This window comes from Suricata suricatta, chromosome 14 (assembly GCF_006229205.1).
Source record: "Suricata suricatta isolate VVHF042 chromosome 14, meerkat_22Aug2017_6uvM2_HiC, whole genome shotgun sequence".
Lineage (NCBI taxonomy): Eukaryota > Metazoa > Chordata > Mammalia > Carnivora > Herpestidae > Suricata > Suricata suricatta.
This window is the reverse complement of record NC_043713.1, coordinates 73,596,138-73,664,572: the sequence shown is the minus strand read 5'-3', so window position 1 is coordinate 73,664,572 and position 68,435 is coordinate 73,596,138. Positions and strand designations below refer to the sequence as shown.

The 68,435-nt window shown below is 50.7% G+C and overlaps 3 protein-coding genes across 6 annotated transcripts; all 3 read left to right on the top strand.

Moving 5' to 3' along the window:
- Window positions 1-9,130: 9,130 nt before the first annotated feature.
- MLEC (malectin) lies at window positions 9,131-19,326 on the top strand. 3 transcript variants are annotated; one of them, XM_029922071.1, is made up of 5 exons: window positions 9,131-9,334; window positions 16,588-16,766; window positions 17,340-17,516; window positions 17,623-17,680; window positions 19,008-19,326. In XM_029922071.1, the coding sequence occupies exons 1-5, from the start codon at window positions 9,331-9,333 to the stop codon at window positions 19,235-19,237; spliced, it is 648 nt and encodes a 215-aa protein (XP_029777931.1). In that variant the 5' UTR covers window positions 9,131-9,330; the 3' UTR covers window positions 19,238-19,326. The 3 variants fall into 3 exon arrangements, with proteins under 3 accessions (XP_029777931.1, XP_029777929.1, XP_029777930.1); XM_029922069.1 differs by lacking the exon at window positions 9,131-9,334 and adding an exon at window positions 9,408-9,805; XM_029922070.1 differs by lacking the exon at window positions 9,131-9,334 and adding an exon at window positions 10,601-10,692.
- An 11,106-nt stretch (window positions 19,327-30,432) lies between these two features.
- On the top strand, window positions 30,433-41,190 carry UNC119B (unc-119 lipid binding chaperone B). Its single transcript, XM_029922487.1, has 5 exons — window positions 30,433-30,700; window positions 33,045-33,158; window positions 35,451-35,562; window positions 35,683-35,855; window positions 37,892-41,190. The coding sequence occupies exons 1-5, from the start codon at window positions 30,457-30,459 to the stop codon at window positions 38,002-38,004; spliced, it is 756 nt and encodes a 251-aa protein (XP_029778347.1). The 5' UTR covers window positions 30,433-30,456; the 3' UTR covers window positions 38,005-41,190.
- Window positions 41,191-43,114: 1,924 nt separating this feature from the next.
- Window positions 43,115-55,430, top strand: ACADS (acyl-CoA dehydrogenase short chain). 2 transcript variants are annotated; one of them, XM_029922684.1, is made up of 10 exons: window positions 43,115-43,224; window positions 44,728-44,891; window positions 52,251-52,400; window positions 52,577-52,688; window positions 53,145-53,296; window positions 53,596-53,766; window positions 53,838-53,975; window positions 54,146-54,241; window positions 54,438-54,494; window positions 54,645-55,430. In XM_029922684.1, exons 1-10 carry the CDS (start codon window positions 43,179-43,181, stop codon window positions 54,795-54,797), a joined length of 1,239 nt encoding a protein of 412 aa, XP_029778544.1. In that variant the 5' UTR covers window positions 43,115-43,178; the 3' UTR covers window positions 54,798-55,430. The 2 variants fall into 2 exon arrangements, with proteins under 2 accessions (XP_029778544.1, XP_029778545.1); XM_029922685.1 differs by lacking the exon at window positions 43,115-43,224 and adding an exon at window positions 43,904-43,969.
- Window positions 55,431-68,435: the final 13,005 nt, after the last annotated feature.

Genomic DNA, 68,435 nt, shown 5'->3' with positions numbered 1-68,435 from the left:
GGTCCTGCAAAGTGGCCCTGATGCTACTGGCTGTGCCTGTGGCTTAGGTTGCAGGGCCAGACTATCCCTTCACCCCTCTGGCGGTGCCTGCCACCTGCTCCCGTTCTTCGTGGATGCCTGTCTTTCTTAGAGAGAGGACAAAGGGGCAGAGTATCACGACTGAGGCATGGGTGTTAGTGGTAAAGTGAACCTGCGTTCGATCCCAGCTCTGCCACTTAAGGGAGTATGTGGTCAAGGAGTCTGTCTTCCTCTTTGAGCCTCATTATCTATTATTAACGATAATAATTGCACCTGACTGGTGGTGGTGGGGGCTTGTGAAGAGATGACCCATGCATAATACTTAGTAGAGGGCCTGGCTCAGGGCCCTCACACATGGTGTTCTGTCTGGAATGCTTTTCTTTTTCTTTTTTATTTATTTATTTTTTTAATGCTTTATTTATTTTTGATACAGAGAGAGACAGAGCATGAGAGGGGGAGGGGTAGAGAGAGGAGACACAGAACCAGAAGCAGGCTCCAGGCTCTGAGCTAGCTGTCAGCACAGAGCCTGACGCGGGGCTCGAACCCACGAACGTGAGATCTGACCTGAGCCGAAGTCGGAGGCTTAACCGACTGAGCCACCCAGGCGCCCCTGGAATGCTTTACTTTTTAAAAAATGTTTATTGGGGTGCTTGAGTGGCTCAGTTGGTTAAGCATCTGACTTTGGCTCAGGTCATGATCTCATGTTCCTAGGTTCGAGTCCCATGTTGGGCTCTGTGCTGACAGCTCAGAGCCTGGAGCCTGCTTCGGATTCTGTGTCTCCCTCTCTCTGCCCCTCCCCCCTCTCATTTCCTGTCTTAAAAATAAATAAAACATTAAAAAAATAAAAAAAATGTTTATTTATTTTAAGAGGGGAGGGAGGAGCAGATTGAGAGGGAGAGAGAGAATTTCAAGTGGGCTCTGCACTGTCAGTGCAGAGCCTGATGCGGGGCTCGATCTCATGAACCGTGAAATCATCACCTGAGCGGAATCAAGAGTCCAATGCTTAACCCGGTTGAACCACCCAGGAGCCCCTGGAATGCTTTCCCCTGCACTTTCCCAATAGCTGGATCCCTCTCATTTTGGGTGGGACTGGGCTTAAATATCTCTGACTTCCTTATTGAAGGAAGGTAGGCAGCCATGGCCACATCCCATTTACATTATTTAGAGAGAGATGCAATTCATGGCCTGACACATTATACTTATTCTTGTTTATCTGCTTATTGACAGCACCTACCCCTCATTAGAGTGTACGATCCCCATTGGCAGAGACCATCCGTGCCTTGTTCACTACAATATCTCCAGTGTCTAGTAGCAGGTACTCAGCAATTATTTATTGAATAAATGAACAAAAAAGTCCACGAACATATATTTGTTCACTCCTCTACCATCTGTCTTCCCTGACTAGCTTGTGAGAGACCGGAGTGCAGGACCTTATTTGACCTATTCTGTTGGGTCTCCTGAACCCCTTGCACTTGTCCAGGTGGGTACTGCCTGCCCAGTAAAGACTTGTCAGGTGGAGGTGAGACTGAGGGCGGTGAGGGTGGCAGCCATTGTGACTGCCGCCCTCAGATGCAGGAAGGGCGCCAGGCCCCATGCCCGGTGGTTCTCCTGAACTCGGCCTTGCTCTGCTCCAGTATTGGGTCTGTTTGGGATCATTTCCTTGGGCTGTGGGCCCCGAAGTCACAGGTAGTGTCATGGAATGGGAAAACAGACCGAGGATTGGGAGTTGCACAGACCTAGAGTCTTGTCCTTGATCCATCATTTATAGTCTCTGGGACCTGGAGCTAGTTGGTGAAGCTTTGATTTTCTCATCTGTTCAAGGGGAAATAAGAACCATGCCGACAGTAACATTTATGCCCCGGAGGGTTTTGGTGTTCAGATCAGGTGGCAGAAACGAAAGGCCAGTGTGCCGTTGAAGAGTCCTGTACACATGTGCGTTGTCACTAGCATTCGAAGCTACAAAGGCGTGAAACAGCCATTGAAAACCAAATCCTAGGATGAAACTCGAATTCTGGGGAGACACTGCTGGGTGTCCATCAACATTGCTCTCTTCGTCTTCCTTAGTAATAAAACACTCGATTTCTATGATGTTCAGAAGCAAGACTACATTTCCCAGTCTCCCTTGCAGCTCGGTGTGGCCTTGTGCCCAAGTTCTGGCTAATGGGATAGAAATGTGTGTAGCTTTGGGGCACCTGGGTGGCTCAGTCATGGCTGAGGTCATGATCTCACAGTTGTGGGCTCGAGCCCCACATCCGGCCCTGCACTGAGCATGGAGCCTGCTTGAGAGTCTCTCTCCTTCTCTCTCTGCTCCTCTTGCTGCTAGTACTCTCTCTCTCTCAAAATAAACAAATAAAAACATTTAAATAAAAAAGAAGTGTAGGGGTACCCAGGTAGCTCAGTCTGTTAAGTGTCAGACTTTGGCTCAGGTCATGATCTTGTGGTTTATGATTTTGAGCTCCGCATCGGGTGAGCTCAGGTCCCACTCGGGCCTCCGCACTGTCTCCCTCTCTGCCTCTCTCTCTCTCTCTGTACCTCATGGGATTCTCTTTCTCTGCCCCTTGCTCACTTGCATTGTCTCTTTCTCTCTCTGTCTCTCAAAAATACATTTAAAAAAAAATGTGTGTAGTTTCTGGAAAGTATCCTTAAAAGGAAGACCTGGGTTCCTTTGCCTTTCTTCCTCCTTGGAGCTTGAGCAGCCATCTTGGACCATGAGGAAGAAGTCAGTGCTGAGGTAGAATCAATGGAACAACAAATAAAAGGAGCCTGGGTCCCTGACACCTTTTAGGAGCCCCCCTAGAAGCCCTGGAGTTCCTTGCTCCAGCATCCTTTATGAGAGAGAAAAAAAAGTCTGTGTCCTTTAAGCCATTATTACTTCCAAATTCTTTCATTTGCCACCACATTTAAATATAAGCAATACAGTCTCCAAAAAAGACGAATTCACAAGGACTAGGTGGCTTTTATTTTAATTAATGAACACATGTATAAAGAACACCAACTATTTTGCTGACATGCTATGAATCCCTTTATGAACATTAACTTGTGAATTCTCATTATAACTCTAGCAGAGAGAAACCACTATTACCCCATTTTAGAGTCTTGGAAACTTCACGGGAAAGAGGAGGGAAATGGTTCTTGGAATGTTGTCTTTTCAGTTCCTGCTTCTGTTAATTCTTTTTTTTTTTAATTTTTTAATGTTTTATTTTGTTAATTCTTTCAATCAATAAATATAGACTGAGTGCATACTTTATGCCAGGTCCTTTGCTAGGAGTTAAGGATATAAGAACACAAAAGACGGATTTGATGCCTGATATCACACGGCTTACAGCCCAAAGCCGCACTAGCCACTAGCTACATGTGGCTATTTAAATTTAAATTAATTTAAATTAGATAAGCATATAGTTCCCCAGACAAACCATTTCACATTGGTGAAATGTGGAACATTTCACATGTTCCACAGCCACAGGTGGCTAGTGGCTACTGTAGCAGATGGTACAGATGTAGTACGTTTCCATCATGATAGAAAGTTCTGGACAAAAGGGATGGCTGGCAAGTAAACTAGCCATTTACAATCCAATGTGCAAGCACTGGCTTCCATATTTCTTATTGTGTCCCTAATTTGCCCAGCTCCAGGGGAGAGAACAGAAAAGATAAAGCAGTGACTTTATTTATGTGGTATTGTTGGTATATGTTCATGTTTTTCATTCATCATTTCACTCCATCTTTACAATCAGCCCCATTTTATAGATGAGGAAACTGAGGTTCAGAGAGGGGATGTGACTTGCCAAGCTGACACCCAGAGTAGGTAATAAACACTCTCTGGTGTGGTCCGTAAGTTGTGCCCTAGGGACACCGGAAAGAATCTGGGAGATAACAAGAACAGTTAGCTTATGTGGAGTGCTTATGTGAAGTCTACTTTTTATAATCCTCTTTCCAACCCAGATGCAGAAGGGAAGTGACTTGCCCAAGGCCACCCAGATGGGAATGTACTTGCTTTTTCTGTCCATGTCCTAGGCAACTCTAGTCCTGCCTGGCTTCTTCCCTGTGACTCATATCCTCCTGGGGGAAGTGAAGAAAAGCCAAGTCCATGCTCCCTCCCCTGAAGTTCAGTTCCAGTTGCTCACTGGGGGCCAGGACACACTGGGGGCCAGGACACGGAGACACCATGGGCTGGTTCCTGGACTCTCTGGGAAGATCTGGTCCCCCTGCTGTCTGACTGCTAGAGGCCCTGGTGAGGAAACTTGGCTTTGGGACCAGACCACCCACCTCTGAGTTCAAGGGTTGGCAGGGGGTGTTGAGCAGAAGACAGGACTGGCTCCCACCCCCTTTGTGTTTACCTTTTGAACTTTTATTGTGAGCTTATCTTTAAGGGGAAGAATATGCCATAAACTTAAAATAGGCAAGACTTAACTAATAGCATGCTTTGTTCTTCTGATCCTTATCTGTTCAGGAAGACACACCCCTTTTCAGTTTTGTGGGTCAAGGTGAAATTGCCTCTGGGGGCTGCTCCATTTTCCACTTTTGAACTCTGGTTCCCTTTGGTTTTTCCCTTGTCTGTGTGTGGGAGGGTTTTTCCCAACTTTTCAGCCTGCGCACTTCACCAAGACCTTTTCTATTGCCAGTATTATATAATTATTTCTTCTTATATGATAAATAGCTACTGTGCATTGAAGGTCTACTATGGGCCAAGCACTCTGTTAAGGTCTCCCATCACCCTTGTGTGGTGGGTCTTCTAATTAGTTCCACTTCACAGATGATGCAACCAAGGTCCAGAGAGGAGAAGTGACTTTCCCAAGGCTACACAGCTCTAAAAAAGTAAAGCTAGGCTTTGAGTCCAGGGTTCTATGTCCCTAAACACCCATGACTAATATTTATTGAGCATTTAGCTATGGGCTCCAGGGTCCCACCATGCTAGCTTTTAAAACCTGTCTTTTTTAGGAGCGCCTGGGTGGCTCAGTCGGTGTAGCATCCGGCTTCGGCTCAGGTCACAGTCTCATGGTTCGTGGGCTTGAGCCCCGCGTCGGGCTCTGGCTGACAGCTAGCTCAGAGCCTGGAGCCTGTCTTCAGATTCTATGTCTCCCTCTCTCTCTGACCCTCCCCTGCTCCCTCTCTCTCTCAAAAATAAGTGAAACATTTAAAAAAACCTAAATCTGTCTTTTTTATTTTTCTTGTTTAAAATATATCTTTTTATTTTCTACAATTCTGCAAGATATATACAATTATTCTTTCCATTTCACAGATAAGGAAACAGGCTGATAGAGATAAATTTATTTACTCAAAGTCACATGGTAATTAATGGTGGAGCTATGATTTGCACCAAGTGGGTTATGAGAGCTGGTCTCATATGAGGCAGAGTACTAGATTAGAAGCCAAAAAAACCCACCAGACTTTGGCCCTCATTGTGTGAGCAAATCACCTAACCCTACTGAACTTTAGCTTCTCATAGGCAAAATGGGGGACATTATTTTTCCAACTTCTTGAGATGGTTGTGAGAATAAATGGGTGGGAACCTATGACTGTTAACAACCTGTTCTGTCAGGGCCTGAGTTTACCTGCCTTTTCCCATTATAAGTGAACTGTCCCATATAGTGAATTTTATGTTTCTAAAGTTCTCTTCTGAGTTCACTGTATTTCCCACAAAAAAATGTGTCTTTCTTTCATAAACAAGTGGTGTCTGTTAAAATTTTTTTTTATTTTTCAATTTTAGTGAGAAATAGTTGATGGATACTTTTTTTTTTTTTATGACTGTAGCTTTATAGGATAGCTTGAGATCAGGAATTGTGATGCCTCCTGTTTTGTTCTTCTTTCTCAAGATTTATTTGGCTATTTGGGATCTTTTGTGGTTCCATATAAATTTTAGAAGTGTTCTTTTCTACTTCTATAAAGAAATGCCATTGGAATCTTGACAGGGATTGCACTGAGTCTATAGATGGCTTTTGGTAGTATTTACATTTTAACAATATTAGTTCTTCCAATCCATGAACATAAAATACCTTCCATTTAATTGTGTCTTCTTCAATTTATTTCATTGATGTCTTATAGTTTTCAGAGTAGAGATCTTTCACTTCCTTAGTTAAATGTATTCCCAAGTACTTTACTCTTTTTGATGCTATTGTAAGTGGAATTGATTTATTTCTTTTTCAGATAATTTATTGGTAGGTGTCTGTTTTAAAACATGTCATTTAGGGGCACCTGGGTGGCTCAGTCAGGTAAGCATCCGGCTTCGGCTCAGGTCATGATCTCACAGATGGTGGGTTCGAGCCCCGCGTCAGGCTCTGTGCTGACAGCTAGCTCAGAGCCTGGAGCCTATTTCAGATTCTGTGTCTCCCTCTCTCTCTGACCCTCCCCTGCTCATGCTGTCTCTCTCTGTTTCTCAAAAATAAATAAAAAACAAAAAAAAATTTTAAACATCTCGTTTAATCCTTACAACTGTGAGGTGGATGATCTTATTTCATTTTAGGAGAGAGGTGATTACAGAGAAAAGGAGTAACAGACATAGCTGGGAAGCCACTGAGAAAGGAACTGAATCCAGTTCTGTCTGACCCCAGAATGTCAGTGCCTATCACTATACGGAGGGCAAGTTCTCCATTCTGAGAGGATGCTGGTAGGTTTCAAGTGATTTTTTAAAATGACATTAGGGGCGCCTGGGTGGCTCAGTCGGTTAAGCCTCCGACTTTGGCTCAGGTCATGATCTCACGTTCATGGGTTCGAGCTCCGCATTGGGCTCTGTGCTGACACTCAGAGCCTGGAGCCTGAGTCTGTGTCTCCCTCTCTCTCTGCCCCTCCCCACTCATGCTCTGTCTCTCCCTGTCTCAAAAAAAAAATAAATAAAACATTAAAAAAATAAAAAATAAAATAAAATAAAATAGACATTAGCTGTCATCCCCCAGCCTCCTTTCCTCCTGCCCTAGACAACTAATAATCTACTTTCTGTCTCTATAGATTTGCCTATTCTGGACATTTATAATAAATTCAATAATATAATTTGTGGCCTTTTACATCTAGCTTCTTTCACTCAGCATAATGTTTTCAATGTTCATTCATATTGAAGTGTGTAACCGTACTTCATTACTTTTTCTGGTTGAACAATAGTTTACTGTATAAATATACCACATTTTATTTACCCAGTCATCAATTGATGGGATACTTGCATTGCTTCCACTTTTCAGCTGTGGTGAATAACGCTGCTGTCAACATCCATGCACAGGTTTCATTTCTCTTGGGTAAAATGGAGTAAAATTGCTGGGTCAAATGGTTGCATTACCTTTTATAAGCCTCAGAGGTAGCCTTTAGAGTAGGAACTATTACTATGTCTTTCACGGTTGAGGAAACTGAAACTCAGAGAGGTACATCATGTGCCCAAGGGCCCACAGTGAATAAACAGTGGAGCAGGGCTTGGAACCCAGGCAATCTAGCTCAGATTCCATGCTCATCCTGCCTCTGGGGTCTCAGAACTTTTGTTTTACCTAAAAGGTAGTCTAATTCACCAGATACTGAATCTCAAAAAGCCGGGCCAGGCTCCTCTGTACAAAGGTAGCCCAACCAGGTATGGAACCTGAGGAGCCCAATGGGGGCTAGCCAAGTATCCTGTTCATCTTGTGGGTGACCAAGGATCTGGGGAACTGAGAGAAGGCCTAAGTTTAGGTCTTCTGAGTCCTCCCCAAAGATTTAATCCATTTTTGTGATAATTTCTCCTGGACTAGACTTCCTTAAGGGTAAAATAAACATGAGCTCCTGTACACAGTACAGTATGTGGTTCTGCAGGTCTGCAGGCCTGGGAGGGATGAAGTCTCCATCACCTTTGTACCTGCGTTCCCCATTTGCACCATACCCTTGCTCTGAGGGCTATTCAAGCACTGACTTGTCAGGTTCCTCCAAAGATGAGCTTTCAGAGAAGTGGAGAGTGGGATAAGAAACCCTAGTGCAGGACTCCAGAGGTGCCTTGAGACGTTAACGTGTCTGTGGGAGCAAGCTGGTCCAGATCCTTGCAAAATATGGGGGGGGGGCAAGGTGGGACCAGGAGGATGGATACCCTGTGGGGATCTGACCTTGGGTGCTGGGCGAGGAATTATGGTGCATTTCCATATCCCCCATGGATCTTGTCCCATTTTGGTATCCCATTGTTTTCATCTCTGTTCTAGCTAAATAATTGAGCTGTGGGTAGTTCAAAGTCTGCAGTTCTCATTCAGGACCCCGGTGTTTTTGTTCACAAAGTTCACTGCTTGGCACATAGTAGGTAAAGTTGTTGGGTAAAATGCAAAAAGCCCAGTTAAAATTGGCTTTTAAACAAAATATGAATTATTTTTCCGTAGAAGTATGTCCCATTTGTTTACCTGAAATTCAAAGTTAACTAGGCTTCCTGTATTGTATCTGCTAAATCTGCCAACCACAGTAGTAGGGTCTCAAAAAGTATTTGTGAAATTTGCCCTGGCTCTGCCCTAAACTTGCGGTGTGAACTTTTGGCCAACACGGAGACCCTCTCTGGGCCTGTTTTTCTGTCTGAAAAGTGGGGGTTCAGACAGTGACCACAGCGCAGGGATCGCCAATGTAGGAAAGTGCTGGGTGAGTTGCCAAAGAGCAGAGAGGGAGCTCGGGTCACGCGTGCACCTCTAGCCAGGGGACCATGGGCGACTCCACTCACTAGGGCTGGGAAAGCCCCGATGCAGTCCCTGAGTTGCTGGGGCGGACAGAAGCCGTCGCCAAGGATACAAGGGTAGCCTGGAGCCCCTCCCTTACAAGGCCACGCATTTCCGCTGCGTTGGAGCCTTCTGATTGGATGGCCGTCTGGACGCTACCACAAGCCCGGAGCCCGCTAAGGGGTGGGGGCGGAGTCTTGTCCTCGTGGGACTCTTACCCTGAAGACCTGTGCTTGTGGTCTGTCTAGGGGAGGATGGGTTCTTTGCCTCACACAGAGAAAATGACTGAGGCTCAGGTCAAAAGTTTCCATTGCTTCTCCTACTAGAGCTTCTCTTCATGTCTCTCCCTGAGAAAGGAAGAGGGGGCGGGAGAGTGGGCAACGCCCCCCCTCCGGTGCCTATTTGGTCCCAGGATCTGGAGCACCGGAAGTGTTGGCGACGTGTCAGTGCGCCCTACTCTAAACCTTCCCTCCCAGGCCACCTTTCCTATTCAGCTGCGGGATTCCGGGGCCGCCTGGGCGCTGCACCCCGCCACTTCCGCACTAAACCGCCGCTTCAACCGAACTCACCACCTCTGCGCGCGCTCCTTCTCGAGCCTGTTGGTTGGGCTGGCTGCTGGGAGTAGCCACGCCCCTTCCCTCGCCCGGCAGCCAATGGACGGGTGTCTCCCGGCGGGGCGATGGGTAATTAATGAGGGCCGTGCGCTGATTGGCTGCAGGGTCGTGGCCGGGGGCTGGGCGGCGGGGTAGGTTGTTCCTGAGGTGGGAGGCGGTACCCGTGGCTGAGAAGGAGGCCTGAGAGCGACATGTCCCCGGCGGCCGAAGCAGAGCGGCCCGTGGCGCTGTTTTTCTGAGTCCGGGGCGGCCTGGCAGCCGACTGAGGACGAGGGTCGGCGGAGGCTGCCCCCGCTGTGGTGGCCGCCATGCTGGAGGCCCGGGCGGTTGAGGGAGCGGCCGTGGCGCTCCTGCAACTGCTGCTGCTGCTGCTGCTGCTGCCGCCGGCGCTCCGGGGGCCGGGGCTCGGCGTGGTCTGCTCGGCGGGGGCCGGGCTGCCCGAGAGCGTCATTTGGGCCGTCAACGCGGGCGGCGAGGCGCATGTGGACGTGCACGGGATCCACTTCCGCAAGGACCCTTTAGAAGGCCGGGTGGGCCGAGGTGAGAGCCCCTCAGCCGGGCCGTGGGATCCGGGGCCTGGCGTGCCGGGCGCAGCTGGGCCGAGGACTGTGGGCCCTGAGCCCCTTCCTCGACCCTGGGGCCACGTCTCCGGAGCCACGTCTGTCTCTGCGGTTTCCTCAGGGACGCGGTCAGAGCTCCGAGCCTGGCGCGGTCTCGAAGCTACGAAGAGCGATTGAGGCAGAGTTGGCGAGAAGTTATATTTGGACCTCACATCCTGCATTTTCTTAACCCCTCGCTTCCAGCCGATCTGGGAACGTAAAGACGAGGGCGGCCTGTTGCCGCCTCGAGGCCTCACGGGTCGTGTGTTATCAGTGTTCCAGGCCTGGGTGGTTTTGCCCTGCTGTATCACGGCCGTTGCTGCTAGGTTCTTGCCGTCCCAGAAATCGGCCGCTTTTCCTTACCCCTTCTTGCAGGAGCGGGGCTTGGTTCTTAGCCAGAATAGAAAGGAATCTTCGAAGACGATGAGCCAGGAGAGTTTCGATTGTAGCCTCCTCCTGCTCCCCCCTGTGGAGCGAGGAAGGTGTGGGCTTCAGAGTAGAAACTGAGGCCACCCCAGAGGGTGGTTATTCCGAAGCCATCGTGCACGTGAGACTGCTGGAGTGTGAACTGGGTCAGCCCGTGTGAGATCGCAGTGTCTATCAGAGGGGTGGAGAGCCCACCCTAAGAAGTCTTGAGGGGTAGGATTCTAGCGTCTGGGGAAAGTTCTCAAAGTTAGTGTAAGAATGGCCTGGGGAGCTGGCCAAAAAAACGCGAATTCCAGACCAACTAGATGAAACGCACGTTTCTGCACCAGGGGCTTCTGATGTTGGACATCCTCAGACCAGACTTTGGGGACATCTGCAAATCTGCTCTAGACTCTTTCTTCTGTAAGTGGGATTGGACAACAGGTTTGAGAGGGGAGTTCCTTACTTCATGTGTTGGAAGGAGATTTATGTTGTATGCCGGGTTCAGAGGCTGCCAGATTGGCAGGGTGCCATCTCCAGAAAACTAAGAGACAGACTTTCTCTCATTCTTTCCACCATGCCCAGATTTGGCTCTTGGCGTTGCGAAAGGGTTTAACTTCGCTCTTCCAAGTGAATTGCGGTGTTCCGGAGCTCATTGTATTAGAGGGTTTATTGCTTCCATACATGTGAGGGTGTTGGGACACAGGGCTGTCTTCTGGAGTTCGGTGTCTGCCTTGGAATTTCCTTAGCCCTGGCGTGGAGGTCTCAGGAGCCTGGGTTCAGCTGAGTCAGGGCCCTGGTCTCGAGCAGTTGTAACAGCAGCCAGAGCCAGACTTCACATGAGCACAAGGTCACTGCTGTCTCCATCCTGGACCCTTCCTCTTTCTTCATGGGTGTGGGCAGGGAGGAAAGAGCTCTTGAGGAAACTAGAGACCGTTTGTGGACTTTGCCTCTTGAGATAGGAACGGTGAGGACCGCATGCAGATGGTTTCTTTCACTAAACAGATACCGGACTTTACAGATTACAAGCTCCTGTTAGGTCTATCGTGCAGAGGAAAAAGCTAAGACCATGCAGGTTTCAGTCCCCAGCTTTTCTTACTCAGAAATCCTGGTTTCAAAATGCTGGTGCAGGTGATTTTTGGCCGGGAGGAGGTTGTGGTGCTGGTCAGCAATCAGCCAGGCTCTCTGTCCTTGGGTTATTGGCTCATGGTTGCAATTTCTTTGGAGGAGTTTATTGTAGCAGGTAAAATTACATGAGACCTACCAAAGCTCATGTGTACTGGAATCCTGTCTTGGACCCTAGCCTTTGGGGCACTCTGTAAACAGAGGTCCCCAGCCCCACTCTGTCCGAGTGCAACAGACAGGGGCCGTGAATTATAGCTGTAGGAAGGGGTGGATGGAGAGTGGAGGCCGGTTGTCAACTGCGGCTTGGACCAGCCTGTTGCATCGTTTCACTTAGTCACTGGGTTCCTGAGTGAGAGCAGCATTCTGGTGGCCTTAGATCTGGGCCTGAGATTTGGTTCAGCTTCCGTTCTCCGGAGGCAACTCTGTAGCTTCTGTTCTGAGGAGTCGATGCCACTAAGAGAGGTGTGGCTGTTCACTCTGCCTTCCCTTCCCTGGCACTGTTTGGGTACGGTGTGCCAGGTATTTGGAGGCCCTTGCTCCATGCAGCTATTTACACTAATTGCAGTAGGGGCTGTATGTCTGATTTCTTTTGCCACATGCCGCTGATATTATTTCCAGCATGCTGAAGAAGGTTCATTTTAAGTTGAATGGATTCAGGTATTTGTTGCCAAGTTAATCCAGATAAGGGTTTGGCCTGCTTTTGAACTTGGTGTTTCTCTCTAGTGTCTTGGTAGTTCAGCATTCTTGTAACTGTGAGTGGCTTAGGGCACCTAGTGGCTTTTGCTTTCAGAGGCATTCATAATGTTTATTGAATTTCATTTCTGCCTTGAGGGTAGCTAGTGCTCACAGCCTGGGAAAGGCTTTTTCAACTTGTGGGCTTCACCAGATGGAAATGCCACTATAGAGTGCTCAACGTGGGGCTTTGGCAGGCTGCAAATTCCAGGTTCTTTTGAACTTGCTCATTCTGGGTTCCTCCTGACTCTGGAGGAAAAGACCTGATTTTTTGGCCTGGGGGCATAGGACTGGGCCTGGTTTTAGGAGAAGCTATTTCTTCTTCATAGAAAGATACCTGCCAATCATATGTATGACCTTGAAGAACACGCTTTACTGCTCTGGGCCTTGTTTTCCTTCGGAGTATAAGGTCTCATGCTCTAGAAATCAGTGACCTGAGTCTGCAAACTCTCCTGCCCAGAGTGGGTTTAAGTGTCTCTCTCTTTTTCTGTGCTCGATAACCTTTTACATGAAGTTACAAGTAGGGCAGAATATGGTTCCAGAGAGACAAAAAAGTGGCTAAGGGCCTGAACCTATCAGATTACTAATTCTGTAGGCCTAAGGAAGACCCTTTTTTGGGCAGCCTTTCTTTTGGCTGGGAAGGGATTTGGCTCTGGAGGAGATTAGAACATGAAAGAGGTGGAGGGTCACTGCTGCATCTGATTTGCTTAAGGCTGTGGGATTTGTTTAGAATTTTCTCTCCATACTTTCACCTAAGAGGCCGGCTTCATCTGCAGGTTCTCTAGGTAGCAGAAGTTCACAGGTAGAGAACTTAGGTAGGTGGTATCCCCATTTTACAGGTGAAAAAACACCTAGAGAAAATAGTCTGCTCCACATCACATTCAATCCAGGCCCGTCTTACTCAAACTGGAGCTGAATTTTTCCAGTAGCCTGGCCCCTCCATTGTCCTGAACTAAGAAACAGCAGACATCATGTAGGCCCTTTGGCCCTTCCTTTCTGATTAACCGAATCCTCAAGGTTCCCTGCCTCAGCCCATTCAGAATAATTCTTTATGGACTTGCCTTGCGTGAGAAGGAAGTGATGAGAAGAATAAGCTAGCGGTCAGGTGGGAGGCCCACGGGTGGAGTGCCACAGCGCCTCTGCGGCGGTGGTGGTCTCGTTAGGACAGCTTCCAGCTCACTCTGGCTCTTCCACTCTGGTGGTTCCTTACTGCAGTTTTCTAATTAATTTTATTACTTCCATTTCCACTTGGTCCATTTCCTAAACTCTTGGGAGTGGAGCCTTTTCTCGTTTTGTTTTGTGTTTTGAGTGCTTATTGTGTGCATGTGCTTGCCTGGGTGGCATACCTTTATGTCTGTCTGTGTCTCTCTGAGGCACTGTATTAAGCTGTTTACAGAACTCACCACACGCAAGCCGTAGGGTAGGTGTTATCCCCATTTTATAGGCAAGAAGACGAATTGTTCCACACCACATGGTAGGCAGCAGAGCCAGGATTCAAATCCAGCCCTGTCTGACTCGGAAACTGGGGCTGGATTTTTCAAACAGCCTGGCTCCTCCATTGTCCCGAACTAAGTAAGAAGCAACAGACATAATGGAGGCCCTTTGGCCGGCCTTCCTTTCTGGTTAACTGTAGGCGCTACATTGTGCCAACTTGAGCAGTACGCTGACTGTGTTCACGTCACTGTATTGTAGAGAGATCTGTTTAGCTGTGAATACATCAAGTCTAAAGGGGAAAGAAAGACATCTTTTTTGCTGCTGCATCTCTTGGGACTTGGGCAAATGCAGCATTGCATGTGGCAGATCTCCTGGGAAAAGCCACTCGGGCTTTAAAGGGAAAATATTTAAAGGTAATTCCAACGGTGTGAAGTAGTTTTTATTCACATGGCTGAGTTTTGTTAGTTGTGAAGCTGAGGCTGTTACAGATTACATTACTGTCAGTGTCTCACTCTTTCCCACTCGGCAAGAAAGGAAAAAAAAGAAGATTCCCCATACATGTACAAAATTTCCTGCGTATCTAAAAAGCATACCTAGTTAATGTTATAAATTTGTAAGGATCACGGTCCTCATGGAAGAAGGGAATTCTTAGTAGTCAAGTGGAAGAGAAATAGTCTCTTTTTTTTTTGTAATGTTTTATTTATTTTTGAGAGAGAGAGAGAGAGACAGCATGAGCAGGGGAGGGTCAGAGAGAGAGGGAGACACAGAATCTGAAGCAGGCTCCAGGCTCTGAGCTAGCTGTCAGCACAGAGCCTAATGTGGGGCTCGAACCTACCATCTGTGAGATCATGACCTGAGCCGAAGTCAGATGCTCAACCGACTGAACCACCCAGGCGCCCCGGGAATTCTTAGAAGTCAAGTGGAAGAGAAATAGTCTTTTAATCTTCATAGTGTAATGGTCTGAGCCTGGGAGAGAGCTGAGGCGTGCTGGCAGTCCCTCCTCTGTAGTGCTACTTAGCCACCCTTTGATTTCTTGAGAAGAAATAAGAAAAAAGCCTGAAGACAAAAGTGCAATAAGTTTCCTGTTGCATTGTCTCATCAGGTCCATCTGATGTCATGGCTAACTGTTCACTTACAGGAACTGTTAACAGTTATGTTTATTTTTTTGAGGGCTTGACCTTAGCCACTGGCCCTTTTAGTTACTCTTTTACCTTCCTTAGAGATAAAAGATCCCATTGGAGTTGTGATGATTCAGAAGATAAAGCTCCGGGATGACTGGTCTTGGCCATCTCCCAAGGGATGTAGGTGCCAAATGTCTTCAGAGTCACCGTGTGAGATTGGGAGGTGGTCTTGAAATCTTAATCCCAAGCAGGAGGAGAGATGAGTGGGTGCACCAAAATCATTGCTAAATCTGCAGTTTGGTAAGCAGATTATTGAGCACTGGAAAGCCTCATTGTGTTCACAGGATAAAGGAGTCAGAGAGGCTACTCTTCGGAGGAGGAAGCATAGCTATTCATCTCGGGCTGGAGTGCAGCGTCTTCCCTTTGAGGAAAGACCCCAGTTTAGTCTGTCATGTAGGAGGGAAGAAAAACATGTAGTCTCGTCTCCCACTAAGGTGGGGGAAAAAGGGCTGGGGGGCAGTAGAGGGTTTTGGCTCTTCGGATACTGACCCCAAGATATGTAACTTTTCCTTTTTTTTATTTTTTTAAATGCAAGCTTTACACTCTGTGGGGCCTGGATACTCATGACTCTTGCGATCAAGAGTTACAAGCTATACCAGCTGAGCCAGCCAGGCACTGCTCACTTTTTACTCCCCCCCCCCCCCCCGCCCCCCGCCTTATTATCAGTCTGTGAGATGGGAAAGGTGGCCGCCGCCCAGGACTTGGGCATCTTAGGCCAGCGATGCCAGTAGGACCTTGGCAGATTTTTTCCCTGCAGGGATGGCTTCAGCCCTGTGGAGAGACTAGCATGGCCTCACAGCTCCGCAGACACCTCCTTAGCTGCTGTTTGTTAGGTGGGCGAATCATATTGAGGGCCTATTTATGTGCCAGGGCCTTTGTTAGGTGCTGGGGATATGGTAAGGAACCTTTTGGTTCTAAACTCTTTTGGTTTAATCGGGGATACGTTCAAGAGAGAGTAGGTGAGGTTGAGTTTCATGAGTTTGTGGGAAGCAAGGTGCTTGCATGTAAAAGAAATTAGCATAACACCCTTCTTTTCATAAGCACGTTTCTCTGGTATTTACCAGCCTTGGAACTTTGTGAATGAAAATTATAAAGGGCAACTAAGCTGGTAACTTATTTGTAGTAAAGACAATGCAGAATGACTTGCCTAACATATCCTGTTTGTTTTAGACCCTTGAGCTTTTCTGAATGAAAAAAACACTCTTTGAACTTAATCATCTTGCAGAGTTCTTGGACATCCCCCTGTTTTATGAGGTTTCTCTGAAGCTCCCCTTCTCAGGGAGCCAGGAGCTATAGCTACTGCCTGTTTTCTTCCTGTTACTCTCCACAGTTGAAGACAGTCATTTTAACAGGTTTCTAAAAAGTTCTACTCTGGGGGTCAGGGAGCTGCTGGGGTGATTAGTATTGGATTTCTTTCACTTTACTCTTCCTTGGTAATGGCCCTCTGATGCCTCTCTTTGTGTCTGGTCTGTTTATTTATTTAAAGTTTTTTAATGTTTATTTTTGAGAGAGACAGACAGACAGTGCACATGGGAGAGGGGCAGAGAGAGAGGGAGACACAATCTGAAACAGCCTCCAGGCTTTGAGCTGTCAAGCACAGAGCCCGATGTAGGGCTCAAACCCATGAACCATGAGATCATGACCTGAGCTGGAGTCAGGCGCTTAACCTACTGAGCCCCCCAGGTGCCCCTGCGTCTGGATCTCTTTAAAGCCAGATGCAGAGGAGGTGGCCCCCTTCCCTGGGAGGGTTACTAGCATTGCCCCAGAAATGCTGGCAGTTGTAGGGTCTCTGCTCTTTTTGTGTGTCTTGCCTCTGATGTGGTTTCTCTTTGTCTTTTGTCCCCAGCCTCCGACTATGGTATGAAACTGCCAATCCTGCGTTCCAACCCCGAGGACCAGATCCTGTATCAAACAGAGCGGTACAATGAGGAAACTTTTGGCTATGAAGTGCCCATCAAGGAGGAGGGGGACTATGTGCTGGTGTTGAAATTTGCTGAGGTCTACTTTGCACAGTCCCAGCAGAAGGTGAGGCCTGGTCAGTGGGACATTGCCACTCTTGAATAGTCCCCTGCTATGGGCCAGAGAATGTGAGAGCCTACCCAGAAGGGAGGAACCGGTAAGCTTTGAGGAGAAGCTGGATTCCTTCTGCCCCTACAGAAGCAGTGTCCCATTGCTCACAAGGCTGCCCTTGGGGGTTGGTGACAGAGGGCATTGACCAGAATCTTAGTTCTTGGCAACTAACTGATCCTGGTCGTCTTCCTTAGTTGTCAGCACCTTCTTGTTTTTAGCCTTATTCTTTTCCTGTCTCATGAATTTCCTTCTTTCCATATTGAGCTTTTTTTTTTCCACGTTGAGCTTTTTGTTTGTATTCTTTGTTCCCTATGAGACCTTGACCGTGAAGGAACATGGCTTTGATTTGGCTCATGTAAAGAACTCTACCCTTGACTATATCCAGCTCTTTCATTTTAAAAATTATTTCTGAACTGGAAGCCTAGGCAGGTACGTGATGTCCAGCTGCTAAAGGAGTATGAAGCTGATGGTTTTGACAGTGTCTCTCTTTTTTTGTTTTTGTTTTTTTTTTTTTTTAAATCGTGGAAGGTATTTGATGTGCGATTGAATGGCCACGTTGTGGTGAAGGACTTGGACATCTTTGATCGTGTTGGGCACAGCACAGCTCATGATGAAATCATCCCTATGAGCATCAGAAAGGGAAAGCTGAGTGTCCAAGGGGAGGTGTCCACCTTCACAGGGAAACTCTACATTGAGTTCGTAAAGGTAATGCTCTCCCTCTGCCTTCCCAGCTGAGGGACTGTTTCAAAGAGTGGGTGCGGGGGAATGTTTACTGCTGTGTGGTGCTGACCCTGGTTCTCCCATGTCCTAGGGGTACTATGACAATCCCAAAGTTTGTGCACTCTACATCATGGCTGGGACAGTGGATGGTAAGTGGTGTCTTTAATCTGCTTTTTTTTGCCTTCGTCTGAAGGATATTCCCTGGGGGAATAATTTAGCCAATCACTGTGGTGCAAACACTTAAAGCCAAATTGTGGGGAGTCCAAAGTCAGATGGATGGGGCCAGAGTGTAGCATGCTGCTGACCATAGCTTTGGAGGAAAGTCTGTGTTCTGATTTTGCTGCTGCCACTTAATCAGCTGTTTGACTTGAGCTAGTCCTCAATCTCTGTCTTTGACATTTATTTCCTGGGGGCAGAAAGGGAAAAGGCAAAAGGAGGAGTCCTTCAGCATTTTGGTGTGCTCTGTGAGAGTCCGGCCTTGCTCAACTGCACTGGGCGAAAGTTCACTTCCTAATGCCTCCTTGTCCTTGGGAACCAGCCTCATGGTGTATTGCTTTCTCAGCATTGAGGGGATTCTGGCCGCCGCCTTCCCAGGCTGGTATTTGGGTTTGTTTGTTTGGTTTTTTTTTTGCACAGAAAGCTTGTGTCTTAGTGACTTTTCTCCTCCATCCTGCCTTTGTACCTTTTCCCAACTCATCCTTACTGCGCAAGGGACTCATTCTCTTGTCTTGATGTGCCCCCAGAGGCCGGTGTTAATGACGTCTAGGCAGATGTCTTGCCACAAAAACAGATTTGTAGCTCGAGTCCCTGAGGAGCCGGCAGAGCAGCGGGGCGGTGTGTGCTGACAGCCCGGGGCCCTGCAGCGCAGCTTTCCTCAGGTGCTGAGTGCCTCGCAGGGGAATGTGGATTGCGGAGGCCGCAGGCGGGATTTGAAAAGGTTAAGTTCTGGGTGTTGGGTCATTGTCCCTGTTGAATCCGGTACTCAGGAAGTAGAAAAGGCAGGTGAGACAGAGAGCCTCCCTGGGGTAGGGCTTTTACTACATTTTAGTTAAATCTAAAAAAGACTGGTGTTTGCAGCCATCCGCTCTTCTGTAGGCCAGGACTTATTTCTGGTACGTCTGTTTTTTCCTGAAGACTCTGCGCAGACCATAGCATCTCTTTATTGTGGCTCATTTCTGGCTTTTAAGGGTCTTACTTAAATGATCTGGGTCTTGGGGCACTTGGGTGACTCAGTTCGTTGAGACTCTGACTTTGGCTCAGGTCCTGATCTCATGGTTCATGGGTTTCAGCCCTGCGTCGGGCTCTGTCCTGACAGCCCAGAGCCTGGAGCCAGCTTTGGATTCTGTGTCTCCCTCTCTCTCTGACCCTCCCCTGCTCACACTCAGTCTCTATCTCTCTCAAAAATAAACATTAAAAAGAAATAATTTTTTTAATGGTGTTGGTCTTACTTAAAAGATGTCTACTTTCTTCTGTCAGATGTACCAAAGCTGCAGCCTCATCCAGGACTGGAGAAGAAAGAAGAGGAAGAAGAAGAAGAAGAATACGATGAAGGGTCTAATCTCAAAAGACAGACCAATAAGAATCGGGTGCAGTCGGGCCCCCGCACACCCAACCCCTACGCCTCGGACAACAGCAGCCTCATGTTTCCCATCCTGGTGGCCTTTGGAGTCTTCATTCCAACCCTCTTCTGCCTCTGCCGGTTGTGAGAACAAATACCATCCTGAACAGGGTAGAGGGGTGTGGGAAAGAAACCGAACACATTGGTTTTGGTTTCTGTACTTTTCACAGTGATTAACAAACAAACAAACAAAACCACACACAAAAATTAAAGGAGAAAAAAGAGGCAGAGCGGGTAGAGAGCGGCCCTTATCCACCACTGGCCCCAGCCCTGCTTCAGTCCTTGTGCTCTCTTTGTGGCTGGCCCCAGCCATCTCTTTCCTCTCCAGGGTACTTAAGGTGAAGTGGATCCTCCAGGTTCAAGGATCCTCATCTGCACACCTAGTGGAAAGGACTCTGAACCCAGAGCAGACACGGTTCCTTTTTTTAGGTTAGAAATTAACAGCAGGGAAATGTCATCTTATTACCTGAGGAGACCAGCGCTGGGAGTTGGGTATGTTCTGAAGTTGTGTCCAGATAAGTTTTCAGACGTCCTGGGATTGAAAGTGTGTGTGCTTTGTGTATGTGTGAAGGTGTATAATTTGTATGATAAAGACGAAAACAGAAGGGGGATTAAAAAAAAAAAAAGAAAATTAGATACTCCCTTACTTGGAAGCCTTCCTGGTTTCAGCCCAATGATGGTTCCACCTTAAGTGTTTGCGCTTTGTCATTGCTTGTCTCGCTGACATGTGCCAGTTCGAGGACTGTCTGGTATCCGAGACGATTAGTTTATGTCAGGTCCTCAAGTTGCCTCTGACTTGTTACCACAACAAATCATTTTGATTTCAGTGCCTGTTGGGGACTTGCTTTCCTCTCATTTTTTCCCCCTTTAATCTGGCTCGTTTGAAATCTCTTCTCAATCATCCCGCTAAGTTATTGCCAAGAGGCGAAGGCAACATGGGGATCTGGGGTTCCCTCTGCCTGAATGTCATATCCTCTACCACCTCACCTTGTTGGTACCTCCCTCCCTGGATCTCTGAGCCAGCAGCCAGGAGGACCTGACCCAGCAGTGCTTTTACTGGCCCCTTTGTAGGGTCTTGCTGCCAGGGGACAGGGATGCTTTCCAGCCTGCAGCAACAGAACACTTGACCTTAAAAGTCTCTTCTGGTCTTTGGATTAGAAAAGGCTTATGTTAGCATAACTTAAGAGCCACCTCAGAGACTTGAGCCCTACTAAGTGACTGACCACTGTTTAGAGTGTCTATCTAGTATCTGATGTTCATTTATTCCCATGTCCTTCTGTGTCACAAATCAGCCAGTTTTTGGTTTATACCTAGAGCTGCCCCAAGGAACTAGACTGATGTTATCTGGCCCAATGGCACCTCCCCCTGATCCTTACAGACTGCCCCTCTTTCCTTTCATTTCCCTCTCCAAGCTGCTTTTGGGCTCTTGGCGTGACGGGGCCAAACGATTCCTAGTCAGCCACAGTCCGGGCAGCTCTGAAGCCAACCTTAGCATCAGGTGGCTGTCTTTAATTCCTTGGAAAAACTTCTGCAGGAAATGAAGGTTCCCTGTTGTCTTTCTTTCTGGTCACTGTTATCCTTTTCCCAGTTAGGGCAGCAGTGAGGGAGGACCCAGCCAAGCTACACAGAGTTTTGTGGATGGAAAGCAGCAGGGTTAGCTTCTGCTTGGGCTGGAGTAGCGTAGAATCTCAGACTAGGCTCATCTTTTTAGAATGTGTTTAAGTTAGTCGTTGTTGTTGTTGTTGTTGTTGTTTTAGTGCTTTTAAAGAGCTCCATATATTTGAATTGCTTGTTATGTGACAAAGCAAGTAGCCCTTGGTCTCATGGCCCGGGTTTTGGCTCTTAATGAGTTACTCTGGGCCAGTATTTAGTCTTTTGAGAGTCGGAGCTCTTTATTTTAGCTGTGACTTAGGCCTCAGCAGTAGGGGATTGAGTCAGGCATCTAGACAGCTGTGGCCTGAGGCTGCAATGAGAGGAATACTTGCTGGAGTGCTTCACAAAGCCCCCTGCTTTGAAGGATGGCATCCTATAGCCTTGGTCAGGGAGACCCCCTGCCCGGGGCACTGGACATCCTGACTATTAATTGGGCTTCTGACAGTGGCTTTGCTTCCCCTTTCATCACAGCTCCCCAGAGCTGTAGGCCACTGTCAGCGGAGTAGACAAGATGAGGAAGGAGGACTCGCTACCTCCAATTTGCCTTGTTTGTTAGTTTGCCTGGGTCTTTGAGGAAGGAGGGGTCCCGCCTACTCACCTCAACCCATCCCTGCGGTGACTCAGAGTCTCAGAAGGAAACCCTGGCTCCTGGGGCCATTTCCTAACGGTACTGTAAGCCAAGCAGTGTTGCTTCCAAGCCCACCCGTTTCCAAGCCCACTCCTTTCCCCTGAGCTCAGGGATAGGGATGGGCATTTTCCTCTGCTTGTGTCCAAAAGGAAGGAACATCTTTCTATGGCTCACAAGAGCTAAAGGAGAAGTGAGGAAACAGGAAGAAGTATGGTGGGGGCTGGGGTAGAGCCCCTGGAGCCAAGCCCACCCAGCTAACAGAGCTGCCCGGGGCTGGTCACGGCTGGCCCATGATGCTGAACTTGAAAGCTTTTTTTTGGGGGGAGGGGGGCGCTCCTTCAAGATGATATAGGTACATGAAGTTTAGCTTAAAGGGGTGGGGTGGGGCACTCTGTATTTTTATTTTTGTATTGTGTGTGTCACAAATTACTCTGTTCGTCGTTTGCTTTTTGCACTGTTTGCTCCCCTGCCTGTATTTTGAGCTAGTGCTAGGACCAGGCGGCTATGCTGTAGGGAGTCTCTCTGGGGTTGGGGAAGTGATGAGGGAGGCCACCTTGGCCTGGGGAAGGGGCCCAGGCTCTCCTACCGGATCCACGCACCGTCCTAGGTTTTTAGATCTCCCTGGGCCCTGCCGGCCAAAGCCAAGAGCAGATGGCCAAGTTGAAACTCCTTTTGCTGGGGACGTGGCTTTGTTTCGGTTGCTGGGTGAACCACACAAAGCTGTCTGCCACAGAGGGACTTGAGAGACTGCAGCGTAGCTCTGATTTGGGTCAGGGGCCCGCTGGCCTTTTTGGGTTTCACTCATGCTGACCAAAACATCCTGCCAGGAAATAATCTGTGGGACTCCCGTCCCCTAAACAAGATCCATACTTCTATAACATCTCCGCTATGGAGGAGAAGCTGCTCAGTGGTTATCTTGAATTCTGGTGACTTGAAAAATGGTTATCTTCAAGTGTCCGTGGTGTTAGACTCCGGGGCGGGGGGGGGGCACAGGGCCTGTAGGGCCAGCGGCTGGTTTGAGAATGTAACCTTTTCTCTTTTGTCCACTGTTTGCCTAAGAGATACTGGCCTGAAATTGGGAGATCACATTAGAGGTCAATTAGGCTTTGAAGAGATGGGGTGAAGTTTGAGTTAAGCTTACCTGCCCCTTTTTGTGTCTGGAAACTCATCTGGTTTCAGAATTGTGTTTTGACTTCTTATTCTTTTTGGAGAAGCTTCTGTTTTAAGGAATTTCTCTTCCTTCTTATCCTGCTTCTACTTTCTCCTGGGAAGACCTGGCCATGGCCTCTAGAATCTCAGTTGAACTTCAGAAAACAGCAGCAGTATTTTCCCTTTCTTAGCACATATACTCCTTTCTCTAGAACTTGGCTCACCTTGGGAAGACCAGGGAAAGAGTCCGCAGGTTCTCTACCTTCCCTGGAGATTGGGGCAGGACCCACCCTGGCCAGCACAGTGCCTTTTCCTCTCCTGCTCTGAGCCAGGGTGGGCATTCCCTCTAGATTCAGGTCTGGGCAGGGGTCTTACAGTCCCTGCCTTGGGACTGCTTCCCCATCCCTTTCTCCCCCTCCCCTTTGCTGGCCGGCTCTAACCTAATTCAAGTGTCTTCTTGCCTCGAGGAGCCTTAATGGCATCAAGTGGCAACATGTAATATTGTCCTCTATGCCTCTCCAACAAAGGACCTTAGGAGAGCAGATGAACTTTCCAAAGTGAGAGACTAACAGATGCTCCTGTTCAAAAAAAAGGGGGAGGGGAGGAGGAGATGCTTGGGCCTCCTTCTGCGGTGGCCCTGGGGAAAGGCTAAGTGATAGTGCAGAAGCAGAACCAGAAATATCCGGGATCTATTCAGAAATCTTAGAAGTCTGCTTCTCTTCTATGGAAAGATATAATTAGAGATCAAAGAGCTCTAAAAATATTGCAAAGAAGCCTTAATGTTCAAGCTTCAGAGAGATCAGAGTAATTTCCCCCTTTCTGTCCGAGCTAGGACCGTTTCTGTATTTAGACCTCTTCAGGGGCAAGAGGGCTAGATTTCCTCATTTTCTTAGGAGACCAGATTGGCATCAGTGGGTCAGCTGCCCGGCTAGGGCGGGTTTCTTCTTTGTACGTGGGTGGCTTGCTGCCGATCTAGTTTGTCCGTCCCCCGCTGCCTTTTGGGTGGCCTGCCTTCGGCTGCCAAATCATCTTGATAAGAGCAGATGATTTGGGGACTGGCTGGGCTGGCAGAAAACGAGCAGGATGGATCTCTTGGGACGGTCCCCTCTCACGCCCCTCCCCCAGGAGTAAAAAACCAGGGAGCCAGGATTGTGCCGGCAGCCAGGGAAACAGTAGTCCTGTTAGAGTTGGCAGGGAGGGCCCTGGCACCTCTCACATCCAGGCAGTCTTGTGAGGTGGGGGCACACAGCACCAGGAGAAGCAGAACTTCGTTCTCACCTCTATTTTGAGCTTCAGTGCTTTAGTTCAGTATGAGGGAAAACAACAACAAACTGAAGTGTGTTTTCCGTCCTTTGAAAGGACAACTGTCGGGAAAGGAGAGCCGAGTTGCCAGGTGGGAGTGGAGAATTGGCAGGGAGAGTCTTTACGGCAAAACCAGGAATAAGGCGTTCTTGACTCTTCTCTTCCCTGGCGTGTCATGATCCAGGGAATGAAAAGAAATTTGACCCTGGAGTGGTTCCCTCTTTAGATCTTCCTTCCACCATGTTCTCACATGCTAGGACCAGCTGCCCATTCTGAGGTCAGAGAGCAGCCTCTTCAACAATTACTGGCCTAACCTGACTTGTCAGGAAACCACTCCCCCCACCCCAGCCCCTGCTCCCCCCGCCAGATTGGGCCCGGCTGCTCTGTTCTGTACCAAGGCCTGGAGAATAGTGGCAAGTTCTTAGTAGTCCTGGTAGCCCCTCGCTTCCCTTCCTCTCCCTGCCGCGGCCAAACCAACTCTGTAGCCACAACATGCATTTACAGCAGCACACTGAGGTGTGATTGAGGGGCTTTGAACGTGGCTGGCCCGGGAAAGCAGTGGGGGTGGACAGAACTGTCTTTCCTCTGGGCTGTCTCCATCTGTCCCTACCCCTTCATGCCCCATCCTACTCCCACGGAAAAAGTTAAAAAAAAAAAATCAGGATGTTTTTCACTGTCCATTGCTTTGTGTTTTAATAAACAATTTGCAGTGACACTCTGTTGAGATCGAGTTTGAACTTGATTGCCAAGAGGTGAAGTGATGGGGTGGGAAAAGGGAGAACTGGGGGCTCACTTAGCTGCAGAGGGCTCTCCTGGGACAAGACCAGGGGCTTTGGTTCATTTTTGCCTCGTGTCTCTTGCTTTTCTTTTTGCCGGGATATTTGGTTAAGGGAATGAAGTTCTGTAAAACTGCCTGGCCGTTTCAGCCAGCAGTGCATTCAAGGAAAACTAAACAGTTGTTTTGCTTTGTTTCCACTTTCACTGGAACACCAGGCCATGACTCGACTCTCCCTCCCAAAGCACAGCTTTCCCTCAGCTTCCGTGACAGCCTGTGGACAGACCAAGCCCTGGGACCGTTTTCTCTGCCCTCTCTGCTTCTGGTGTGTTGTCAATGTTGCGTATTCATTGGGAAGGGGCAGAAGGAGCAGGAAGATTTTTTTCCCCTGTAATGTATCCACCTTGTTTTACAGCTGAGGAACGTGAAACTCAAAAACCCTAATTCACCCCAGGCTAGTCAGTAAATAGTCAAGCCAGATTTCAAATTCAGTCTCGGCCTGCAAAGCCCCCGTTCTCTCTAAGGCATAAGGATAATTGAGGATATCCCTTAATGGAGCCCTTGAAATGGATGAGGCACAATGTCAAGCACTTTTACAGACGTTATTTCTGTTTAATCTTCAACAAACCAGTTGGTTTTAGCCTTTCATGGGTGAAGTGACATTCCCAAGGCCACAGAGCCAGCAGAAGACGGAACTGGGACTTTACGTCCCGATTCTGGCTCATCATTACTCTCTATCACTCTGATGACCTTTCCCCACCATGCTATGTGACTGGCTCCAGACTCCAGAACCCACCTGCTGTATTTCTCCGGTAGGAATGGAGCCTGCTGATACCAGGGGAGTTTGGCCTACTTTCCTCAGTTATCCCTTGAAGGGCAGAACTCATTGCTCGGCTCCGAGAATGAGGCCAGTGTTGACGGAGTCTGTTCTCGGGGCCCAAATAAACCAGGAGGCCCACAGCCTCTTTCTTAGCTTGAGCCCACCCATAACTGGAGTTCTCTACTAATTCAGACCTAGCTGTTACTATTTCGAGTAGCTTCCGGTGAGCTGCCAAATGGGGGAAGAGACCTGAAGAAGCCTTGCTCTAGGGAGTTGCAGGGAGGAAAACTGACAGAAGTCTTGAGCCAAGTGCTGGGGGTTGGGTTAAACGACTCCTTGGGTCCAGATCTTAATCTCGCTGAGGAAATCAGGCTCCCAGTTGGCTGGAGCGGGTGTGTCAGACCGTTCTCCATACTTAGCGCCCCACCCCGCTCCATCCCATCCCCACATTTACGGGAAAGCCCGCTGTCGTTAGCTGGTTGCTGTTAGTGGTGAGGGGTCAAAGCCGAGAGGAGGTGGAGCAGGGAGGGTCTGCAGTGGGATTGCCTCTTCTCTTAACAGCCTCAGGAGGCTGGCCCCTCACTGCAGGACTCTGGCCTTAAGAGTCTTAGTTTTGTTTGTTGCTACCCACTTACATGTTAGTAAACAATAACCCCCTGGCTTTTCTGCCTGGCCTTGCGCTAGGACTTGCTATCCTGGGTCTCCTTGCCGCTGCCACCAGAATCCATGTGTCCCTCCCTCAAGCCTGGTCCCCAGCAATTTCCCCCTCAGCTCTCAGTCACCACGATGTCCTGTCCAGCTCCGCATCTTCTCCCGCTCTGGTGCGCCTGCCCTCTGCGGAGGGGTCGTGGAGAAAGGCCCGTGAACCATGTTGGCATGGTGGCCGTTCATGATTCACGCTCCTGGTACCAGCATCGTGCTCTCGTTGCTGGCTTTCATCTCACTATGGCCCTAGGGAAGATGTGTGACTCCCTTGACTTCTAGAGAAAGAAGCAAAGGCTCAGAGGGGATAGATGGCTGCCCAAAGTCCCGTAGCTGGTAAGTGACAGAGCGAGGAGGGGGAGTGTCTAACCACATGCTCATGGTCTTAATGCCATGATATGCTGTTCTTTAAAAAAAATTTTTTGTTTTTTGAATTTGAATGTAGGTAAATGATGGTTACATGGAGGTTTATTATATCATTCCTTCTCTGAAAACGAAGGTAATTCTCTAAGACTTAGTGATACAGGAAATACAGACATTTTTGAAAAAGTTATATGGGGTGCAAAATCCCAACTCTTCCATTCTCATACCTACTCATCTAATCCCGACAGGAGAATACAGGTGACTGTCCGGTGGATATCTTTCCTTTTATGCATATTTATATATATGTACATATACACCTTTCCTTACACAGATTTTTTTTAATGTTTATTTTTGAGAGAGACAGAATGTGAGTGGGGGAGGGGCAGGGCGAAAGAGGGAGACACAAGATCTGAAGCAGGTTCCAGGCTCTAGCTGTCAGCCCAGAGTCCGATGCGGGGCTCGAACTCACAAGTGGTGAGATCATGTCCTGAGCCAAAGTCAGATGCTTAATCGATGGAGCCACCCAGGCACCCCTGCACAGATTTATTGTGCACAGGTGCATGTGTTTCTTCAGAATCCATCAGGGAATTGCTGGGTCAAACAGTAACACATTTAAAAATTTGAAAGTACTGCCCCCCACAAGGCTCCATGAGTTTTCACTCACCAATCTTGTGGTATATGACTTGGGAATATGCCAGAAATCCTTTTTGGAAACAGGTGGGATATAAATAAGAAATTAATGCTTTGTAAAAACAGCCCTTGGCCAGGGAGAGTGGGGACATGGCTACTAGGGAAGTTACCAGCTCTCCATCCCAGACCACAAGGCATGCCTGCAGCCCCAGCTTTGACCCGCTGATGCGACGCATGCCACCTTTAGGAGGGAAGAGGAAGGAGGACTGAACTTCCCAGTCTTTGCAAAAAACAACCCTCTGATGTCTTGCTTACCTTGGCTGCCCCAGCTCCAGGCCCCACCTGCCCGGCCTGGTTTGGGGCAGACTGCCTGGCTACCCTGGGACTGCCCTGGAAAACTGCCACTGTCACACCTCTTACAGCAAGGAAAACAACCAGGAGAGGGACTGGGAGAGCTTGGAGCTGGGTGACAGGGAGGCCGGCCTGTCCACAGCGGTCTTCCGGCATCTAGCCCGGGGAAACCTTGCGTTAAGATTGCTAATGCAGTAGATCTCTGTCATCCTCTTTCCCCCAAAACATGGTATCAGTTTATGTACTGTTCAAAAACACTTTTCAAAAGAGCCTTCCGATATACCTTAGGAAGAGTTGGTGAAGAGAAACAGTGGCAGATTGGAGTTTATAGCCATTATTCTTCCTACTCACTTCACACACACAAACACACACACACACACACACACACACACACACACACACACACACACAGAGTTCATAGGTAGTGACCCGAGAGAGTACAGGCCCCAGCTCCCTATATAGCAGTTTTTATTTAATTTCTCTTGAACAGAGAAAAGGGATCAAATGTGAAGTTGCTTTTAAATTTTAAGAGAAGATAAGGCTACTTTGGTTTAACGTTTTCCTTTCGGACAAAGATTCTAAGATATATGTTTTTTAAATATATAAGCAACCCATGATCTTATGCTTCTTGTGATAAAATAGTACATAAGTAGATCTCATGTCAAAAGTGAATATATTCCCTTTCTAGTTCCTCCTAATTCTCTCCTCCCCAGAAGGAACTACGGTTAACACTTTCGTGTATTTTGAGATCTCTTCCTTTGCAGTTACAAATAAAAATCCATATTTTCATGCCCTTTTTATTTTATTTATTTTTACTTTTTTAAAAAGTCTATTATTTTGGGGGAGAGAGCATGTTCACACAAGTGCCAGTGGGGGAAGGGCAGAGAGAGAGAGAGAGAGAGAGAATTCCAAGCAAGCTCTGCGTTATCAGCACAGAGCCTGTGAAGGGGCTGGAACCCATGAACTGTGAGATCATGACCTGAGCCGAAATCAAGAGTTGGATGCTTAACCGAATGAGCCACCCAGATGTGTCCCACCCCCCTTTTTTTCTTGTCCTTTTTATTTTAAGCAAATGGGATTTTGTGTCTTGTCCCCCCTGTCTCCCTCTCTCCCCCCTATATATCTTTAAGCTCTCTCTATACTGGTATATATAGATGGATCTCATTTTTGTTAAGGATTTTGTTTAATGTTTATTTTTGAGAGAGAGCACACATGCACGAGCACACTTGAGCAAGTCTTTGTGCTGACAGCAGGGAGCCTGATGTGGGGCTGGAACTCACAAACTTGTGAGATCATGACCTGAGCCAAAATCAAGAGTCAGATGCTTAACAGACCAGCCACCGAGGAGCCTGGGATCTCATTATTTTTAACAGCTGCAGAACTTGAAGATGCAACTGTAATTTATTGTACTTTTTCAATGTTACAAATGGCACTGCAATAACACCTTTGCAGTAAACAACTCTGGACTCTCCGCATAAAGGGGGTAATACATTTGTTTCCAACCCTAGACAGAGAACTCTGAGAACAAAGGTTCAGTGAGTGAGTGGGAAATGGCTGCATTCTGAGCCTCCCTCCTGGTGATTCACAATTAGGTAGCATATTAAAAGTTCTGGAAATTCTTCAGTAACCACTCACTGCTGAGTGGTTTTAAAAGAGTTGTTTGCAAAGGGAAGAACTTTAATTCTTTGTACACATCTATTAACATTTTCCTGAACGGTTTGGTAAATGCCTCCATGGATGGTAACCTCTCAAAGACAGGACGGTTTTTAGATAGGAACTTGGCCACATACTGTTCCACCGGGCTGGGCAACTGGGGTGGAGTAAGGTTTGGATTTTGTCCAGGTACTAGGCTAGGTCTGTCAGCCCCTCCCAAGCCCCTTACATAAGGTGAGAAGGACTCAGCAAGGCTTGGCATAAATTAAGTATTGAGGCTGACCATGGAGAGAAAGGTTGAGTTTCACTCCGGCCTAAGTCTGGGTAAGATGTGATATCAGACCGGGCAGACGCACTACATCAGGTGTAGGCCCAGGCCTCCACAGAAGACCCTTGGTCCAGAATCCCTAGAGAAGGAGACAACTTGGGGTGTGAGAGGACAGCCTTAACCTGTCCTTCAACCACTCAACCCCCTGGCCTACCTCCTACAATTAGTGAAATCCCGGTTAACTTCCAGGGCTCAGTGCAGATGTTACCTCTGTGAAGCCTCTCCCCCGATTGGCCAGACCACTCCTGTGTGTTCTGGTAGCATCTTTGCTGTACCTCTTTTAGAGCAGTCAGCCACTCGGCTACTCTTTTAGTTCATTCGTACTTACTGGGCTGGTCAAGAGGAAGGGCCACACAATGAATTATGTACTTAACAGTCTTCCCCAGCAAAGGGGGAGCGCCTTCATAGTGGTGCATTCCTTCACTCACTCACTCAATCATTACTGAGCACCTACTGTGTGCTCTGGACCGCCAGAATATAGTAGTGAATAAGGTGGACACAATCCCTGTCCTCATTCATAGTCTTACGTTCCCTGTAGTCAGCTCTAGGACGAGCCCAAAGCCTGGCACAGTAGGATTTAGAAATTGGAATCTAATTGGAAAGCTGCTTTTGCAAGGCAAGCGCTTTTAACTTCGGTGCTACAAATTAAAAAAATTTTTCTTAGGATGCCTTGTCTACGGTTTATATGAAAGTCATTTGACCGTATGAGATATTTTAAAGACATTTGAGGTGAGGTGACTTTGAGGACCTGATGGGGAGTCTGGGGGTTGGCACTCCCCAGCCACGCTTGCGGCTCACCACCGGGCTGGGCCAGAGCTGGCGAGAGGGCAGCCGGCCACCGCCCCCGGCCCCGCCCCTCAGGCCCGCCCCTCCCCAGGTGCCACCCCGGACCCCGCCCCCGCTCTCCATAGTTACGGCGCTGCGGAGGTGGCGGCCATCTTGGCGGCAGAGCGATGAGCGGGTCGAACCCGAAGGCTGCGGCCGCGGGGTCAGCGGCTGGGCCCGGGGGGCTCGTGGGGAGCAAAGAGGAGAAGAAGAAGGCCGGGGGCGGCGTCCTGAACCGACTCAAGGCGCGGCGGCAGGCGCCCCACCACGCGGCAGAGGACGGTATCGGGGCGGCGGTCACGGAGCAGGAGCTGCTGGCCCTGGACACCATCCGGCCCGAGCACGTCCTGCGCCTCAGCCGGGTCACCGAAAGTGAGTGCCCGCCCGACCGCGCCCTGCCCTCGCGCGGGCCCCGGGCCCCTTGTCGCCTACAGCGGAGCCGGCCACCCGCCGCCTGGGCGGCCCGGGGGTCCGCCCCGGCCCCCTCGGTCGGCCAGGCCGCGCCGCCTCCCACCCTCACCGAGCCTAGGTTGGGAAGGGGTTCTCCTTGCGCTCGACTGCGTTCCCCTGCGTCCGGCCGCGCCACGCTTCTCCTGGGCCGGCCGTTCTCGTCCTCAGCTGGGTCTGTTTGGGTAGGGAGCCCCCTTAGCTTAACCGGATCCTCCTGACCCTGGTAAGTGGGACTTCTGCCCCCTCATCCTGGAAAGCCCACAGGTATCAGAGAAGTTCCTGCCCAGCCAGGCTCCCCGCAGCCTGCCCACTTCCAGCTTCTGCAGCCTCTGCCCGCCCAGCCCCTGCCCTCTTCCTCCGCCTGTCTCCACTCCGGCCGCCTGGCAGCCCCTTCTGCAGCCTGCCTTGACCGTTTCCTTCCTCAAACATTGTGCCGTGGCCTTTCATGCAAATTTTAAACTGCCACATTAAAAAATATGTTGATAAGGTTTCAGTTAATGTACATAATCCAAAACGTGAATCCTGCTCTTGACACCTGTTCTAGTGGATTAAGAATGTGTCATGGCAACCATCCTACTACTATCTCTTTTCACTGATGGAAGTAAAGGTGGGAGGAAACGGACTGCCCACCGCCCTGTCCTGGTTCTCCTTCCTTTCTCTGTTCTCTTCCAAGCCAAACCCTGACTTGCTGCCCTTTGTCTCGCTGCTCTTTCTCCCCCAGAGTTTGCATTCACCTAGTTAGACCCTGCTGCCCTCCAGACTTCTAACCCTGCAGCACCCGCACTCCCTCCACGGATCTAAGGCTGCCACAGCCTTGTCTTCTGAACTGCTGCAGCTCTCAGCCTGGGCCGCTCAGGTGCACCTCAGGGAGCTGGGGGCAGCTCCAGGGACGTGGGAATGGGGTTCAGGCGGTGGGCCTTGACCCAGCCGGTATGAAAAGGGACTTCCCATCTCCTGAGAGGTTTAACTTAATTTTGGATATTTCCATGTTCCCATTTTCCATCACTGTTTGGGTTGGGCGTGTCCTCTGCATGCTGGAGTATATCTTTAGCAAGTCTTACTCTTCAGTGTATTGAAGCACGGGGAAGACGCTGCTTCTGTTCTGACCCAGTTTTCATCTGGGCCCCGAAGGTATAGAAGTGCTCGTCACCTGAGCCTTCTACCTGCATACTTTGTCCTCATACCGAGGGTGAATCAGGCCATTGTCATGCCTGGCCCCAAGCAACATTCGTGGTGGACAGAGGGCCTGTGCCCCCTTTCATGTCAGCAGCCTACTGGAGAAAGCCATGGGTCAGAGCCTGGTGACCTTGGGATTCTGTTATAAAGTCTGTTTCGCTCCGTTTGTTCATGGAGTCCCCTCTAAAGGTGCAGAACCATCCTCAGTCCTTTTCAGATTTACAGAATAATCAGAAGGTCTCCAGTTTGCCACCGTGCGGTCAGGAGTCATCCTAGAAAGAAAGCAGCGAGTTTTCTCTGATCAGCACTGTACTGACTGTTGCTCCGGTGGTCAGGGGTTCCACGTCACTTTGGCGCGGTCCCCTCACCAGCCAATCTGTCCCCTCACCCGTGTAGGTGTGGCCGACTGCCTGATTCAGTACAGCCCGCAAGCTAAGAAGCTAAGAATGGATTTTGCAGTTTTAATTAGTTGGGGAGGGGGGGAGAGATCTTGCCCCATACGTTACATGCGATCCATATTTCAGTATCTGTAAATGCTTCTAGTGGACCACAGCTGTGCTCATTCATTTGTGTGTCGTCTGTGGCTGCCTTTGCACTCTAGTGACAAGAGTTGAGTAGTTGTGACAGTGCCAGTCTGTCTAAGTTATTAGAGGAAGAGTCTAAATGATTTATGATCTGGCCCTTTACAGAAGAAATTTGCTGCTCTCTGCTTCGTGATACTAGTGGCTGGCAAACAAGTACTATATTAGCCATTAGATCAGCAAGAATGTTTTTAAATGGATTTCTTAAAAAATTCTGTTATATCCAAGGTGTTTCCAAAGCAATCCCCTTACACCATCCCTGTTTCTTAAAGTGTTACAACCATCTTTCATGCAAACCAAATCCATGCTCTTTGTTTCGTTCTTTGATCATCTCCTTATTCTCTTCATGCAACTTTTGCTTTTAACGTAAGAGGAAGTTTTGGGGTGTATTTTAAGTGAATTGTGTAAGGAAAAAACCCCTGAGTTTGCCTCAAAACTTGAGAGAGAAATGAATGGTAGTTTTGGATGGTTATTTAACAGCATTGGTGTGTGTGTCTCTCTCATTTCAGATTATTTATGCAAACCCGAAGATAACATCTACAGTATTGATTTCACCCGCTTCAAAATTCGAGATTTGGAGACAGGGACGGTGCTGTTTGAGATTGCCAAACCTTGTGTGTCAGGTAGGCCTCAGTATTGTAGCGGTCACTTCAAAAGGTCCTCAAAGCTAGAATTTTCGTGAACCATTGCCTCCTGTGCCAGGGACCCTGGTGTGTCCCCATCTGTGCCCCTGCCTGCAGCCTGGGCCGCTGTGTGCGCTGGTCTGCAGCCGTGCTAAGAGCTTGTTTGCTGAATATCTGCTCTGTGCTGGGCGCTGTGTCCCACCTGGTTCTGTTTACATCAGGTCGTGTGATCCCCACGTCTGTGAGGAGCTGCTATTCTCATTTTACAGATCAGGAAACTGAGGCCCAGAATTTCCAAGTGACCTTCCCAAGGTCCTGTGCTCATTCCTCTTACCGTGTCGCCTATGCTTAGGAAAGGAAGCCTTGGAATTAAAGTAGAATGAGGAAAGCTCACCTGTGCCGTGTGTCTTGGGGACCCTGGAAGGGTGAGGGTTGGGGGCGGGGGGGGGGGGGTCCCAGTCCAGGCTCACTTGTCTTCTCCCTCGGTTTCCTTTCAACAGTGTAAGGCCTTTCCTTGTAAGGCCTAGTTTGGATTTAATTCTCCAGCATTTTCTGGAGGAACGGAAAGCCCAGACCTATGAACTCATCTACTTGGGATTCCTTAAATTAGCCTTGAATACCTGGTGCTTCCTGTGCGTGTAGTGCTTGCAGCTCCAGGGTGGCTCCTCTCTGGTAGGGGGCCACTCACCAGTCTTTGGAGTGCATCACTGGAGCTCGAGCACCCCCTGGAGTTAGTTACTAGAACACCAGCATAGATGAACGCAGTATCCACGGAGGTCTGTATCAAGAATTCTTTTTGCAAAACTCTTCTCATGTGATTTTGTACGCAGAGGAGCCTGTGAACTTGGTAAGGCAGGTGTCAGTAGCCCAGGCAGGTCGAAGGGCTTTCCCGGGAAGGTCTCGGCTCAGGTTCATTGCACCGGCAAGGCTGGAGCCCTAGTTTCTCACCCCACCTGGCATCCTTCATGCTCTCATAATCTGGTGCTGACCAAGGCACCTGAAGGCTCCAGCTTGTGGGTACTGAGCTGGGCCCAGGGCCAGGCAGCCTCCTGGGCCTGTGGTATTCATATCCCTGAGCGAAGTGTCCTAGTACTTTGGATGTTTCAGGGACCCCAGGGCCATTTCAGATGTGTGGATTTGAACCAGGCTGGGCCCAGAGTAGTCATCTCAGTACAAAACTGAACTGTCTCCAGCAGGGAGGCTGCAGAGCTTGTGAAGATGCCTTGATGTTCTGCTTCTCCAGTTTTTACCTGTAAGGATCTTGATTCACTTACAATATGCTCGCACTGAATCAGTAAGCTCCTCCAACACTTGTTCTGATGGGTTTGAATCCCTGAGATGCGGACTGAATCTGAATCACATTGTTGGAGGTAGGGCTCCAGAGTCTCTGGCTCTGAGTGCCTTCTCAGTCTGGTAACCCATTTGCTCTTGGGCTTGTGACAGGCAGAGATGTTTGGGGTTAAAAAAGACATAAATTGCACCCACATTCAGCCAATACCTGGAGAAAATATTTTTGCTGGACACTGGATGGCTACTAGTGGAAACTACTCCTTATTCATGTTAGAATGGCTCTCTGATTCGTTTTACAAAACTTCCATTTCCTGGGCTTAGGAATGGATTAGACTCACTGTCAGTCAGGTTCAGCATGTTGGCTCATTGCTTATCTACCCCAGGTTGTCAGTGTCTGACCTGGCATGGGCATTACAGTACCCCCAAGGCTGCAGCCCTTGTCTTCCATTTAGATGACAAGATAATTAGCTTGTCTTTGCTGCCCGTCAGAAGTTTTGTGTTCATTGAACTTGCCTTTTGACTACGTTCAACCTTCGTGGATGTGTTCTTTTGGTTAGCAGCTAGCACTGCAACCTTGTGGCCATGATCAACTATAGACCATGCCAGGGACCTGGTACCTGGCTTGTGTCTCAGGCTTCACTCTTAGGATCTGGCCCAAGCCACTCAGCTACATAAAAGGTAAATAGTTTAATGTTTAAGAACAAGCTTCAAGTCAGGTGGACCTGGCTTCGAACCCCTGTTCCTTCCATGTACTATTTGGGGGAATGTGGACGTGCTACTTAACCTCTCTGGGCCTCTGCATCCTGATCTGTAAGATGGAGATAATGATGTCGCTCCACAGGGTTGGGAGGAGTCTGCGATGATCAGCCTGGGGCCTGCCCTGCAGCAGGGGCCCAGCAAATATTGGCCATCCTGCTGTTGGAGTTCGTGCTGTTAATTGGTTGTGCTCTTTGGTCTGGTGGCGCCAGGACAGTACTCTCAGGGTTCCTTGTGCTCTTTCAGACCAAGAGGAGGAGGAGGAAGAGGAAGGGGGAGATGTGGATATCAGCGCAGGACGTTTCGTCCGCTATCAGTTCACACCGGCATTTCTCCGCCTCCGCACAGTCGGTGCTACGTGAGTACCAGGATTTCTGGAGGGGAGAACACTCGCTTGTCCACGAAGACTGTTCTCGGTTGGGTGCTGGGTTGGCTTTAAAGAAGGGAGGAGGCAATAAATCAGAGATTTATTTTGCAGAGTGGAGTTCACGGTGGGAGACAAACCTGTGTCAAACTTCCGGATGATCGAGCGGCACTATTTCCGGGAACGCCTGCTGAAAAACTTTGACTTTGATTTCGGCTTCTGCATCCCCAGTAGTAGGAACACTTGTGAACATATCTATGAGTTCCCGCAGCTTTCTGAGGATGTCAGTATGTATCCCCTGTCTTCTGCCCTGTCCTAGAGTCTTAGGACTAGAAGGAAGACGCCTTGGGGTCTCTCTGGTCCAGCGCCCTCCTCTGGCAGAGGAGGGAGGTAGTGACATGATACTTCTCCAGGCCTTTAACCTCAGGCTTCTCATTTCCTGGTGCTCCTGTCTAGGGTTTCAAACTCTGCCTGCATGGGAGCATCAAAGGTTTTAATAATACAGGCCGTCCACTTAGGGTGCCTGCTGCAGGGGTGACTGAGGAAGAGGAGGGGAGGCCCATGACAATCCCCGGGACGGGAGTTAGCTGGAGCACCTCTCCGAGCCTCTGTTAGGCTTGGTTTTCTACTGTGCTCTAGTCCTTGGCTCCTGCTCAGCACTTGTTCGTCCTCCCCTTTCTCCTTAGAGGGAGAAGTGCAGCTGGGGGCTAAATAGAGTCAGAGGTCTGGGGACCTTGTGTTCCCCATGTTTTCAAGTAGAAGGCTGAATAGATAAACTTTCAGAATAAATTCCCAGGAGATAGGGAGCTGCTGTAGGGTTTGGAGCAGAAGGAGTGGCCGGATGGAAGCCACGTTCTAGGAAGAGTAATTCTCTAGTCCCGATGGGAAAAGCTGGGGAGGCCAGAGGGAGGAGCCGAGGCAGGGGAAGAGAGAGAGAGAGAGAGAGAGAGAGAGAGAGAGAGTGAGAGTGCAGACTCTAGCAGTTCCCATGACTCTGGTGGAGCTCTCCCGGGTTAGCATTATCTGTTAGTAACCAGGGAAAACGGCTCCAGAACACTGAGAATATGAGCGGGACCCTGTGAATAATGGGGGGAGTTTGGCTGAGTTGTAGGGAAGGATCTACATACACTGACTGCTTTTCTCAGAATCCCAGGTCCTTGAAATTGTTACATTCTGAAAACCAGAATGTTTTTCGCTCACGTGGCAATGCTGCTCTTAGGTAAAATGAGGAGCGCTGCTGTGGGGCGGGCTGTTTATGACAGCATCTGGTCCTGGATTGAACCCGCTCCCCAGCCGGGGCCAGAACATATAGATATTTGCAAGGAAAGAGTATGTACGGCCAGGCAAGTTTTTACCCAAGGCGATAGAACTTTTCTTCTTGAAATGTCATAAGCTAAAAGAGGGTGGAAGTTAATAGTCTAGATATACACCAAATAACTTTTGGCCTCAGTGGGTTCAAGGGACTTTCATCTTTTGAGAACTGTGGTAAACAGAATGTTTCCTTCCGAGAAACCAAAATAGCATGTGATCATTAACTCAAAACTGATCAGAAGTAGTGACCGTTAATTGTTTCGACTCTCCAGAATGGTTAAAGAGGTCTGGGCAACTGCCTAAACAAATGAGATTTAAATCTGGATCCCAAGACAAGCATACCTTTTGCTGAATCATTTGCAAGTTAATACCCTGAGCCATCTCTGGAAAAGGCTCCTTGCCCTTTGTCACCCTGCACCCATATATACCTAGGATTCCTTTGGTTGTCAGGGATGCCCGTGGGAAGTGGGCACAGTGAGGCACAGCTTTTGGAATTTGGACCAGAATGTCTAGAGGTGGGGAACAGACCAGAAGGACTGAATAAACAATCTGTGGTAGTCCTTGTTGCCAAAAGGGTAATCCTGTGGCCCTGGGGTTCGGAGTAGGAATCCACACTCGAGATACCCAAGGAGTGCCACGTCAGAGAATTGCATCCTTATGTCGAAGTGGGTTTCCTGTTTAATTTGGGGGCCTCAGTGGTTCTCTCCAGCTCTCCAAGCCTGGCCACCTCCGTTCTGGCCTCATTATTCTAACAGTATACGCACGTTTTGGTGGGCTGGCTTATGAATTTTAGAGGGGACACTCAGCTTTGCACTGACAGCAGAGGACCTGATGCAGGGCTCAGATGGGGCTTGAACTCTCAAACTGAGATTATGACCTGAGCCAAAGTTGGACACTTAACCAGCTGAGCCCCCCAGTTGCCCCTTAGAGGGGATACTAAGTTTTTCTGTACCCAATCCATGGGGCAGACTCACACATAATTCTTTGCTTTTTCCCTTTCTCTGACTTACAGTTCGTCTGATGATTGAAAATCCCTATGAGACCCGTTCTGACAGCTTCTACTTTGTTGACAACAAGCTGATAATGCACAACAAGGCTGATTATGCCTATAACGGAGGCCAGTGACCGCTGCAGGAGCAGACGGGGAGGTGCTTTGCTATGGCCTGCGGTGCCGGCACACGGAGGTGGTTGAACCTGTTGTTCACATCACACATCTGGAACCTGGTCCCAGGAAGCCAAGGCTGGGGTGACGGTTTCCTGTGGTCCAAGAGAGGTGCCAAGCAACACCGTGTTTTCTTCCCCAGTACTTTTTCTTCCCTTTTCCCCTGCCCCTTAGGTCGCAGTGGTTCTGTAGTAAAGTAAAGCCTTAGGGTATGGCTCCTGGAATCTAGAGGAAAAAGAAAATTTATTTTCACGTAGTCCTAGCTGCCTGCTGGTGGCGCTGAAGAGCCCGGGGCTCTGTGGGCACAGCCCTGTCCGTGTAAGGAGGCTCTGGCCAGCCGGTTTGCCAGTCAGTGGCTTCTTCGTAGGGTCCTGGGCGCTGTGAGAGGCTGAACGGCGGGCCTCTTCCAGGCAGCTCGCCCTCTCACTTACAGTATTGCCAGCGGCACGGTCCGACCTCAGCTTGTGGCACGGTCCGACCTCAGCTTTGCGTAGTTTGAAAGCAACTGGAAAGAAAGGTGGTGTGGAGGGGGGCCAAGAGCGGAGGCGCTAGCGGCTGGCAGGGCTGCCAACTGAAAGGTCCGTGTCGGGGAGAGGCCTGCTTCTCTGTCTGGCTTCCAGGAACCTCCGCCAGCCTTCCCAGGGATATACCGAGGTTTCAGCCTGGCGGTGCCTTCCTGTTCCCATTCTGGAGCAAAGGCGAGCTTGCTCTGTGCGTCCTGCCTCCGGACTTCTGAGTGTCTCCTGAAATAGAACGTGGCAGTTTTGGCCCTTGGAGCAGTAGGCTCTCTCAAGGCCACAGCAGGCCTCGTATTTTGTGTTTTTTATTTTATTTTTTATTTCTAGGCTTATTTTGGAGAGGTTTTGTAAGGTGTCAGTGGTGTTTCCAGCATCTGTGATGTGTGGTTAGACTTCTTATAGTATTAATCAAGCTCCTGGGGCTAATCTGGCTCATGTTGGGACCGGATATAGTTATGGACTGTAACTACAGCTACTTAAAGGAAGGATTTGATTTTTCTCAACACAGGAGGGCCTGCAGGATTAGGTTTGATGGGGATTTGCCTCTGAAACTTTCTGTAGATTTCTTATTTCGGAGGATTTTCCTGTCTGCCTTTCTAGTGAGGTGGTTTCTGGGACCATCCTGGCAGGTCAGACCTCTAATGCATATTCTGATCCTTTTTACTGCTAGTTGGAGTTCTTTTGGTTGCTTGGAAAAGAAACAGTAGCCTGAGGTGGCTCTCAGAGGGTGCTCTCTGACAGCCTTCCTTGCACATCCTTGTGGGCTGCTTTTGTCCTCAGGCCCTTACTGGATAGACTCCCGCCACCTCAGCTCCGTATGGTTGTCTGTGTCTCTGTGGGTGGCTTTAGTTGACCCTCTGATAAAATTGTTGCTGTCTCCAGGATTTAGCATTGACAGAAAGGTAGCAGTAGGAAGGGCCCAGGTATGTGGCAAGTCACTGGGAAGCAGCATAGTGACTGACTGACAGCAGTCTCCCCAGATGCTTGGGAGGAAGGCCGTGCGGGGCCCGGGATGGAAGGGCCAGCACTGTGCCACAGAAAGGCCCCTGTGCATTCACTAACCAGTGTTGTTCCCTGTTTGGATTCTGGAGCATGCGTGGCCTTGAACCTTGGCCTAGTGCTCTGTGCCAGGTGCTGGCAGCTTTCTCACTGAGGGAAGAGACCAGGCGCCCCGCGGACGGGTTACTCATCACCAGGCCGGGTGAATCTTAGAACCGGAGTCCACTATAAATCTAGGTGCCTTATGTGTGGCTCTGTCCCACGTGCTGCTGGGGAAAGCTGCCTTGGCCTCCTTCCCTCCTCATCTGTGGACAGACGTCAGCACTGCCTCCTTACTTTCTGTTTCTCCTCTAGTAGCATGTTTGTGTGTGCATATTGAGCTCCAAAATCATCCCTTCTCTATGTGACAGCAGCCTAATCAGGAGATTTTCTACTATTTGATATTCACGTAGTATCTAGGATGTGGCTTCTGGAGCTGTCCAGAGCTTTGCTCTGTAGAGTGTGTCTTGGAAATGTGTCCAGGACAGATCATGTCTCGTGGACTCATGGGCTGTCTCTTATATGCAGTGTTAGCCTCTGCTAGGAGGAGGGCAGAGGAGGCAGGCATCCTGGCCTCAGTCGTGCCATACCCTCCTTCCCGCTGGCTTGCCTTAGTCTTCTGGAGGCCGTTTTGAGGCCATGTGCTCGGTCTGTGCCCACCAGGACAGGGATATGCCATCTTGTGCTCCACAAGGTCTGTCCGGTGTTATGTACCCGGGAGTCTGTATTCGTGTCTCTTACTCAGGAAATCAGAGTTAACCATTCTGGGGTGTTAACCAGGGTGAGTTTGAAATTTGACTTTTTGTACCTGAACCGGGGAGAGAAGTCCTACTTTCTCTGAAAGCAGCTGAAGCAATCAGAAGTTGAACCAGGAGACCATGTTACTAATGAACCTGGACTGTTGATAGCACTTGTCTTGGGGGTGATACAGTTGGAAGGGGAAATGGCTTGCAGGGGGAGACCCTGCTTTCTGCTCTGAGCTGGTGTCTGAGCAGGGAAGAGCTGAATCTTCAAGGGGAATTCATTTCTGGAACGGAACACATAGGCTGTGTGTACTGGACGAATTGGGTGAGTCTTGCCTTAGTGTCCTGCCACCCCCGTAGACCCCCAGGGCACTCTTCTCTGTCGAGTCACTTTCTTTTGGTGGCTTTTGTCGCCATGACGTCAGTGAGGCTTGGGGACTGGAGACAGCCTGCCCCCAGAATCCCTGGAGAGATTTCCTTGCCAGGGCAGGGGTCTCCTGCGCACAGGTGCTGCGTCCCGGTGAGAGCCTGCTCGTCGAATCCTCACTTCCATTCCATGTTACAGAACATCTTCGCCACAAGAAGGGTCTAGGGGAGGCGGATTTACCCCTTGTTTTACGAAGGATCACGTAAAGTCATTGAAGTTGTGAAAGTTTATTTTTTCCCCCTGTAAATCTATTTTTCTCAGAACATAAGAAACATCAATGACCTGATCTGTCCTTCCTCCTCCCCTTCACCTAAGATCCTCATTCCAGTTTGTATTGTCTTTGTTTCCAAAGTAAATTAGGTGACTTACTTGTACAGAATGTTATTTTACCACGAGAGACAGTAATAAAGGATTTTCACAGTACACGCATCCTCTTTTGTGTCCTGACCGGGCCCCTGGCATTGCGGGGCAGGTGTGGGGTCGGGATGGGCTCCGAGTTTCTTCATGTGACTTTCCTGTAAACACTTTAATGTGTATAGCTGGCTTCGAGGGTGAACAGGGAACAGTGTTTGGCTTTAGATTTAATATTTTTGCTTTGTTTCACTCGGAGACTTTGGGAATTAAAATTTTGTCTGTTTTGAAGTTAGGCTTATTATTAAGTTGTACTTTAACTGCAGTAAAATTCACTTGGCTTCAGAGTACAGTTGGATGAGTATGCAGCCTTAGTGCCCCAGCACAATCATGGTACAGGGACTTTGCATCACCCCAGAAAGTTCCCTCAAGTTCCTGGTGTTGCCAAAGGGCAGTTCCCACCCTTCACCCAAACCTCTTGCAACCCTTGTCTGCTTTCTGTCTCTACTGGGAAATTTGCCTACTTTTAATATAGAACTAACATCCTGGTTTAAGGTGACAATATAGTTTTATTCGTTTTATTTATTTATTTTTAATTAAAAATGTTTAAATGTTTACTTATTCTTAGAGAGCACAAGCAGGGGAGGGGCAGAGAGAGGGAGACACAGAATTGGAAGCAGGCTCCAGGCTCTGAACTGTCAGCACAGAGCCTGACATGGGGCTCAAACTCACGAGTTGTGAGATCATGACTTGAGCTGAAGTTGGAGGCCCAACTGAGCCACCCAGGCGCCTCAAGGTGACGGTACAATTGGAAGTCTGGTTTAGATGGTCTGTGGCACCCAAAGCAATGACTGGTCTCTCCTCATGCACTCATTTCTCCTTTTTCCTGTCTTCTTTCACCAGGGGCTCGTGCCCAGGTGGGGCAATAGAAAGGTGAGGAAGGCCTTAGCATTTGCCAACCACAGTCATACACCTGGTTTTAAAGTACTGTGGATTTAGAGGCTTCCTTTTAAATGAAAGGTAACATATTAAGGACTTTGATGCATCTTTTCATTGATCTCCAGGGAGGTAGGGCAAGGTCTTGGTGGAAGGCAAATTTTGCCCTACGGGTCAGTGCTGCGGACAGGTGCTTGGCTGAGTTACATTGGGAGAAAGAGATGGAGGGATGTGTGGGTGCTTGGGAGGATGTGGAGGTCTGACACACTTGTGCTGAGGGAAGACCCTTGTCAGCAACTGGGATTACGGGTATCCTGGGGAGGGTGAAGGCTAAGGACCAAATGCATGGCATTGGGAGCAGTACCTGTTTCTCCCAAAGGGGCGATGCCCCACAATTGCGAGTGGGATGGGAACTACAGTGGAACAAGGGGAAACAGCCGCACCCCAGCCTCACAGCCGCTGGGGAAAGAGATCTCCCTCCCAGGCAACCCGACTCCCTGGGCCTGAATACTGAGCACCAGAGCAAGACAAGACGCTTGTGCTTCTTGGGAGTTCATAGACCAGTGTGAGGACTGGAGAAGATACCAGATCCTGGGTGCCATGAAGAAGGAAAACAAACGTTGGGCTGGAGAATGTGTGGTCAGGGCAGGCCTCAGTGAGTGAGACGTGGTCGGAGGGAAGGAGCATTCCAGGCAGAGGCACAGGGCTTGCAAAATCCCGGAGGTAGGAACAAGCCCTGCTGTGGCAGAAAAGCTGCTACAGAAAAGCTGCCTTATGCGGCCTGAGCAAAGACAGCGAGGGCCCGGTGGGCATGGAGGGCTTGGGGCGGGAGTAGTGGGCGGGGGGCGGCCATATGGGGCATTTTACGCTGCGGGCTTGGAATTTAGGGGAGACGGGCCACCGTTCAAGGGTTTTGAGAAGGACGCCCGCGGGACCCCCGGAGGGATGTGGAGGGTGCGGTTTGCGCTCGCTGGAGGGGGGCGGGGCCGGGAAGAGCCGTGGCGGACCCCGCCCCGGGGCTGGAGCGTGTGACGTCCCACCCTCGGCCCCGCCCCCGCAGTCCGGAACCTGGGCGCTAGCGGCCGGAGGTCGGCGAGGAGAAACCCCGCGCTGCGTTCGCGTCCATGGCCGCCGCGCTGCTCGCCCGGGCCTGCGGCCTTAGCCGCGGAGGTGAGTGCGCGCCGTTCCGCACAGCGGGGCCGGATAACGGCTGGAGGGCGGGCGGCCCCCCCTGCGGGAGGGCGCGGGGCCTTTGCCCCAGTTGGGCCGCTGCTGCCGTCTGCGCGCCCCGCCTCCCGCCCGGATCCCGGCCTGCAGCCGGCCTGTCGCCGCCGTTGTGTCCGCACCCAGTCGGTCGTTTCCCCGCCCGCGCAGGTCCGGGGCGCGTCCCTCCTCCGGAGCCGGGCCTGGGATTGAACCCTGACTCTGCGTCTGTGACCTTGGACCAGACGCTCGCCTCGTCCGCATTTGGCGGGCGCGTGTGTAAAATGGGCCCGCCAGTGTGTTAACTGTTCTCAGGGAGTCGTTACAAGGATTAAATCACACACAGCCTGTGTAACACACTCAGTTCAGCGCCTGTCATATGGTGCCCAGTGAATGTTAGGTGTCGCTGATGATTTCACCCTGCACCTTTCCCTGCTCCTTTCTCTCCCCCTGTAGCAGTAGTGACACGTGTGGCCAGGGCTCCCTTTGCCCTGCCGACACCCAACTCACCCTGCAGGACAGCAATAAGGGGACCCCCATTAAGGTCTGTCTCTGCCAGGCCCCCTGCCAAGTGCTGCAGTCAGCGTCTCTAGCCCTTCCACCCCCAGGAGCTGGAACAGACTTCTGCCGGAGGACACGAAGCTTGGTGTTCTTACCGTCGCCCTTTAGTGTCCTAATGGGATAGTTGTGTGCAAAGTGTTTAGCAAGTGGAGTAAGCAATTCCGTTGTTGTGCATTTCTCAACAGCAGCACTATTGACATGTTGGGCCCATAATTCTTTTATTTGGTACTTCTTCTAATTTTAGAGGGAGAGAGAGGGAGTGAATGCGAGCTGGGGAGAGGGAGAGACAAACTTTAATTTTTTTATTAAAAATTAAAAAAAATGTTTATTCATTTGAGAGTGTGCGAGTGGAGGGGGGAGCAGAGAGAGAGAAAGAATCCCAAGCAGGCTCCTGACACTGTCAGCACAAAGCCAGATGTGGGGCTCAGTCTCTTGAACCATAAGATCATGACCTGAGCTGAAATCAAGAGTCCAATGCTTTAACCGAATGAACCACCCTGAGCGACAGAATCTTTTTTTTTTTTTGAGAGACAGAATCTTAAGCAGTCTCCAGGGTTCGATCCCACAACCCTAGGATCATGCCCTGAGCCAAAATCAAGAGTCAGACGCTCAACCAACCGAGCCACCCAGGCGTCCCTGGACAGATAATGCCCAACAACATTGGGCAACAACCCAACAATGTGGGATCTGCCCTGTACGTGTAGAGTGCGAGGCAGCACTGACAGTGCATCTACGCACTTCATAGCGATAGCATTTCACCCTTCAGTTGTAACAACAGAACTGTTTCCAGACATTGTCAGGTGTCTTTTGGGGCATTGGAGGCCCACCAAGTCATTGGATTATCATGATGATGGTGGTGGTGTGGTGGTGGTGCATTCCCATTCCGCCAACACCTGTTCTTGCCGGCAGCTCTGCGTCCTTGGGACTGGCGACGGTTGCATACTATCTACCAGTCTGTGGAACTGCCAGAGACGCACCAGATGCTGCGCCAGACATGCCGGGAATTTGCCGAGAAGGAGCTGGTTCCCATTGCCGCCCAGGTGGACAAGGAACATCGCTTCCCGACAGCCCAGGTGAGAGTCCCAACCTCAGCAGCCCCTGATGGTGGTCTGCCAGCTGCTCCCAGGTGTGTGGGGACAGTGACAGCCAGAGGCACCGAGACTCCCAAGCCAGGCAGCCCAGGGCCCGGAAAACGCTCTGGAGGTTTCCTTCCAGCATGAGGCCCGGATTGAACTTCTGGAATAACAGTAATGACAGTGGGTGAGCGTCACGCTTACTGTGTGCCAGGCATGGTGCTGACAGTAAGAGTTAACGCCGCCTCTTCCTCACGAGCTCCACACGGTTCCGAGGTGTGCCAGCCCATCTGCGTCTCCCAGTAGTCCCGTGAGAGGAGGGCACTGGTATTGTACACCCGATTGTGCAGTTGGTGAACCCAGATTGACTTGAAGGTTAAACAAGGGGCCACGGGTCATGGAGCAGATGAGCTGCAGAGCTAGGGCTGGGATCCAGCCCTCTGCCAGACCCAGAGGTCCCAGTGCTCTTTCCCTTGATGTCAGCTCGTCTGTAATTTCCTGTTTAAGATGTCCCTGCTGTCGGGGCGCCTGGGCGACTTGGGAGGTTAAGCGTCCTATTCTTGATTTCAGTTCACAGTTCATGAGATCAAGTCTCACATCAGGCTCTGCACCGACAGTGAGGGCCCTACTTGGGATTCTTTGTCTCCTTCTTTCTCTGCCTCTCTGCCCCCCACCCCAGCTCAATAAATAAACTTAAAAAAACAAACAAACCAAAAGCTCTTCCTGCTGTATCCTTGGGCCTGGCAAGCCGTGTGGCACATGGTACAAATATCCAATGGCTATTTGTTCAATAAATAACTTGTAAAAGAGGAAACTTTTCTTGCCTCTTCTGGTCTTTTTTTTCCCCGCCCACCCTGAAGGAGTTCAAGAGTCTCCTGGGCTCTCGGGCCACTTTTCCAGCTTAGAAAATACTGTGCTGGTCACAGCGCAGTGGGCACTGTACTTGGAACTGGTGGCAACCCCCAGGGAGCTCCGGGTGGAGTGGAACCTGGCATCCTGGGCACCGCGGAATGAGTTGGGTAACTTTGAGGGGTGGAACGCCCTCTTATGTAGTCCTGAGGACATTCTCACCTATAAGTCTAGTCTCCATTTTGCTTCTAGAATGCTTGCAAGGATTAAGTGGGGTAACACTTGTCAAGTTCTGGTGCCTCCTGGCCCTTGGGAAATGGTAGCTCGTAATACTATTTATGTTGCAAACTTGGAGGCGGAGAAAGGTAAGGTGATTTTCCAAGGTTACTGATTTGTGGTGCTGGACTTCATATCCCAAGTCTGGCTGGCTCCCAAACCCTTCTCCATTCACACTGGCCACATGGTTGTCTCAGAGCCCGAGGGCAGGCAGGGGAGCCCCATTCTAGTTGGGAGTGTTCCCGTCAAGGGCCTGAGCTGCCCTTCTGCCCTCTGTACCCACACGCACTGCTCTCAGTAACCTTATCTGGCACTTTCCCTTCGTCTTTTGGTGCCGTTAATGGAAGTGCAAACACACTCCATCCCTCCGTGAACAGGTTGGGAGTGAACAGACAGGCCATTGAAAAGCAGAAAGCGTTCCCGCTGGTCCCCAGAGTGGTTGTGAGCCAACGGTGGCTGGTGGCCTTGCGGTGGGGCTTTTCCTACCAAATGACAGTCGGCTTGATTCGCTTTTCCCATCTTATGCCTACATTCCCTCAAATTCTTACTAATAACAGAGATTTGCTCTGGGCAAGAATGCTGGCAGTAGAAACAGACTTTTTACTAAGCTCTTCTGAACTAATCCTGTAGCTTTATATCTCCTTCCTGCTTCCTGGGGGCTGGGGCCAGGCACTTTGCAAGCTAACCTTCCAGAGGGGGTGGGCAGACACAGGGAGGGAGGGAAGAGGCCCTGGGTGCCGCCTCCTTCCCTCTGGCACGGTCTGCACTTGCCAAATGTGCGGCCGTAGCTCAGAGTCGCGAAGGCATCTGTTTGGGTCTGTGTTGGTCAAAGTGTTTTCATGTGTGTGATGTCATTAAATTGTCCCAAGTTCTGCTGTTCTTATCCCTGTTGAATAGTTGACAGAGGAGCTTGTTTGAATTGCCTGGGATTGTAGAGGGAGGAGGGAGTTGTGCTAAATCTTGGATTTTGCCACCACCCAGGCTTCTCCCGTGGCTGATGGAATTACGGAGGCTGATGGGATTATGGAGGTTAATCAGTGGCTCTGTTGGCCAGGGACTGAGGCTGCTGGGTTTTTGCTTTCCTCCCTCTCTCTGTTTCTGTGGATGGGTGCCCAGGTCCCAGGTGCAGCAGGGAAGCTAAGGCTTACACTGGCAGAAGGGACAGGGCACTCGCCACACAGAGGACGTGGCAGGGTGCGAAATTCAAAATAATAATCCCACTAGTGTTTCCAGATGAGATTGAGATAGGAACAGGACTGCCTGTCCTTTGGGGATTACCGTGTTCTAGGTGTATTACATCTTCGGTTCAGCACCCTGGGGTAGTCACTTAAATTATCTTCAGCTTTTAGATGAAAACGGAAGCCACAGGTAAGTTCCTTGCCTCCCAGTCACACAGAGGGTCTATAAGAAAGAGTCCATAGACTCCTGAGTCCCCGCCTGGCCTATAGCAGATGCTTGGTGATTTCTAATATTTTTTCCTGAAGACCTTTTTCAGCACCCCGCAAAAATGTGGGTTTATGGGGGAAGGGTCAAGGGGAGAGGAACTGAGGGAGACAGACAGAATTAGGTGGAAGGCTAGTGCCAGTATTCTGCCGACTTGGCTGGTTTGGGAACCTAAGTTCAACTTCATTCTTCCTGGGTCCAAACCAAAAAAAGAAAAAAGAAATAAAAAAAAGATTATATAAATATAAACTTACAATGTTATTTTGTCATAAAGGGAAACAAGAAATAAAATGGCGTTTTGATTGATTTTGGACTCGCTAAACTTTATGTGTGGGAAACTGGCCACCGGCGCCTGGCTGGCTCAGTCAGGAGAGCATGTGACTCTTGATTTTAGGGTCAGGAGTTCGAGCCCCATGTTGGGTGTGGAGCCTACTAAACAGAACAAAACTGAGCCCCATTTCTTCTTCACTCAGTGACTGTTTATTGAATAACTTTAAAAGACCAGGTACAACCCCTCAGCTTCCCTCTCGTGCCCTGTCTCAGGTGACCTGCTTCGCCACACAGAAACCTCTAGGGCCATACCCCATTTCCTTCTTCCTCATGCCCACTGACGCCTGTCAGTTCCACCCTGGAATGTGTCCTGATAGCCGTCTCCCATTTGTCCCAAGCAGACTTCATGGGTCTGCGTTCTGGGAGCATCCCGTTCACGACCCGTGACCCCGGCTGTGCTCAGCACATCGCCGGGTGTATGTCTTCCAGTGGCGAGCTCCTGTTTGTGTCTACGTGTCCCCGTGCACACGACACCCTGCTCTTGGTGAGCGCTTGGCATTCAACAGATGGTCGCTGAACTGCAGGAGGCCGAACATCCCTGCTGCATCAGCACGGAGACCCACTAGCCCACCGCGGACACCAGAGGCGGCGGCGAAGGGTGGGGGGCTCTTTCTTTTGAATAAGCAGCCCGTCCCCAACCAGCTGGGAGATTTGTTTGTTTTTGTTTGTTTTAACATTTATTTATTTTTGAAAGACAGAGAGACGGAGAGCGAGCAGGGGAAGGGCAGAGTGAGAGGGAGACACAGAATTGGAAGCAGGCTCCGAGCTGTCAGCACAGAGCCTGACCCAGGGCTCGAACTCACAAACCAGGAGATCATGACCTGAGCCAAAGTTGGACACTTAACCGACTGAGCCACCCAGGCGCCTCTAGGCATTGTTTTTATATGAAGCACCTGCTCAATGTTCCCCAAACGGAAGGCAGGCAGGGCCAAAGGCTTACTCTGTCGCAGCCAGGAAAGGGGTCTTGCTCTTTCTTGCATCTTGGAAGTTTGGAGACCAATAGGCTTGGCCTGGTCAGTGATGGTGTCTCTCTTTGGGCTGTAGGCCTGGCTCACAGACACAAGGGACCCAGAGTGTCTGTGTGAGTAGCTCTAGGAGGTTCCCCTTGATGGCTTTGCAGCCCAGGCCCCTCTGATGTTAGCCGGCGGCATCCGTATTCTTAAATCAGAAATGATTTCTACCACCGGCTACAGGTTCTTTATTTTTCTGCTGCTTTTCATCTTGGCCCTGGTTTCTTCCTCTTTTTGGTGATACTGTCAGTTCTCTCCACTGCCATGCTGGTTCTTTCCCTCGCTGCTGGTCTCTTTTCCAGGACATGCTTGAGTGAACTTACGTGGTGGCCATTATCGCTTCTGCCTCCATGTTGCTCCTGGAATGTCCCAGCGGCTGGCTGTGGCACCTTGCCAGAGTTCTCATGATCTGCTTCAGAATAGGAAGGTTGGGAAGAGCAGCCCCAGACCCCAGGCATCCCTGATCGAGTGCAGGCTCTGGGCCTGGAGTGACTGAGCACCTCCCCTCAAGCATGTTGGAGCTGGAGCTTTTTCAAGCAAACACTGACAGCAGGAAGTGGGGGAGGAGGGGGCATAGGTGAGACTCTCAAGAGGAACGGTGGGGTCATGGGTGCAGTGACCTCTGGCAGTCACAGCCCTGAGGATAGCCAGTGGGAGGCGCAGCCGACGGGAGAGTGCCCGGAGCTCTGGCCTCCTTGTAGAGTAGACTTGGCTTGATCCCTTGTGTCCTGGAATCCCCGCGTGGGAATTTGGGTTCCCCTTGTTTCCTGGGATGAGGTGGAGTTGTGGGGTGTTGGACTAATCTGTCCTTTATTCCAGGGCTGGACCCGGAAGGGCTGCGGGATGGGGAGGAGGCTGGGGGGCACTGGTAGCGTGGGGCAGGTTTGCCGGTAGGCCAGAGAGGGCTTCCCACGGGGTCCTGGTCTGGGCCCGCGCATGCGTCCAGGGGGCCTAAGTGTTTCCCGGCAGAGTGTGCCCCAGACTCCCAACCCAGCACCACATGCCGTAACAAAATGCCGTTCCTCCCCTCCGTGAGTTGGCGACCCTAAAGTGTGGGTCTGATGGTTTCTGTTTTGAGGCCACGCTCGTGCTGGCAACAGGGCCCTGCGAGGCCCCACATGGATTCAGATACAGTGCTGTGTAGATCGCCTCCTTTCGACTCCGCCCCGCCCTGGGTGCATTACGCCTGCGGAAGCCGTACAGCGTCTCCGAGCAGGCCGCCCCCTCTCCGGCGGCAGGTGTGCGGTCAGCACAGAACGTTTGTCTTTGCAGCAATTTTCAAAATGACGCTTCCCTGGCGCCTCGGGGCCCTTTTTAACTGTCTGTTAGTTTCCTCTTGCTGGTGTCCACAGACTAGTGGCTTGAAACGACACCAGGTTATTATCTGACAGCTCCTGGAGATCAAAAACCCAACGTGGGACCCATAGCGTGCTGGCCAGGCCGCTTGCTTCTAGGCGGTTCTGGAGAAGCGTCTGTCTTCTTGCCTCTTCCGGTGCGTGGAGACCGCCTGCACCCCCGGCTCATGACCTGCTTCCGGGGGCGCTCAGGCCCCTCTGACGTCTGCTTCCATTTCCACCTCTTGTTCTCTTACCCTCCTGCCTCCCTCTTTCCCTTGTAAGGATCCTCGAGATGACATTGGGCCCCCCTGGGCCCTGGGTAATCCAGGGTAACCCCCACCTCATCATCCTTAATCTCACCTGCAGAGCCGCCCACCCGGGTCCGCCCCCTTGTGGCCACAGAGCTTCATTGCAGTTGCGGGCTCTGCGGCTCAGTGCCTTCCGTGGAACTCTTGGGTTCTTTCATTTCCGGAGAGGAAGCGGGGAGTAAGGCCACCCCAGGTGTGGAGTTTTACAGCAGAGTTTCCCCAGGAGCAATTCAAGGCAGAGTCTGGTAAGAAATTCAAAGAGGGGCACACAGATTATTATGGAAGCGCCCCTCCTCCTGTGCGTTCTTGTCCAGATGACAACTTGTTAGCCACTTAAAGATAGTGCCGTTCGCTGATCACCCAGCTTGTGCCAGGCACTGGGTGAGCATTTTAAACAGTCCTGTGACAAAGGTTCTATTTGCAGAGGAAGTGAACCAATTTTATAATCATGGAAGTAATATTATAGAAAAGTGAGAAAATATTGTGAACATTCTTATGTTTGCTTCTTTTAAGTTAAAATAGTGTGAGGTCGGGGCGCCTGGGTGGCTCGTCGGCTAAGCCTCCGACTTCGGCTCAGGTCAGATCTCACATTCGTGGGTTCGAGCCCCGCATCAGGCTCTGTGCTGATAGCTAGCTCAGAGCCTAGAGCCTGCTTCCGGTTCTGTGTCTCCTTCTCTCTCTGCCCCTTCCCCTCTCATGCTCTGTCTCTCTTTGTATCAAAAATTAATAAAAAAAACATTAAAAAAATTTAAAAATAGTGTGAGGTCACAATTACAAGAAGCTAGTGAGGTAGAGGGGCTCATGGAAAGCAATGGTGCCCTTCCCTCCCGGCCCCTGGGCCCCGCCGCTCCCCACGGGCAGTTAGTTTTACTTCTTTTTGAAGTTCGGTAGGTTCTGTGATTCCCATTGGGCAGGAGGAAAGCAGGCTTATGGAGGGTAGGTAGTTTGTCCCAGGTCAGATGGGCGGAGCTGCGCGGTGTGCTGGGCTGGTTCTGACCCTGGAGTCACGGTGTGGGCTGCAGCCCAGCTGCGCTGCTTGTGAGCTCTGGCCCCGGGCAGGTTGCTTCCTGTGTCTGAGGTCTGGAGAGACTCAGTTGCTGAGCTGGGCACATAGTAGCCACTTGATGGCTGACCAGTACTAGTTTTGTTCCACGTCATGAATTCTAAGCTCTTCTCATCCATTTGCTCTTTCTTGGGCACTGGGAATACTGCAGTGAGCAAAAACCAGTCTCTGGCATCATGGTCAGGGAGAAGGATCATAACCCACACCAGCAGAGTAATAGATGTGAACTTGCAGCCACATAAGCAACGCACTGGAAAGGCGCAGGTTCTGGGTGAGCACGGTTAGAGGACAGATGGCAGCTGGAAGAAGCAAGGCTTGAGCTGAGGTCTGAAGGGAAGGAGGCGGCAACAACTAGTCAATAATCTGGAAACAGCATGTGCAAAGGCCCTGTGGTGGGGAGGTAGAGTATGTGTGTGGGGCTTGGAGATGGTCAGCATGACCCTAGGCTGTCCTGCTCCTTACCTTGGAGGCCCCTGAAGGCTTCCCATACCCTCTGCCGGCTCACTGGCTGTGGCCACAGACACAGAGGTGAGCCAGTGTGGAGTGTGGGGGCAGAACAGCGTCAGTGCATGGTGCTGTCTTGCAGACTTCAGGTCAGTCTGGTCTTCAGTGTCTGGGCTTGGGGACCATGGGGTGGGTGGATGGGGCCCCATGGCCTATTTCTGTAGACACTGGCTCAGACACATAAGGGGTGGGCACTGGCCCCCAGCAGCCCTTGCCACGTCACCCTTCCTTGGTGCCAGGTGAAGAAGATGGGCGAGCTCGGGCTCCTGGCCATGGATGTGCCCGAGGAGTTACGTGGTGCTGGCCTGGACTACCTAGCCTACGCCATTGCCATGGAGGAGATCAGTCGGGGCTGTGCCTCTACTGGAGTCATCATGAGCGTCAACAACGTGAGTTCCCTTCCGGCTATGTGTCCTGGCGTCCTGGGCCCAGCGAGGCCTTGGTGCCCGGTCCCTGACCCCGAATGGGCTCGGCCCTTTCAGGTAGAGCCCTGGAGAGAACGGGTGTTAGGGCAGGGTCCCCAGGCAGGCACCTCTGACCACCTCCCCGCCTGCACCCCCTCCAGTCCCTCTACTTGGGGCCTATCCTGAAGTTCGGCTCCAAGGAGCAGAAGCAGCAGTGGATCACCCCTTTTACCGGTGGCGACAAAATTGGCTGCTTTGCACTCAGTGAACCAGGTACCACGGTGGGACAGCGGTCGGCGCCATCCCCTCACCTCGGAGTCAGAGTGATGGACTTGGGCTCGGGTTGGGCTGCCCCCCAGGGCAGAGGCAGGAGGGGGCCCTGTGAGAAGGGAGGGCACAGGCCTTAAATGTGGGCCACCTGGGAGCGACTAAGGGGCATGCAGCCACTTCCACCGAGCTGGGAGGGATGCCTGGCTCTGGGGCCCCTTTGGGGTGAAGATGCCCAGCTGCAGTCCACGCCCCTCCGCCCTCCTGGACTAGTCTCTGAGCACTTGGGAGCTGGTGTGGCTGGGAACTTTCGTTAGCGGCCAGAGGCCTGATTCTTTGGAGGCTGGGCGGCAGGACCTTTGTCCTCATGAGCCAGGGTAGGGGGGAGGCCAGGTCCCCTGCTCGCTGGTGGCGCACCCTTTGCGGGGTGGAGGCAGTGGATTCTGTCTGTGTGTGGCACAGGGAATGGCAGTGACGCGGGAGCCGCCTCCACCACTGCCCGACTGGAGGGTGACTCATGGGTCCTGAATGGCACCAAGGCCTGGATCACCAACTCGTGGGAGGCCTCCGCCACGGTGGTCTTTGCCAGCACAGACAGATCCTTGCACAACAAGGTGGGGACCTCAGGGAGAGGGTCGATGGGACCTCTGGGATGCAGACCTTCACCCGAATTTCCTTAGCTCCGTGGGGCTGTTCTCTTGGGCACTTTCGGTCTGCCCCTCCCCCTCCGGCCCTCTGTGGGCCTGAGGCTGGAGTCTGCACCTTCCCCAGGGCGGCCAGCAGAGGGCGCCCAGGCCTGCGGTCTGAGGAAGGTGGGGGGAAGGGGTTGTTTGGTGCCTGTGGGGGGGGGGGTCAGGGGGCGTGGCCTAGGCCAGCCTCTGAGAACCTCCGTGGGTGTGTCTGGGCCTCACAGGGCATCAGTGCCTTCTTGGTTCCCATGCCGACGCCTGGGCTCACACTGGGGAAGAAGGAAGACAAGCTGGGCATCCGGGCCTCATCCACGGCCAACCTCATCTTTGAGGACTGCCGCATCCCCAAGGACAACCTGCTGGGGGAGCCCGGGATGGGCTTCAAGATAGCCATGGTGAGCCTGGCAGCGGGGGCAGGGACCCAGGGGGCCCGCTGGCCTGCCACTGACTGGGGCCTTCCCCACAGCAAACCTTGGACATGGGGCGCATTGGCATTGCCGCCCAGGCCCTGGGCATCGCCCAGGCCGCCCTCGATTGTGCTGTGAACTACGCCGAGAACCGCAAGGCCTTCGGGGCACCCCTCACTAAGCTCCAGAGCATCCAGGTAACGAGCGGAGCCTGGACGCTGGAGGGAGGGCGTCTCGGCCTTTCCTCTCTGGCTCCCAGGTGAGCTTTTGCCTGCTTGCAGCCTCTCCCTCCTCCTCCCTCCTGTCCTGGGAGGGAGGGCGGGAGGGAAGGGTGGCCACTGACTGATGTGGGGCTGGGTTCTTGCAGTTCAAGCTGGCAGACATGGCCCTGGCCCTGGAGAGCGCCCGGCTGCTGACCTGGCGTGCCGCCATGTTGAAGGATAATAAGAAGCCTTTTACCAAGGTGCCTGTGGGGAAGGGGGTCCCGGGCATGGCCCGGAGCTTTGGGGCACTGACGGAGAAGTCTAGTTGGGGACCCCCTCTTCCTTAGGCCTTGTGGCCTTACTGCTTCAAGAGGAGGCCCCCCAGGCCCATCCTTGCTGAAGGGCCAGGAGCTGGGGACTCCTCAAGTCTTTGACCCTGCGGTCCTCTGTGCTTAGGAAGCAGCAATGGCCAAGCTGGCTGCGTCAGAGGCCGCAACTGCCATCAGCCACCAGGTGAGTGGTGAAGAGGTGCCTGGGTGTGAGGTCCCCTGGGTTGAGTAGCCGAACGTGGGCCCGCTGCCCCTCCCCCGTTGGTCCTTTACTGTGGCTGATCCCGCCCCTGACATAGCCTTTTCCCTCCTGATTCCATGTTTTCCCCTGTAGGCCATCCAGATCCTGGGCGGCATGGGCTACGTGACAGAGATGCCAGCCGAACGGCACTACCGCGACGCGCGCATCACTGAGATTTATGAAGGCACCAGCGAGATCCAGAGGCTGGTGGTCGCGGGTCACCTGCTCAAGAGCTACCGGAGCTGAGCCGCTTGGTGCCAGGCTGCTTGAGGACCCAGGGGTGGAGGCGGGAGCCATGTCTTCACGCTGGCTCCCCGTCAGGGATACTGGGGGAGTGGCAGATGGGGGGGGGGCATGCCTGGCCTCTCCTGGGAACCCACCTGCTGCCCTGCTCTGCCCGCCCCAGACCAGCCTGCCTGGGGCTTGTGTCTGGGAGAAGGGAGAAGTGAGGGGCGGGGCCAGCATCGGAGGATGTGCATCTTCAGCTCAGCGTTTTGGCTTTGCTTCCTCTTCACAACTGTGCCTTATTTCCTCCACCCGAGTGGACCTGGTCTTCTGTTGGCGGGGCTGGGGAAGGGCTAAATTACCACTACGGGATCGCCATTTCCTTTCTCAGGTGGGGCACGCTCTTGGCCGAGTCTGCTCCTCTCCTGAGGTCGGGGGTCAGGAGGAGGAGTGGGGTGGGGGCCACATTGTAGCACAAGTTGTGTTCTCATCGAGGTTCCCAGGGTCGTCTCTGGAAGGCTGTGTGGCTCGGTCATTGTGGAGTACCCAATGCCCCCTAAGCCTGTACTTTGTAAATTGTAAGTAAATAGGAAGGGCTCGGAATCATTGGAACAGTCGGGCATGGAAACTAATAAAGAGTACCTGTGCTCTGGTCCTCGTGTCCTTGTCTGGGTGCTGCTGGGGAGATGGCCCTCTGGTGTCCTCAGCTGCCCCCTGTGAGCGTGAGTGTGGGTGTGTCAGGCCGCCTGCACCGGAGAGCACCAGCACCAGGCAGGGTTGACTCGGTTCGGGAAGATGCAGGGCTGGGGCTGGGGTGAGGGTCTGGGACAGTGACGGCTGGGTAGGGAGGGTAGGTGTGGGCCCAGAGGGCCATATCAGGTGGCTGTGCTTGGTAGGTCCAGACTGCCCCCATTACGCAGGAGGAAGGAGGGTGCATGATAGGTGGGGAGGGCCCTTTGCTGGCCACCTGACTGCTCATGGCGGCTGTGCGGAAACTGCTGGTGACAGGGCCCTGGTGCCCCCAGATTTCAACTGGTGCCCAACGTGATGGGGCAGCGGCCTGAGAAACGGAGCAAAGACATTTCCGAGGAGCCAGGGTCAGCCCTCCCCCAGGAAGTCTCTGGAGGGAACTGGAGGCGAAGCTGTGACCCATTTGGAGCCCCCATCGCGGGCGCTGACTCTCCCGGACTTCTTGGTGGAGGAACCTGCCAGGAGCCGGTGGGGGGGCATCCTCCGTCCCTTCCTTTGCTCTCACACTGGGCGGGGGAGGACTGGCGGCAGGTGTGCTGCGCTGTGGGTCCTGGGGGTGGGGTCAGCCATGCGTGGCTGGGCGGGGTGGCAGGTGTGGGGGCGGCTGCCTCTGGCACGCAGGCGCGCGTCTTCCCCGCACGCCCTCTAGGTCGGCGGTGGATGGCGGGCCGACCGTGGACGTCTGGGTGATCTTCGCTCCTTCCTGCTCCAGGTGAGTGTCCCAGGGGCTTGGGTCCTACCTCACCCCCTCTTCTGGGCTCTCAGATCTGCCCCAGTCGCCACCCTGGGCTCAGGTGTAAGCCTAAGTTACGGGGCGCAGGTGGGATTCGGGGCTTCTCCCCAGGAAAGGCCACGTTTGACCTACCCCAATGGAAGCAGTTGAAGGTCTGTCACTCCTGAGACATCCCACGAACAGCTGGGAGGGGGTGTTCCGTGGCTCCTTGACCCCTGTGGCCAGATGGTGTTGGCTCCCGGCTCAGCTGAGGAGTAGGGAACAGGCAGGTGGTTCGTGTTGTCGGGGCCATTATTCTAGGTAGGGAGAGGGGGCCCGCGGTGATGGGGAGGCTCAGCCGGGAACAGAGGGAGCCCAAACAGCCTTAGCCCCAGGCAGGGGGAGCCCAGCTGGAATCCCAGCTCTCCTCCTTCGTACTCGGCCCCTCCTGGCTTGGCTTCAGGCCCACCTGCCCCACCAGCTCCAAGGTATGTGGGTCTTGAGGGGCCGACGGGCCGAGGGCTGGGGCCGCAGTGCTACTGAGTCAAAGGACTGGACGCCAGGGAGTCCAGGTGGGTGTCTGCTTCTCAGAACCGCGTGGGCCTCGCTGGGAAGAGGCGGGAAGAGCCTCAGTGTCAGGAGGGGCCCGGTGCTGAGCCAGGGTCCAGTCAGCCCTCTAGTCCTTCAAGGAGCCGTCATGGGGGGGGAGGGGTGTGAGTGGGGGGGGCAGTCAACTCACCAACCCTTGGCTTTTTGACAAGGAGCGGGCCTCTGGTGGATGAAGCCAGCTCACAAGTAAATGCTGAACTCCACGCCTGAGTCTGTTTGGACCTGAACTCTTGGAGTAGGTCTCAGACATCACGTCCCTCTGTGCCCAGCGTGTATTTCCCGGGCACGAGGACCTTGGGTGACACACCTACAAGATGGTTACTGAAGTAGGGCAGCTTAACGGTGGTCAGCTGTCCTACAAAGACCTCGGTCACAAGTTGTCCGCTGTCCCTTTGTCTTCCTCATTTGTTTTCAAGGTCCAAGGTCAATTGCAGCATTGAGAGGTCTCTTGTCCCCTTCACTCCAGGACAGTTTCTCAGATGCTGTTTGTTTCTCATGGCAGTGGCTCGTTTGAAGTGTCCCGGCCGGTGGTTTTGGAAATGGCCCCTAGATTAGTCTGATGTTTCTTCAGGACTGGCTTTATGCTTTGGTTTTTTGGCAGTGAGATTGTGGTAGAGCTAATTTATTGCTGACTTCCGTTGTTACTACACTATTTCTCAAATAACCAGAGGTTTATCAATGGTTTCAGTCTTTCTAAAGAAACAACTTTTGGCTTTACTGACTTTCGCTCTTGTGTTTTTAACATTTGTTCTGTTTGATACTTTGTTTCCTTCTATTATTTCTGGATTCAACATACTGTAATTTTCCCAGCTTCCTGGGCTGAATGTGCAATGGGTTTTCTGTCTTTTTTTCTAATAAATGAATTTAAAGTTATTCATTTGTCTCTCGGCATGGCTTTAGCTTCCCTTTATAAAGTTTTTTTTTTAACATTTATTTTTGAGAGAGACAGAGATGGAGCATGAGCAGGGGAGGGGCAGAGAGAGGGAGGCACAGAATCTGAAGCAGGCTCCAGGCTCTGAGCAATGGGTACAGAGCCCCACGTGGGGCTTGAACTCAGAAAGCATGAGATGATGACCTGAGCTGAAGTTGGATGCTTAACTGACTGAGCCACCCAGGCGCCCTCGTTTCCCTTTGTAAATCTTCGTACTGTGTTTTCATTAATTTAGTATTCTGAGTTCCACTGCGCATGCATTCTCCTACGACTTATCAGTTATTGAGAAGAGTATTATTTCATTAACATGAGATTTTCCTCGGAATTTTTTGTTGTTGATTTTGTTACACTTGTGTGTTGTTGATTTTGTTACACTTGTGGTAAAATACATATAGCGTAAAATTTACCGTTTTTCTTAAGTGCAAGTTCAGTGGAAATTAACGCATGTACAGCGTGTGCAGCCATCAACAAACACTGTCTTGTCCCAGAATATTCCCATCATTCCAGAAGGAAGCTCCACACCCACTGGTATTGATCTTTACCTTAATTGCAGTTGTGGTCTCAGAACATTTCCTGATTATTTAAATTCTTCGAAATTTGTTGAGATTTACTTCATGGTCCCTAAGTCAGTTTTTGTAAGAACCAAATTGTGTTTAAGAGATTCTTTTTCCTACTTTGGTACATCAACAGTAGTTTGTTTATTTTGATTCTGGCATGGTGTCCCATTGTATAAATATACTTAGGAAGTTTCCAGTTTTTCACTGTCGCGAACTGTGGTGCTGAGAACATTCTGGAATGTATCTCCTTGTTCATGCATGACGACTTCTGAGTATTAAGTGGGTCTTTGCTGGGCTTTGGGCAGCAGTCGGATCAGTGCGCAGCCTTCGAACAGGGCGAGAGCGCGTCCAGCCCTTGGTACTATTAATTTTACACTATTTCTTCCCCCTGAGTGTGATTTTAACTTGCATCTCCTTGGTTATTATTGCGCAGCTTTTTCACGTGTTTATTGACGCTGGTGGTTTCTGCTGTGAATGGCCGTTTGTGTGTTTTGCCCTCTTCTTCCCTTACTGATTTGTAATTGTCTCGTGGGTTATATTTTAGATGCTAATCATCCGTCAGCTGTCCTGTTGCAAAAAGGCACATACAGTGTGTGGCTTCCACTTTTTAAAATGGTTTCACATGTTCACGTTCACTCTTTATCCTTAAAAAATTGTTTTAGAGCTAAGTTTTGTTCTCTGTGAACACACATTTTGTGGTAAAAATGACTGTCCCTTCTTGGGGATAGTTCCAGTGCATCATTCCAGACCTTTCCCTGTGCATCTGCAAACATCTCATTTGTGTGTCCCCGCCTGCACAAGGTGCATGCTCCCTGCATTAGTTAGCTTTATTTACTTTCTATTTTTTCATGTCAATACATTTTAACATTTTAATTTTATTTTTGAAAGACAGTGTGAGCGGGGGAGGGGCAGAGAGAGGGAGACATAGAATCTGAAGCCGGCTCCGGGCTCTGAGCTGTCAGCACAGGGTTCGACATGGGGCTCGAACTTATGGACTGTGAGATCATGACCTGAGCCGAAGTCGGCTGCTTAACCAACTGAGCCACCCAGGCGCCCCTTAGAATTTGCTTTAATGCTGAGTCCTGTGTGCCATGTCCTCTGTGCTCAGGCTTCACGTGGATAATCCCGTTGAGCTTTCTGTAGTTGGTGCCATGATCTCCCCCATTTTACAGAGGAGGGAGCTTCTCAGGGTCCTGCCCCCAGCGAGCACAGAGCCTGATGTGGGACTCAAACTCACATACCATGAGATCGTGACCTGAGCTGAAGTCAGTCACTCAACCACCTGAGCGCCCCAGGGGGCCCTCTTCTCTTTTTAGGCTACTATGAACAATGCTGTTACGGACATTCATGTACACGTTTTTGTGGGAGGATATGTTTTCACTTCTGTGTACCTTGGCGTGCTGGGCTGTATGGCAACGATGTGTCCCTGTTTGAGAAACCCTTGCAGTTTTTGGTTAATACATAGTCTCCTAATGTATACATTTTCTTTCTTTTTTTTTGTCTTTGGCCTTAGCTTTTTTGTTGTAAGAGTGTCTCCCTGGAAAAATATATTGTTGGATCTTCTCTCATCTGCGCCACCCCACCTTACCGAAATCTGAGTCTCTCTGCTTTGCTTGGAGAGTTTAACCCAATTGCATCTGTTGTGTTATTTTTTAATTTTTTTAAATGTTTTTTTAAATTTTTGTTACAGAGAGAAAGAGAGCACGAGTGGGGGAGGGTCAGAGAGAGAGGGAGACACAGAATCGGAAACAGGCTCCAGGCTCTGAGCTAGCTGCACAGAACCTGACGCAGGGCTCGAACCCACAAACCGTGAGATCATGACCTGGGCTGAAGTCGGGTGCTTAACTGACTGAGCCGCCCAGGCACCCCTGTTTTTTAATTTTTTTTGAAGTTTATTCATTTTTGAGAAAGAGGGACAGACTGTGAGGGGGGAGGGGCAAAGAGAGAGGGAGACACAGAATAGGAAGCAGGCTCCAGGCTCTGAGCTGTCAGCACAGAGCCTAGCGTGAGGCTCCAACTGTGAGATCATGACCTGAGCCAAAGTCAGATGCTTAATAACTGACTGAGCCACCCAGGTGCCCCTGTTGTAATTATTTTATATTTTGACTTATTTCTGCCATTTTATATTTTCCCCTCTCCATTTTATTTTGCTTCTAATTTCTCCCTTTCTGCCTTTGATATCACGCATTGGGTTTTCTTATTTGTTAAAGTCATGCATCCTAGTTGCATTTTGCTGGTTGAGGTAACTTAGGCCAGTAGTTAGGTTTAATGTTTCGTATCAATTTATTTAACTTCTATCTACTCAGCATTTTCTCCTCCTCTGGTCTCCTTACTCTTCTGTGCCCCCTCCTCCCCCCACCAGCTGCATTCACTTCCAGTGTATTGGTTCCCCCCCCCCTCCCCCCCGCTTTCCTCCGTCCCGGTCACTGTGAACTTCCGTGTTTTCTCACCCTTAGTTCCTTAGTTCCCCGGTGCCGCTGCCACATTCTGCTGTATTTGTTAATATTCCTGCTGAAGGGCTTCATCCAGGGTTGAGTCACTGAGGTCCTTTGTGCAGAAGATGCTCTGAGAGCCCAGTGGATCTGTCTTCTTGCTTCTGGTGTCACTCTTGGAGAGTCTGACCCTGTCTTTTCTCTTTTCTGTTGTAAATGATCTGCTCTTTATTTATTTATTTTGGATCTCCAGAAGACTTTCCATTTTTTTTTGCCATTGTTTTTCTTCTTAGCTTTGAGGTTCTTAAGTCTTATCGTAATGTGCTTGGTGGTGGGATTTTTATCATTTGGCTGGTATAGCACTCAATGAGCTTTATCTTTATCTTTATTTCGAATTTTTAAAAACATTTATTTACTTCTGAGAAAGAGGCAGAGCAGAGTGAGGGGGAGGAGCAGAGAGAGAACGAGAGACTCCCAAGCAAGCTCTGCACTGTCAGTGCAGAACCCAATGTGGGGCTCAAACTCACGAACCTGACCATGACCTGAGCCGAAGTCAGACGCTAACTGACTGAGCCACCCAGGCGCCCATTTTGTCACATTCTTGGATATAACCTCATGATTGAATAACTGTGTATTCTATGATCTCTGTGGTCTTGGGGTGTGATGGAGCAGATTGTCAGATGTTAGAATACTTAGCCTTCACATTAGGACTCTGCTGTGGGTCTGGTATCTGGTCTGGAGTCCTGAGCCGTAGTTACCACGGCAGGGACATAGCACGAATGTGCCTGTGTGGGCGTCTCGTAAGAGCTCTGGATTCTGAGGCCTGAGTGGCTTCCCTGGGCAGAGACATCTCACATCTCTGGTCCCAGAGGGCCCCTGGAAGACGGTGCCCAAAGACAGCGGGTGGGATGCTGAGGAGTGACGGATGACCACCTCCTGTCGCCTCCTAACTGGATCTGGCTTTCGCCAAAGGCCACCGAAGTGGGGAGGCGGCGCCTTGGAGGGGACTGGGGGTGCTTGGCCGGGCTCAGTGTCGGCATCAGGACCCCTCGGTCTCTAGCTGCCTCGATCTGCCCTTGGCCGAGACCTCACGCTCTCACAGGCCAGGAGTGACTGCAGGCCATGGGAGCACAGGGCCCCTGAAAACCTTCTGTCCCCCCGCCGTCCTCCCTGCCGCACCGCATTCCCCTGCGGCCCTGTGGATGCTCTTGTGATTACAGCCGGCATATTGAAGGGGTTTTATATTAAGTATGTTTGGTCCAAGAATAAAAAGCACTTCATCTAAAAAAAAAAAAAATCTGTGCAACCCTTGTAGAGGGTCTGCTCTTGACCTCTTTGGACTTCACCTATGTGTGTCTTTTTCTTGCTGCTTCTGTATTGTATCCGTTGCTTAATAAGCCTTAGCTTTGCTGGAACTTGGTATCAGATCGCCCAGGCCCTAGTGACTCAGCAGGAGTAGAGGCTGCTCAGGGGCCCCTGGCCTGCCTGCGGAGCCCCTGTCTCTCCTCTGCTCTGGGCCGCTGTGGTTCCCTCTGCACTCCGTGTCAAGCACCCTCTCTCCCTGGAACTTTCTTGCGGCCCCCACTCAGGTTCCTTTAGCCTCCGCAGCACCCGGGGTTTGTCGAGAGAGGAGACCAGCAGCCTAGGCCCGTGCACTGTCTTGCGGGAAACCAGAAATCATCCTTTTTTCTTTAAAATTTTTTTTGTTTATTTATTTTTGAGAGAGACGGCACAAGCAGGGGAGGTGCAGGGAGAGAGAGGGAGACACAGAATCCGAAGCAGGCTCCAGGCTCTGAGCTAGCTGTCAGCACAGAGCCCGACGTGGGGTCAAACCCACGAACCGTGAGATCATGACCCAAGCCAAAGCCGGACGCTTAACCAGCTGAGCCACCCAGGCACCCCTAATGTTATTTATTTTTGAGAGACAGAGAAAGCGCAAGCAGGAGGGGTCAGAGAGAGAGGGAGACACAGAATCCGAAGCAGGCTCCAGGCTCTGAGCAGCTGACAGCACAGAGCCCGACGCGGGGCTCAAACCCATGAACCGTGAGATCATGACCCGAGCCAAAGCTGGACACCCAACCGACTGAGTCACCCAGGCGCCCCCATCCGTTATTTTTTTTGAAAATTGTTTATCGCTGATGTAGTCGAGGTTCTTTTATTTCTGTGTGTTTAACTGGTGAGGCTGAAGAGCTTTCTTATTTATTCTTTCAACAGATTGCCTACTCAGAAAAGCTAGGTCATCACTGCCAATGGTCCTTTCTCGATTATGCCTCTCATTTCTTTTTCTGGCCATGTTGCATGGACACCTGCGTGGTCACCCCTGCATGGGAACGCCTCTGAGGTGTCACTGTTAGGTATGACATCTCTTTGTTACATGTTTCTGGGGAGATACCCATTAGTGACTTCAGGAAATTTCCATCTGTTTCTAGTTGATGAGCCTTTTTTTTTTTCTTTTTAATGAGGAAAGGGTTTCAGATTTTGCAGATTTTTAAAATGTGTTTTGAAGGTGATGGCTTTTCTCCAATCTGCAAATGTGTGGAATTACATTGATACTTTTCTCATGTTTGGTATGGATGTTATGGTATGAAACTTAACTGGTCATGGTTTATTATTTTAATATAGTGCAAGATTTAGTTTATATGAGCAGTTTCGCATATATATTCAAAATTAAGATCTATAAAGTTTTTAACTTTTTATTCTATTCTGATCTCAGGGTTATGCCAGACTTGAAGAAGCGTTAGGCTGTTTCCAACATTTTATATGCCCTGGAATAGCAATAAAAATTTTCTTAGAACTCTCTTGGGGCACCTGGGTGGCTCAGTCGGTTGAGCCTCCGACTTCGGCTCAGGTCAGATCTCACATTCGTGGGTTCGAGCCCGGCGTCAGGCTCTGTGCTGACAGCTAGCTCAGAGCCTGGAGCCTGCTCCTGGTTCTGTGTCTCCTTCTCTTTCTGCCCCTCCCCCTCTCATGCTCTGTCTCTCTGTATCAAAAATAAATGAAACAGTTAAAAAATTAAAAAAAAAATTTTATTAGACCTCTCAGTAAAACCATCTGGGCCCCGTACCTTATTTTTCTATTAAAAAGAAAAAAGAAGTGTAACTGGTAAGTGTACAGCTTTGTGGGTTTTCCCGCGTGGCCGCCCTGGAATAACCACCATCAAGGGAGAGATAGAGACCGCTTCCGGCACCGTGCGCGTCCCCTCGCACCTCCTGACGCGTGAGTGGCCCCACGGTCATCGCTAATCTAGTTCCTGGCACTGCAGATTCGTTTTCCATGCATCTCAATTTCACATAATACTGTGACGCAGCAGGACATCTTTTGATGTCGAAGTTTTTTTCACTCAACGTTATGTCTGTGAGATTCATCCATGATACTGAAATACGGTCAGTAGTTCATTTTGTAAAAATAGCCGTCTATTCACTGTATGAATTTATTTACCCATTCGTCCTACTGTTGTTGGGTTTCCAGCTTTTCATGTGTTACAAATCAAGCTGATACGAACATTCTCGCCCTTGGCTTTCGGGAACCGAAACGTCAGTTCCGCCGGACGTAAGCACGGGGTAGAACCGCCGGTCCTGGGGTAGGCATGTTAGTGGCTGCGGCCCGGCATGTCCCCACAGCATGGCACCCGCCTGCCCCTCACCCACAGCGGGAGCGAGTCGCGGCTGCCCCGTATCCCCACTGACGCCTGTTACGAGACGCCTTTTTACGGGCAGGGGACAGGCTTTTCCCTCAGTTTTAAGGCGTTACACAGAAAACTGGGAGGAAGGTACGGAGAGCCCCCATATGCCCTCTGTCCCCACACATGCACGGCCCTCTCCATTATCAACACCTCCCAGCAGAGCCGACATTTGTCACCGTCAGCGACCCTCACTGACGTGTCATTCTTACCCCAAGTCCACCGTCTGCATTAAAATTCACTTTTGGCTCTGCATCCTGTGGGTTTGGACAAATGTGTGGTGACATGTGCCCAACATCACAGTATCACGCAGCGTATTCTTACTCGGGACAGATGTTTAACTGCTTTTTTTAATTTGTTCTAGACTTACTAGTCCATTTGTTTGGTTTTTTTTTTTTTTTTTGTCTGCCTTCTCTAGGATCAGTTTTGTTAATTTATGTTTTCCTAGACAACAGACCATTTACAGAGATTTTAAATTTAATCAGTGTAACGAGAGGTTTTGATGTGTAATGTTTTCATTGTATATTATTTTTCTTTAAAGGAAAACATACGAAGATTAAATAGTATTGCAAGGCTGTAACAGGCGCCTCAGTGCCCTGCCTCTCCCTTTTCACTTTCTGGCTCTTTTGGTATTTACGTAGTTATGCTGTTCGCTCTATTTCTTGATTTATAATTTGTGATTCTATAGGGTTATGTCCTGGTTGTAAAGGCTGCCGTTTTAGCTTTTTACCCAGCCCGCCCGCCCACTTCCCCTCCCCCGACATTCTCGGCCTCCTTATGTCATGATATTTGGCTTAATCAGTATTCAGTGTTGACCTCATTGTGACCATGTCACTACTGTTACCACCGAGCCAATTGTGATTTCTTTTTCTTCTTCTTTTTTTTTTTTAAACAATGTTGTTTTTTTTCTGGAGTTAGTAATTGCCTCATTTTTCTATTTGCTTATTTCTGTGGATCTGTCACTAATTTTTCCAGTCTCTCCAACAGAGTGAGAAACTCTTCTGATTATATTTTCTACATGTTTATACACATCATATGTCTTGTGAGTTCCATGTTTTTCTCGGTGCCATCCGAGAAGGGCTTCCTGTGTTGGTCTAGGACCTTTAAGAAGTGGCACCAAGATGGGATTAAGTATGCAGGGATTATTTCTTGGGGAAATACCCGTGAGAGAGAAAATGAGGGAGCCAGCCTGGGCTGGGAGAGCCACGGGACTAAGATGTAGTTGCACCGCGCGGAGGAGAGCCGAAGGGAAGGTCGGTGGACGCGTCCTAGACTGCTGTGCGTCTGAGGAAATTTCTGCAAAGCTGTTGGGAATCTTGCAGCTAAGATTGGCTGTCACAGAGTCCGGAGTCCCCCGGGAATCACCTGCCTCAGTGACCCTGTCGTCCTGTGTCCTGGTCTGGGAGGGGCCCGTGGCAGGCGAGGCCTCAGCACAAACTGGAGGGTGGAGTTCAAAGCTGGGCAGCCGTGCTCCCGAGGCCGGAGGCGTGCGAGCCACATTTTCCATTGTTTCTCTGCACAGGTGTGGGGAGTAGCAGTTCTGTGTTTCTGTGGGTCTGTCTTCTTCCAGGTAAACTCAGGAGGCAGTCAGTGAGGTGAACTACAGTTCCTTCTGCCGTGGGTGACCTTGGGTTTGCAGAATCTGCTCCTCCTCACCCTCCTCCGCTGTCTGTTCTACATTCCTCCTGCCCCCGGCGATCACCTCGTGTTGGTGGTTCTGCTGGTGGAGTACCCAAACCTCATTTCTGACGGGTCTGAACGCTCACTGACAGACCCTTTCCAGCCGGGGGTTGCTGCCCAAGTTTGTCCACAGTGGGAGTGGGGCAAGCGGATACCAGGTGTCCAAGCGCATCGCCTGGATTCCCTACAGGCTGTTTCCCGTCCTCCCTCCTCCGGCCGATCGGCCGCCTCTGCACAGCGATTCCCGGGCCCTCCCGCAGGCGCCCTCCCGCAGGCGCCCTCCCGCAGGCGCCCTCCCGCAGGTGCCCTCCCGCAGGTGCCCACTGTGCCCAGAGCGGCTGGAACCTGTAGTGAACAGGATTCTCAGTGCCCACCCCTCTGGTGACCAGGACTTCCCACCCTGCCGGGCCCGGAGCGCTGGCATGGGAGGCACAAACATGGCAGGTGGGGGCAACCCCTAGTCCCACTCATGTTCCAATCAAGTCCTTTCTGTGAGCACTCAGAACTAGATAGGAGTCTCGGATGTAATAAAAACACTTTCCTGATGGGTAGCACCTGTCCTTTGAGAACGTTTCCCAAGCTGGTATTTCAGCTGTGCCCTTAGGCCCCTGAAGCTTTTGGTGAGGCGGCTTCTGGAAGGCCTGGTGTGAACGCGGCCAGTGGCCCCCAGAATCGCGGGCGCGCTTCGACGCCTCTGTCATGGGCACGCACTGCGCTTGCTGTTCGCACCGCAGGCCTGGGCTCAGGCTTTCTGTGGCCCCGGGCAGAGGTGCCGGCTGAGCTCTGCAGCCGTCTGTCCTCATGAGGGCCAACCACTGGCCCTTCCAGGGCGGAAAAGGATCGGTGTTGCCTTGCTGCCAAGTGGTCTTCTCAAGGAATTATGCTGTGAGGGAAGCGTCGGCACTGGTCTCCGTTGCTGACCAGTTGGGCATGCTGAGGCAGGAGCAACTAGATCAGTCTTTTTTTTTTTTTTAATGTTTATTTTTGAGAGAGAGCGAGCACGAGAGTGAGAGCGCGCACACGCACACAAGTGGGGAAAGGTCAGAGAAGGACACAGAATCTGAAGCAGGCTCCAGGCCCTAAGCTGTCAGCACAGAGCCTGACGTGGGGCTCGAACTCCCAAACCACGAGATCGTGACCCAAGCTAAAGTTGGATGTTCAACCAACTGGGCCACCCACGTGCCCCTAGACCAGTCTGGATAAGTGGTGGTCCGAGCTGTTGGGGGCATCTGTGGCCTCTGCCACTGTGGCCTTCCCATTCAGGCACCTGGTGTGCTGGTTGTAGGGAGGCTGGTGGTGACACTGGCCAGTGTTGACCCACTGGGTCATTTTGTCTGCGTGCTGTGCAGCACCTCTTCCTTGGTGGTCTGGGTGTTTGTGTGTGGGTCTGAGTTTCAGAGGTTTCCGTGTGGCTTCTCTACTGTGACAGCCCTTACTCCACACCCAGGGACCTAATATGGACATCATTTCACCTGCCAAGTTTATCACTGCTGATTATACATTCAGGGACTGGAGCCACGACCTGTAGGTGAAGCCACAGACCCACTGCACCCGCTGTGAGGTGGGCTTCAGCACGCGAGGACCCCATCTGGGACCTGACCTGTGAGCCCCCACTCTAAGGAGGGGAGACTTGGGGCCCCTGGGTGGCTCAGTCGGCTAAGCATCTCACTTCGGGTCAAGTTATGATCTCATGGTTCACAGGTTCAAGCCCTGAATCGGGCTCTGTACTGACAGCTCAGAGCCTAGAGCCTGCTTCGGATTCTGTGTCTCCTCTCTCTCTCTGCCCCTCCTCTGTTCACGCTCCCTCAAAAATGAATAAACATTAAAAATTTTTTAAAAAGGCAGACCATGATGAAACACTGTGCCTCTGAACATCAGTGTCAACTCAGACCCTGTGTCCAGTAGTCCTTGAAATATCTGGCTAGTCCCTTTCCCCCGGTCTGCATTCACCCAAGTCCATGACCATCCTGCCTTTGGGGAATGACTGAGGGGGATTCTCCTGGTTTGTATGCTTGCAGTGATGGTACAGGGTCCGTGGTGGGTGGCTGGGGTGTCCTTCCTCCTCAGGACTTAGCCACTTTTCAGTCCGTGGGTCCCAGAGCAGTCCCCGCGAAGAGATTAAATCTGTGACTCAGATCCCTGGAGTCACCTCAGCAGAAGCCAGAAATAGAGATGAGGTTATCTGGGAAAGATCCATGGACGGGCCTCTTGTCCACTGGTGCGAACCCTTGTGGACGTGGTGACCCGCAGCGTTCTTGAGGATTTCATACCACCGCCGGCTTGGACTGAATGAGACCAAGAGAGACAAG

What these genes read in the sequence shown, in the direction of transcription:
- MLEC (XM_029922069.1), top strand. Translation starts at nt 9,574, where the DNA reads ATGCTGGAGGCCCGGGCGGTTGAGGGAGCGGCCGTGGCGCTCCTGCAA. An exon ending in AGAAGGCCGGGTGGGCCGAG is followed by an intron (nt 9,806 to 16,587) that starts GTGAGAGCCCCT and finishes TTTTGTCCCCAG; the next exon opens with CCTCCGACTATGGTATGAAA. An exon ending in CATGGCTGGGACAGTGGATG is followed by an intron (nt 17,681 to 19,007) that starts GTAAGTGGTGTC and finishes TTCTTCTGTCAG; the next exon opens with ATGTACCAAAGCTGCAGCCT.
- UNC119B (XM_029922487.1), top strand. Translation starts at nt 30,457, where the DNA reads ATGAGCGGGTCGAACCCGAAGGCTGCGGCCGCGGGGTCAGCGGCTGGG. An exon ending in TGCCAAACCTTGTGTGTCAG is followed by an intron (nt 33,159 to 35,450) that starts GTAGGCCTCAGT and finishes GTGCTCTTTCAG; the next exon opens with ACCAAGAGGAGGAGGAGGAA. An exon ending in CTCCGCACAGTCGGTGCTAC is followed by an intron (nt 35,563 to 35,682) that starts GTGAGTACCAGG and finishes TTTATTTTGCAG; the next exon opens with AGTGGAGTTCACGGTGGGAG.
- ACADS (XM_029922684.1), top strand. Translation starts at nt 43,179, where the DNA reads ATGGCCGCCGCGCTGCTCGCCCGGGCCTGCGGCCTTAGCCGCGGAG. An exon ending in CTGCGGCCTTAGCCGCGGAG is followed by an intron (nt 43,225 to 44,727) that starts GTGAGTGCGCGC and finishes TCTTGCCGGCAG; the next exon opens with CTCTGCGTCCTTGGGACTGG. An exon ending in ATAAGAAGCCTTTTACCAAG is followed by an intron (nt 54,242 to 54,437) that starts GTGCCTGTGGGG and finishes CTCTGTGCTTAG; the next exon opens with GAAGCAGCAATGGCCAAGCT.